At 36.2% G+C, this 52,888-nt stretch overlaps 3 protein-coding genes across 5 annotated transcripts; all 3 read left to right on the top strand.

Moving 5' to 3' along the window:
* The first annotated feature begins 21,840 nt into the window (after nt 1-21,840).
* LOC110769970 (ubiquitin C-terminal hydrolase 13) lies at nt 21,841-39,262 on the top strand. 2 transcript variants are annotated; one of them, XM_088247814.1, is made up of 32 exons: nt 21,841-22,022; nt 22,154-22,232; nt 23,017-23,161; nt 23,246-23,403; nt 24,902-25,167; nt 25,247-25,465; nt 25,556-25,664; nt 25,755-25,870; nt 26,126-26,224; nt 27,481-27,590; nt 28,166-28,240; nt 29,613-29,691; nt 29,780-29,926; nt 30,041-30,121; nt 30,243-30,362; nt 31,028-31,150; nt 32,640-32,717; nt 32,842-32,930; nt 33,003-33,111; nt 33,251-33,319; nt 33,567-33,677; nt 34,648-34,703; nt 34,796-34,973; nt 35,071-35,172; nt 35,259-35,330; nt 35,459-35,524; nt 36,852-36,917; nt 37,035-37,118; nt 37,348-37,461; nt 37,591-37,665; nt 37,743-37,829; nt 38,766-39,262. In XM_088247814.1, exons 1-32 carry the CDS (start codon nt 21,993-21,995, stop codon nt 38,805-38,807), a joined length of 3,354 nt encoding a protein of 1,117 aa, XP_088103940.1. In that variant the 5' UTR covers nt 21,841-21,992; the 3' UTR covers nt 38,808-39,262. The 2 variants fall into 2 exon arrangements, with proteins under 2 accessions (XP_088103940.1, XP_021829727.1); XM_021974035.2 differs by having other exon boundaries at nt 21,842-22,022; nt 22,151-22,232.
* Nucleotides 39,263-40,093: 831 nt separating this feature from the next.
* Nucleotides 40,094-41,804, top strand: LOC110769975 (uncharacterized). 2 transcript variants are annotated; one of them, XM_088247815.1, is made up of 3 exons: nt 40,098-40,262; nt 40,404-40,687; nt 41,085-41,804. In XM_088247815.1, the coding sequence occupies exons 2-3, from the start codon at nt 40,406-40,408 to the stop codon at nt 41,553-41,555; spliced, it is 753 nt and encodes a 250-aa protein (XP_088103941.1). In that variant the 5' UTR covers nt 40,098-40,262; nt 40,404-40,405; the 3' UTR covers nt 41,556-41,804. The 2 variants fall into 2 exon arrangements, with proteins under 2 accessions (XP_021829736.1, XP_088103941.1); XM_021974044.2 differs by having other exon boundaries at nt 40,094-40,687.
* Nucleotides 41,805-50,996: 9,192 nt separating this feature from the next.
* On the top strand, nt 50,997-52,148 carry LOC110772336 (uncharacterized). Its single transcript, XM_021976768.2, has one exon. The coding sequence runs from the start codon at nt 50,997-50,999 to the stop codon at nt 52,146-52,148; it is 1,152 nt and encodes a 383-aa protein (XP_021832460.2).
* The last annotated feature ends 740 nt before the right edge of the window (nt 52,149-52,888 follow it).

The raw sequence follows: 52,888 nt of genomic DNA, 5'->3' as shown, positions 1-52,888 counted from the left end.
AATCATCAGAGTCTAGACCATCCTGCTTCCATCTCTCAACATCCTAAGCAGGGGCAGACCACCAACTTCCTCAACTCAGGAGCCCAAGTCACAGAAGGAAGCCTAGTTACAGCTGGACAATCCAACAGATAATTCACATCTCCTACATGCCACCACGCGCCATGCAGAAGCTGGGGGGCATTTGTGGGAACCAAATTAAATCAAAACCCTAGGATAAATATTTCCTTCCATTTGGGGATTATTTGACCTAATTGGGAGTTACTCAATTTAATTGGAAGTTACTTGATTTAATTGGGATTGATTTGATTCCTGCCTTAATTAGGGATTTGATTTAAATCAAATAAATCAAATCCCCAATTAAGCCAATCTCGCCAAATCGGGGAGGAATAATTCATTTCCATCTATGGAATTATTCCTCTAAAACCCTAGCCTCCGAGGCCCCTATAAATAAATGGCTACACACAAGGGTTGAGGTACGTCTAAATTCCTACTGAAACTCTGCAGAAATTATCACTCACAAACCTTAGCCGCCATACTCTCTCTCCCTTTTACACAAGGCTCCGGCCACCACACATGAGTCCGGCCACCCGGTTTACACCATACATACAACTCCGTACCCATTTTGTTAGCTAGTGCTTTCCTACAAAACACTTGAACTAACTTAGGCATCGGAGGGCCTTTGGCCAACACCCCCCGGGTGTGGTCCTCTTATCTGATTTGCTTTGCATGGAGAAAGAGGCGGTGAAGAAGAAAGGGGGATCTTTCAATCGAATATTCTCGTGGGAAGAAATTACTCACACACCTCACATCCACGAACTCTTGAGAGCGACCTCTAAACAATGGTGCTACCCAAATTCCCAAATTAACTTCCGAACCAAAGTGACCAAAATTCTCTTAATTTGAAGGGTAAAATGCAACTTTCCGAAACATAAATAATTAACTGGGTCGGGGTGTTACAGCCGGCCACTTTGGAGAGAGGGAGAGAGAGAGAGAGAGAGAGCTAGTACTATTTCCTCTCCCAAGTTCTTATTCCTTTAGCTCCTTCCATCCTTGGTGAAGAGCTTTGGAGAGGTGCACATTGTTGTACATATTGAAGAAACCATAGTGGAGAATCAATAAGAGAGAGACCAAGCACACTACTTGAATACCTTGTTAGGATTTAAGATTCTCTCCAGGGTAACTAATCTCTTTAACTCTCTCTTTAAAAGTAGTTTAGAGAGTCAAAGGTGCAATCTTTTCATAAACTTAAAAAGATTTGGGAGTTATATGATTTGTATGAATTTCTATAGTTTACTTTTTCTTCCGCTTATTTGTATTTTAGAAATCCATATCAGATAACTCATTGTTCTATTTAAGTCTATTTGAGAAATGTCTACAACAAGTTTTCCCTTTAGGGAGCTCATCATGCATACATATGACCATGCAAAGAACTTGACGTTTGCTTTCAGAAAGGCAATCATGCTCACATTTGGTGCCAATCCAACTCTAATATGCACCATCTTGTTTGGGTGTTCTTCGCATATAGGAATTTTTTTGAGGTCTTTGGCCTTTCAAGACCAAACACGAGCATGATCGATTTGAGGATCATATATTTTGGATAGGGTGTCCCCAAATTTAGAGATGGTGTAGATCTCTTTATGGTTTTGTCAGTTGTATGACATAACATGACATAACATTCCCTTGAGGGTTTCTGGTTACCCTTGACCGTGATGATGCCATTTGGGGTCGGTATTTTCATCAATAGGTTTCATTCCAAAATTGCCGCCTAAACCTCATATAGCTACTCACCCTAAGATGACATTGTATGTACTCAAGCAATGCATGACCGAGCAATCTGGATTGTTGTGCATGCTAGGTATTTACCTAGAGTAAGTGGGAGTTCAACTTGGCCCATGAGGGTTGACTTTTTCCATGCGAACCTGGCTAGTGTGGTCGCTACTGGCATTACTTTGCAAAGGTCATACATTTCTTGTACGCCTGGTTAAACCAAGTATTGATGGAGCTACCAGTATCGATCATGATGCGGCTAACTTCATAGTTGCCTATGGTGCCTATAGAAGGCAATCATTGATATTTTGAATTGTCTAGTTGATGTTCCCAAGCAGCTGGGAAGTTTCACCCAAAGTGGCTTTTTGCAATTATATTATCATGGACACTACAAGAATCACCCTCCTCACCCCCTTGCTCAAATTTGGGCCGAACGCGCTCAAACTGATGCTTTTTTAAATCAATGAATTCACAGTAGTCACAATATTGCACCTTCTCAAATGTGCCTATTACTGAATAATCGCTCTAGGATGTTTGGAAGGTAACGGCTCGTTCATCTACGTTTTGAGGCCCCTCAACTTGCTCGCTCTTGGAAAGGGCCCCTTAGATGTTTCAGAAACCGAGTCGATAACTTCTCATTGATCTCCTAGAGCCTCCGATAGTGCCAATGAGTTTGGACATTTGGTTATGCGTGACTACGATTTTGGGGAGGCTCGTCTATCTCTAATATTCTTGTTATGCTGGCCAAAATGGGACGTCTGCACCACGGGAGCATTGATTGTGGGTTCTTGATGTTCTTCAGCAATGGAAGGAAATGGAATTGACCAAAGGATATGCTCACCCAAGTGTAGGATGTAAGCGAGCTAGTTATCAATCGTTCCCACATACGGTACCAAATGTTGATGCATGAAATTCGCACAACCAATTAGAATGAGTCAAACCAAGTCAACCCTTCCTCAAGGATGAACTTGGTTGGGTTATGTACTTATGTTTGCTTTTTGGCCTTACTTGTAGTGGCCAAGTAAGACGGCCATCGGTCCTTGTTTCTAAAAAGAAACAAGAGACAGTCACCGAAAAGGTGGTGTGGTGGGTTTAGGGGTGGACGTGATTCGGTAACCGCAAATTTTTAGTGAAATAGCAAACCACCAGGCTATTTGCGGTATTGCAGTTTTTGATATCGTAAATCGGCCGACTATTTACAGTTAATTGTGACTTGGTGAAACCGCAAATCAGTCAATGTCTGCACACAAAAAAAAAAAAAAAAAAGAGTATCCATCGATTGGGCTGTTTTGGGCCTAAAATTCAACATTTTGGGCCTTTTTGGGTCAAAAAATCTAATATTTTTCATACTTTTCTAGGCCTAGTTTTGAAGCTTATTTTGAAGCATTTTAAGTCCAAGCATTTTGAACTTTACAAATTTAAGCAAATAAACTCACAACCCAAATAGGCAAATTTAAACCCAAGCAAATAAAGTTAAAAGTTATTTACAACCCAAAAGAAAAATGCAATGCAAATTTAATTAAAGTTACAAAACATAGAGAACTCAAATGTGGGTGGAGAGTGGATTGGAATGACTCAGTTGTGATGTAGGGTCCTCTACAAATAAAACAACACAAGTTTAGTAAATATGAACTAAGAAAATTAAAATGAAATGAGCATATAAAAAAAACATTATAAGAAGCATAAAGAACATGAAAATAATAAACTAATTACTTACAAGTTGTAACCTCTTCCATTTCCTTGTATAATTCAATCTCATCATATGTGGGTTCCTTGTAAAAGGAAAATTCATCCGCCTTAAGACAATCAAAAGAACACACTAATGTCTCTACTATTTTAGGATGAAATGAGCTTCTAAAAGGATCCACAATCCTCTTTCCTAGGCTAAAAGCATTTTTACTAGCAACCGTAGAACTAGGAATTGCAAAGATATCATAGCCAACTTGTGAAAGAATTGGATATCTTGTTTGGTTCCCTTTTCACCAATTCAAGAGATTGAATTGTTTGCTCAAAAGGCTCTCAAAAGGATCTACCAAGTACTTATCCACTTCATTGGATATCTCTATGGATTGCTCATCCTACCTTCTTTCCACAAGTTGTTGGATTAGTTGAAATGTGGTATCAACATTGTTGCATTCCTAAGAGGACACAAATTAATGTGCAAACAACCAATTAAAAATACCCGCAAGTGCACGAATCTATTGAAGTATAGATTATGTAAGTACGGGGTCGATCCCACGAAGAACTTGTCGGCTTCCTATAAGTTCAAATTTGAGTACGTAAAGAACACTTAATTGACACACCACAAATGCACAAATGCAAAATGGAAACTAAAAATGAGTAAAGAAGTGTAAAAGAAATGAAACAACACAAGAAAACTAAACAAAAACACAAACAGCATTTTCTATCGCCATTTTATCACCACTTTATCACCTGTGAACAGTGCTGTGAACAGTGAACAGTGCCTTGAACAGTGAACAGTGCGACCGGTCGTTTTGGGACAGATTCATGTGCGACTGGTCGCCTAAACAGTAACGACCGGTCGTTTTTGGCAGATTCGTTTCTCTGTTTTTCAGTTTCGACCTCTGTCCAGTGTTTTGCCTATAACTTTCCAACCGTACGTCCAAAATTCACGTTCTTTATACGGTTGGATTCAGCACAGAAAATGCAAGAACACAGCGCGGACCAAAGGTCCAAAACAATTACGGAAACAGATAAAATATAGTAACAAAGACACATAACGTGTCAAACACGCAACTCACACACACATGGGGGGGGGGGGGGTTTGATTTGTTTGAAGTGACCTATTTCTATTGCATGAAAGTAAATGGAGTTTGAAATTAAATGAGAATGGCAAAGATGAATTATCAAAGAGTGGAATCAAGATGTAACAAACACTAGGGTTTTGGAATCCACCCTAAACAATTCTACCAATGTTCATGGATACTCAAGTGATGAACTCTAAACGTGTTGATGAAGATGTTCGCAATCAAGACCATGGGTCGTGGCTCAAGACGCATTGATTCTCTCTAATATACGTAAAGTGCATGGTTCGTGCTACAATACTTGTGCCCTCCCCATAACCGAACCTAGGTATGGTTCGTACTTCGATTCAATTACAAGGAAAACCCATTAAGTTCAAAGAGAATATGAACATCACAAGAATCCTAATAGCATGGTGTTTACATTAGGTATTCAAGAAACCAATTCACATGGATGGTTCTTACTCCATCCATTTATTGCTTAGGAAAACATGAAGATACACATAATCCCAACAACCTCAAGAAGCATGCTTTCAAAGGTAATCAATCAAGGAAAACACACATCAAGGATAGATTAATTTGGTGAATTGGAATTCATCAATTGTTGTCAAGAAACCAATTCACATGATGCTCACTTAAACAAGTTCAATCATTTGTTGCTAATTAGAAATTATGTTCTTGGTTATCTTACACAACTTCTCAACTTTAGCTACATGCATACAACCTAAGGTGATTAAGCAAAGGAAGCAAACACATATCATAAGATTCAATTAGTGAATGGGGTTCATCAACAACATCTAGAAATTCATACACTCAAAGCATCAAAACAATAAGGTATTCATGTTTAGGGCTTCAACCTAAGCCCTAGCTATGGAGTTTAGTTCCTCATACTTATTTCAAATACAAACTCAAAACAAAACTAGAAAGAAGTTACAGATTTTGTGAACATGGGAGCTCAAGTCTTCAATGGTGGAAATCTCTTCCACTTCTTGCTTTGTTGCCCTTGTCTTCCTCCTTGAGCTCCCTAGCTCCAAGCTTCATCTCCAGCTCCAAAATCTCTGCAAATTGTGGAATGATTCTGATTGCAATGGCTGATGCTCTTTGTTTCAGATAATATCTCTCAACCAAAGTAATTTCTTGTTACCAAGTGTTATGGTAACAAGAAGAATCAAGATAACATTATGGAGGTAAAAAAACTGGCCTACTTCGGATTTCCAGAGTTGCTGTAACATATAGGATCAGTTGGATAGGCTAAACTTGTCCAATGGAGCTCAAATTTGGATATGTTCTAGTTAACATCCATTGGAACAAGTTTCATGAAGATCTTCACATCATCCGAGCATTGGAGCATGCTGATCCAAGGCCAAGAAGTTGACCTACGAAAATGAACAAAATCAGAATTTATAACCAATAATGCACTTTTAGCTCATTTTCATTCTAACCAAGGTAAAATCTAAGAAAACACAAAAAAGAAGTAAAAAGCTATAAAATGTCAAGAACTAACTCAAAATAATAGGTGAATAACATGAAAAATCATGTGTAAAAATGAACCGAACAAACATCCTCACCAATTTGTACAATCTCATCCGCATAAATTTGGCTCACAACACTACCCCAACCACTTTATACTCATCATACAAATCATTCAAACACTTTACAATATCATTAACAATTGCATCTTGCTTTCTAGCATTCGCCCCAAGATGCAATGACAAACTCTCTAAACTTGTCCAACCTCGCCGGAGAAGAGTGAATAAACTTCACACAATTTCTTATACCCTCAATTGAGATATAAAGCTCCTTCCACTACTACAAAAATTGAAATAGACGACAGGAAAACACCGTCGTCTTTTTCTTTTTCACACCGTCGTTAAATCGACCGTCATCTTTTTGAATGTCAAACTACGACGGTAATTAATCGTCGTCTATTACATGTAAAGACGACGGTTTTTATGAAAGATCTATCGTCTATTAGATGTAAAGATGACAGTTTTTATGAAAGAACCGTTGTCTATTATATGTAAAGATGACAGTTTTTATGAAAGAACCGTCGTCTATTATTCGTATAGACGACCCTTTTTATTAAAGAACCGTCGTCTATTATTCGTAAAGACGACCCTTTTTATTAAAGAACCGTCGTCTATTAATTGTAAAGACGACGGTTCTTTAATAAAAAGGGTCGTCTATTATATGTAAAGACGTCATTTATTATATCCACATACGTTGTTTATCTTATAAGACGACGGTTTTTATATATAAAAAACGTCGTTGTTTATTAAATAGACGACGTTATTATTTAAAATAGTGGTTGATTTTATGTAAAAACAACGGTTTTAATGTAAAAACCGTCCTAGAATAAGTTTCCATGTTGTGGGCGTGTGAATTAATGCCTAAAAACCATCGTTGATTAGCTCTGGAGGTGACGATTGTATTGTAAATCTGTCGTCTAATTTGTTCCTAGGCTATTACATTTTAGATTTTTTGTTTCCAATGATTCTGTACAATAATTTTAACTACGAAACCAACAATAATGCTTTCTGAATGAATATTTACACTCAAAAAATTGCTTTGTTTCCTTCATAAAACTTGAAGATTCAATATTATTACATAGAATTAGAAACAATGGAGCTACATATGATTGCTCACAAATTCTACCACATCGAAAGATGATACCTGAATTACATGGTTCCTAATATCAACACTTTCTCTTTTCTTTCTAGTGCTCAACATATAGCAAACCCAGTTCGGAAAACGAATATGGCTGTGTGAGAAGCACTTGAGCAACCTGCATTAGAAATTCCATTAAAACCAAATTAAGATATGTAATTATAATTAGCTAATCTCACAGCTATATTGAAAACTAATACTACCACAACAAAAATTACATAGGCTCTTTCATTTACAAACAGAACATATATATTTCAAAGCCCCAAGACATCAAGAAGAAGACAAAATTATTAACAAGCTAATGATGAAAATGGAACTACCACTCCTTACTTGCTAATTGGAACTACCAAATATTTCCCTTAGTATTAGTTTATTTAATTTTTCAAAGCCAGAAGATTAAACAGAGAGAACCTTTGAGAAGGGTCCTTTGATAACAAAACTGAAACTGTAAGCTCAAAAGAAGATGGCCTTTGATATATAAATTAATGAAGGCCATAGACGCAAACAGTAACCTACCTTAAAGCTTAACCATCCTTAATATTAACCAAATAATACAATCCCTCTCATATAAAAAGTATACCTATTTGGTCTTCAAAAATCGCATGTGTCATACGATTCATATGTCTCAAACAAAATACCAAAGAAACAGCATTAGAAACAATAATGCAATGCCATTTAATTCATAAGAGGAAACAAAAATGAAGCAATTATATAAGTAACTTCAAGTAAGATCAAAAAATCTTCTGAAGAAGAACGCATGTCAACAGAATTGAAACTCGGACACCATCAAATGATTACCACAATACTTACCCTCTAAAATAGTTAAATCTATAACAAAAGATCTCAGTTTGCTCAAAAGGGAAACTAAAGAAATCTCCCACTCAAAAAAGTCAAGAACCTCTGCATTCTCTATGCTGAACCTCACAATTAAGAAGCTGGTTACGCTAGTTTTTTCTCTTCAGCACAACAGAAAATGAAAATCATACATTATCTCCCTTTCCTCCAAATTTTAGCAACTGGGCAACCCCCATTTTCTCCTCAATGGTACAACAAATAGAGCTTCCTATCAACTCTACCTCTTTCCCAGTCCTACACTATCACAACCCACCAATCCCAATCCTGCACCTTCCATAACCAAAATGCAAAGCCCAAATAACAGAATTAACGAAACCCACAAAACATAATTAAGCAATTAAGAACTTTCATTGAAGAAAAGTTAAAAGAAAACGAACCTCCTTATGAAATATAAGCATATGGTTTTCAGTTTGCATTACTCTTTCCAGTTTGCATTACAATTTTTGTTTTAAAGTAAGAAAACCAAAATCCAAAATTGACCAAACCAGTAGCAAAATTGAGCTCCATATCCATTCCATCATCACAATTATCACAATGATAACAATCAAGCATTACCCACCAAACAAAATCAAACCCATCAAACTAGATCAACCAAGATCACAAATGAGAAAGCACGAAAATTGGGCTCACCTGAGCAGCAGAAATCCTAAGCAGAGCTCTCCTGACTCTAGAGTCCATAGCGTCAGAGATCCCCATTTGGATCCTCATCAGCTCACCCACCGTCATAACCCGCTTGGGCTTTCCGGGTCCCGACCTGGACCCACGGGACCCAAGACTCTTCTTGGAGCCCGAACCCGGTGATTTGAGACCCATTGCATTCTTCATCTTGCTGGCAACTACATAAGTGAGCGATCTCTGCAACGCCGGAGAGCCGTTGGGCGAGTTGGCGTGCTGGGTCGGTGAGTCCAAGTGAGAAGAAGTGGAAGACGATGTGAAAGCTAGGGCCTCTCCGGTGGAAGTGCGGCAAGCGGCAACGAAGATCTCGGTGGTGCAGACGATATTATCGATCACGACCCTGCAAAGCAAAAGAAGCGAATGGTCAAGAGAGAGATGAATAGCATATAGAGAAACACATATATGAAGAGAGATCTGTGACGACGAGGTTAGGTTTTCGATTTCGATGGAGGAGTCTCTCTTGGAGGTCTGGTCGAGGGCAAGAGTTGAGGGAGGTAGAGAGATGAGGAAGATTTGTGAGGGCACCGCGAGAGTTCAGGGAGGGAATGTTTTCGAGCTTGGAGGAAATCTAAAAATTTTAGGTTGAGAAACTCACTTAAGGAGACTTCCGTGTTTTAAAACACGACGTTTGTAAATTTACTAACGTCGTGTTTTAAAAATCGAAACAACCAAAATCGATTTAAGTGGTGTGTAAGATGGTATACTACGACAGTTTTATAAAACCGTCGTCTTTTAAAATACAATGACGATTTGAAACTTCTCTGTCGTCTATTTGGTGTCGTGGTTTTACAATTCTGTAGTAGTGTTCAACCCATCCTTAACAATTAAGTTAAGAATGTGACAAACACACCTCAAATCCAAGTACTTCTCATCCAACATTAAGGTATTCATTGCCTTTAGGCTTTGGGCCATGTACTCAACCGCCCCATCATTGGCGGAAGCATTATCAACGGTAATTGTGAACACCTTGTTTATACCTCAATCAGTCAAACATGCATCTAGGGTTTTCCCTATGTCAATGCCCTTATGACTAGTGATCTTTGTGAAGCTACTTATTCTTTTGTGCAAGTTCCAATCACTATCCATGAAGTGGACCGTCATGTTAGATATATGCCCTAAAAGCCAATATAAAATTGGAAATTCTAAGGATATAATATTGAATAGGCTTATTTGTTCAAATACCCCTTGTTATTTACAAATAGTCTCAGATTCCACCCCCCCCCCCCCCCCCCCGACTTTTATAATAGCTCAAATTACTCCCTGAACATCCATTCTGTTACTAAGGTTGGCCTATGCCATTAATTTTCAATAAAAAATCATTAACTCAGTTGATGTGGCAGGAGTAGTCGAGTAATTTCATACAAGTGACAAAAATTGATCAACTCTTTCAACTTCAATTTGAAGAATAAATATATAATCATACACAATAAAAACTTTATCACCAAAAAAAATCAAAATCTCTTTTCTTTTCGTTGCTTTAGCTTCAACTAGTTCTTTGAATTTTGAATTAGGTGTGAATCAAAACCGAAGCTTAAGCATGTAATTCGGGTATCTGGTTGTTCTTTTAGCTGTATCTCCCCTGTTCTTTCGGCTCCGAGATTTGGATTTTTTAAGCCATGAATCTGAGTAACGATATGGGATCGATGTCAACAGTTAGTTCAAGTGGCGCTTGGAAATCGGCTGATGTGGTCTATGACCAGTTTCCTACGGGTTTAAGAGTCCTGGTGGTGGACGATGATCCCACTTGCCTTATGATCTTGGAGAAGATGCTTAGAACATGTCTCTATGAAGGTACCCTTTTATTAGAGTTCATTGAATTGTAATTCTCTCTCTCTTTTGGGTTTGAATTGGTCTTAGAACCTGCCTTGCCTACCTTGCTTCTCCCACTTCCATATCTTCTTCAACTTTTTCAATTGAAGCAAAAGATAGATTCCCCAAAAAGCAGAACCCCAATTTCAAGCAACGTAGACGCCAATGCTAGGGATCTCCAATTGCTTTGTTGCAAGGGGAAACTAGGGTTGTGATTTTGGAAACAATTGGGGGAAAATTGGCGGGCTCGAATGGAATGAAATTTTCAAACCCCTAGCCCAACATTACATAATCTCTCATGGGTCCCATCAATAGCCACGTTGGATGCCACTTTCTAATCAAGTTTTGTCACTTGTATGAAATTACTCGACTACCCCTGCCATATCAGCTGAGTTAACGATTTTTCGTTAAAAATTAATAACATAGGGCAACCTTAGTAACGGAATGGAAGTTCAGGGAGTAATTTGTTGCATTTGGCTATCACACTACTACACTTTGAGCATGTTGTGTTTTGAACTTTGCCGCCTTGTAAATAATATCTAAAATTGAGCTTTTATTGTTAAAACTTTTGAGTTATGTGCATGAGTCATCTCTCTTCAGAAAATGTTCGGAAAGATTGTTTTGAGTTTACTTTTTACATTTTTTATTTATTTATTTTGGTTTTGTAATTATTTTTATTTTGGTTTTTGTGTTTATTTTATTTTGCTTAAGGACTAACAAATCTAATAAGTTTTCTAACCACCTTGTTTTGTAGAGTTAGTAAAACGTTTGTGGGTATCGTTTCTGTTAAACCCTCAGGAGACACAACTCCTCCTACTAGGGATGCCTAGAGGTTTAAAGGCTTGTTGCATACGCTCAATGCAATCGAGTTACCTACGAAAGTGGTCTAGTTAACTTCTTGTTTTGCTTTTAACTTTGTTTTGTGTTGTTTTGCTCGAGGACTAGCAAAATCTAAGTTTGGGGGTATTTGATCGGTCCATAATTGTATATCATTTTGTACCCTTCTAGCTTATGATTTGGTTATGTTTTTGAGTTAAACTTGTGCTTTTAATCCTTTTTGTGTTTATCTTTCAGTTAATTGACATTTAGGTAACAATGATGACTTTGGATAGGAAATGATGCAATCCATGCATGTTAAGGCTTGATTTGGGTGAATGGAAGAAGGGCTTAAAGACAAACACATTTTGGCTACAACTCCTTTCCAGCCCAATTTCGTAGGTCAGCTTCTTGGCCTTGGATCAGCATGCTATGGGGCTTGGATGAGGTGAAGATCTTCATGAAACTTGTTCCAATGGGTGTCTAGTACAACATATCCAAATTTCAGCCCAATTGGACATTTGTGGAGTGCTCAGCCCGTCCAACACCCAACCTTGCTCAGCAGGATTTGCAGCTGCCAGCTTGGAGCCTTGTCTCCTCCTTTTAGCCATGTGCCTCACCCTAGCTATAACTGACTTTGCACCCAACATAATGAGTGAAGTTGGGAGGCATTCCAGCTATGAAAATCTAAAGGAGCAAGTTGGTACATGCTGGAGCTATTATAGAGAAAGCATGTGCATGCATGTGAAGCAAAGAGAAAGGAGAGAGATGAAGAATGAGGAATGATGAGAGGCATTTTGCTTCAGCCTTTGAACATGGGAATTGAATTGGCAGATCACTTTGGAGCTGGAAATCAGGTTTTAATTGAAAGAGGAAGCATGTGCATGCATGTGAATCAAAAAGGAAAGAAAAGATGAAATGAAGTCAATTCCAGTCTCTGTTCGGCTGCCAACTTGCAAGGCCCAAAACACACACTTCTACTGCTCCGATGGGAATACTTTCTTCATAGAAGTTGTTCCAATGGGTGTCTAGTATAACATATCCAAATTTGAGCCCCATTGGATACGTTTTGAAACCTCTGGCCTTCCTACACCAAGCCTGGTTCAGAAAACTCGTTTTTCAGCAACCAAAAGGCAACCACATGGGTTGGCAGCAAAGGCAGCCACATCTGATCACCTTTGAACCCATGTGAAGATGCTTGAGGTGCAGCAGCAAAAGATGAAGGATGGTGTGGGAATCCATCATGATGTTCCTCCCTCTTAGCCCTATAAATAGAGAAGCCTTCAAGCTTCAAAACACACCCCAAGGGGGGGAGCTCTCAAACACTTCTCTAGAGCTCCCTTCCCTTCTCTCCCTCACATTCTCATAGTTTCCTTTCAAGTTGTCAATTGTTGTAACAAATTGATTTTACTAAATTTTCCTTCAAGTTTTCAAGTTCTACTTTAATTTTATTTGTAATGTACATTCTTTCTTAAGTATTCAAGTTTAATTAGTTTCCAAGTTTCAATTATGGTTTTTGTTCTTATTCATTATGCTTATAAGTTAATAGGCTAGTTTGAATGATTGATCACCATTTAGGCTTGCATGTTAGCTATCTTAGTTTGAATTAAGAGTAGACACCATGCTTTAATTCGAATTGAACTATGAATAAGAAGAGTATGTATGGACATTCGACAACAAGGATTAGATACATGCTTGGTTGTTTAAATTGTTCTTCTATGCTTAATGGGTTCCTAATGCTTAGTTTTAGGTTAGACAACAAATGATCAAATTAGGGAATTAGGAACACAAGGTTATGACCACACACCATGGCTTAATCATACTTTAGCTAGAATCAATCCGTTAATCAAATTGAACTTGGGAACTTATTTGCTTGAGTTATTTCCTTTGTTCTTGTTTTATTTATTTTCTTTTTCATTTCTGTTTTGTGTAGGAGAAATGAATTGGATCATTCAATCACCAATCCTCGTGGAATCGACCTCGCACTTACATATGCTATACTACCAAACGGCTCGTGCACTTGCGAGTATCACAAGTTGAGGATGCAGCTGAATCCATTTTGATGCAGCTGAATCGAAGCAACAAGAACACTATACAGTTACATCAAAAGATGTGAGTTAAAGGTAATCCTCGGGATATCCAGCATGTCCACATAGGCATGTGAATATACAACAAGGAAGCTTTACTCTTAGTAAGAAGAGAGAATACTCTAGAGATATGATTCCTTGAATCTTTGGCCAAAGTATAGGATGAGAATTGAAACAATAATGTATGCAATCACATCCAAGTGAATCATATAGTCTAGATATGTCGTATTAGCGATTTGACATGAGTTAACCGTATCCCAACAATACGACATAGAGTATTGTGTTAGAGAATGACTGAATTGCATTACAATCACAAACTGACTAAGTTCTCTAAATGAATACTATTTAGCTTGGGTAACCATGACATACTGCTAAGTATCAACCATGGCTTGTGGAAGCCATATAAGGACTAATTATAATTAGCCTTTGCCAATAGGGAGAATTGTATGTAGGGATAGAATTCATATTCGATTTAGAAGACGTCATACTTACCCAATACCTCGCTAATTAGAACATATAAGATCACACACCGAAAAGGAGTGGATTGAGAATTAGACGAAAAGAATAAGATTTTGTGGCTTAGTCAAAGTCAAAGTCAAAGTTAAAAGTCAACTGTTGACCCGACACGGTCAACAAAGGTTGACTAGGACCAATACTTGCTAGACAAGTTAGTGACTTAATTTATTAAGTCATTAAACTAATTAAAGTTATAGAACTTTGTTTGGGTCCCACATGACTTAAAGAATTGAAGAAATGGACCATATGACTTTAGACACATGTTACACATTATAAGGATAAATGTAAAGGACCTAGATAGCCCAAAAATAGGCCACTAAAGGGGAGGTGCGGCGCATGTGTGGACTTAAGTCCACATGTGTGACAAGCATGGGTCTATATAGCAGAAGCCATAGCACTATCTTATTTTAGGGTTTCAAGTTGGAAATTTGGAAGAGAGGAAATATCACACCTCTCTCAAGACCCCCTTGGCCAGCCACTTGGTAGAGTAAGGGCTAGCACTCCTTTCTCTCCCAAGTTCTTGTTCTCTCAGCTCAATCATCCTTGGTGAAGAGCTTTGGGGAGGTGCACATCCTTTGTACCTATTAGAAAAGCCATAGTGGAGTATCAACAAGCAAGATATCAAGTCCATTACTTGAACACCTTAATAGGGTTCAAGATTCGATCCAAGGGTAACCATCTTTTATCTCTTTCCCTAAAAGTAGATTAAAGAGTCAAAGGTGCAATTTTTTATAAACCTAAAAAGATTGGGACTTATAGAACTTGTATGAGTTTCTAGTTTTTTGATTTTGCTTCTGATAATTTAATATGAGATATGTTAACACTAGATAATTCATTTTCCTATATCTAATGGGTTTTGAGAAATACCCAACACATAATTTTCCCTTCATGTCACAACCATGTCATTTATGTTTTGGATCGATGACCAAGTATCAATTGTGATACTAACCCTTTGGTCAGCAATCACACTCATTATCTTTGCCTTTTCAAGCATGTACAACTCTCATACCCCCTCAGCAACCTTCTTCCTACTTGGTACCTTCAACCGAGGTTGCACCTCATGCATTATTTCCTTAAACCTTGAGCCCTCAACCAGTCTAAAAGGATGCTTATCCTTAATGATGAACCTCACAATCTTTAACTCACTCTTTTTTTTATTAAATGTGTAAGGGACGAATCCACTACCCATTTTGTCTGAAGTCAAGGTAGGTTGATTTGCATCACTTTGTTGATAGAGAAGAGACAACTTGCATCTCATCTCTAGGTGAGTTTTTAAACCCATTGTCCCATTTTTTTATAAAGGGTTTGCTAGTATCTCCAATTTGCAATAATTGCAAAGCCCTATCAAATTCAACTCAAAAATAGCCTAACAGAATCAAATTAAAGCTTAAAAACAAAATTAATTCAATTTACATTTTAAAACCCTAAAATAAATCCAATCAATTCACATTGACCCTAAACAGATCAATTCAATTCAACAATTTAAAACCCTAAAACAGATCAATTCAATTCAACAATTTAGAACCCTAAAATATATCAATTCAATTCAATGTTTTTAAAACCCTAATCAATTCATTTCAACATTTTAAAACCCTATACCCTCAACAAATAATCAAAACCCTAAATAGATCAATTAACAAAACAAAATTGTTTGATTAAACCCTAAAATCAAAACCCTAATTCAAAGTTCAAACCCTCAATTTCAGAAATTAGGGTTGGGTAAAAAATTTACCAAAGGAGGAGGAGATTGCGATGCAGAGAGTCTGCTGATAAACTCCAAATCGATGTCACTTGAGGATGAGATGACTCTCCGGAAGGATGTGATGAGACAGGGAGAGACTAACATGAGACTAGAGAGAGACTACAACTAGGCAGAAAGAGACAGTGAGAGGGTAAACAAGGTTGAGAGAGGCGATGATGAGTGACTTAGAGAGGAGGCGAGGTTGATTGAGAGAGAGAGAGAGAGAGAGAGAGAGAGAGAGAGAGAGGTCGCGAGGTTGGTTGACTGAGAGAAAGATGCGACAAGGTTGAGAGAGGTTGAGGAGGTTTTCGCGAAGGGTTTGAGAGAGAGAAGTGAGATCGATCGAGTATGAGAGAGAGAGAGATGAGATGAGTGAGATCGATCTAACGGCTAGAATTGATCGAAGATAATAAATCCTAGCCGTTAGATTCATCTAAAGGCTGTTAGTTAATATAAACTAATTATAAATATTTAATTAAATATATTTGCAATATACCACAATATTTGGATTTGTGAAACCGCATCGACAATCGCACATTGCGGTTGGTCCATGATAAGCTCATAATTAAATATCATTTGAATACTCATTTTCTTAGTTTTTATCCTTAGTTTCTCTTATTTATTATTTATTTACCTTGTTTTATTCTTTTGTAGGTAAAGTTAATCAAAGGAATTAATTTGGAGATTTTTAAGGCAGTCTTTGGTGCATTATACACATTTTCTCAAAAACTGCCTGTGCGGATCATTCGACTTTATCGAATAGTTTGTACTTGCTTTGGATGAATCAGGTTACAATCCTTATATGGTTGGAATTCCCTGGATGTTTAGTTTCTATAGAATTTTATGATTCGTGGTTCTGAAGTATGAAGAAGAAGATATCGCGTTTTGTGTGACTACTGTTCAAAGTTTGAGTTTATGCGCGGGAATTAGATCAATTACTCAGGTTATCTATTTATCTAAGTAATTAATTGGGGCTTAATCTGCATTCCAAGATGAAGATAAGGCTTATTAGAAGATTCTAGATGAACCCAACGGGATGGGTGTGTCTTGGTCTAAATTTGAAAGTTGAATAAGTGCCTGTTTGGCATTGCTTATTTGGGGTGATAAGTGATTTTTTTAAAATTTTGAGAAGTCTTGCCCGTTTGGTAAACTATGAGAAAATCACTTATTGTTAAAAATTGTTGTGAGAGAAAGCTATAAGGGAAAGCAGCTAATGAGGTACTTTCATTTTTTGATTATGCAGGAATCAGTTTCGAAGAGGAGCTGGGTTTAATGATTATACGGGAATCATTTTTTGATTATGTGAGAATTAGTACCAACAACACTTTTAACATAAAGTTTACCAAACGTCAAACTGCTTTCTCTCACAACTGATTTCTCTCACAGCAAATCTGACAGCGATTATTTTCACAGCACAGCAATGCCAAACTGGCCCTAAGTCAATCTCCTTCTCAAATAAGGATTACTTAGTTCTCAAGACAAAAAGAAAAGGACACAAATCATATTTAAAGAGGGATTCATACTTGCTAATCTTGGAGGTTTTGAGAGCCTATAAATACCTCTCTTTTTTGTGCTATAAGACACATTGACAAGCCTACACAATATTCATCGAAATACTTAGAGTGAAATTGTGAAGGAGTGGCCGGTCTCTATTCCGACTTCAGTCAAAGGATGTAATATTATTTTCCTATGCTTATTTGTTGTGATCCGATGACTATATCTAGCTAGGCCTCTTGGCCAAGGCTAGGAGGATGCCTTAGTTTAATTATTTGTTTTATTAAATGTTGAGTTTTTTATTTAATGAGTTGTGTTGATAGATTTATAATCTCTACTTAAATTTATTCAAAGTGTTGAATTCTTTTGATTGGCCATCTTTAGGGCTTGCATCTAGGTGATAAGATGGATACATGTAGACCTAATAAGTTGCATGTTTCAAAGCTTCTTGGGATTATAAATTGTGAAGAACTTGATGCTCTAATAAAGATTAAGACTTCATACAATTCCTTGTTTCTATAAAACTTAATGAATTTCATGTGTTTAACCTATGCCATAATACGCATAGTAATCAGATCTTAGGGAAACTTGGCTTAAGAGCATCCATAATCATGCTCTCTGTTTTTTAGTTAAATTTTAGCTAAAAACATATAAAAGTTATTTTAGGAGCTCTCTATAAAATTTAAACTCCAATGATGCTCTCTAGTTTAGGGAGTCATAAATGCTATAACTCTTTTTTAATTGGTCCATCTCTATTAAAAAATAATATAAAAAATAATAAACATTAATTAAAGGTTTGAAATACTCATTAAATAAAGCAGCATTAAATTATAGGAAGCCACTAGGAGTCCTTTCTCTCTCCTCAGATTTAGGAGCTCCTAGAGGTCTCCCTATTTTAGGAGGTGGATAGGGATCATGGTTGGAGTTGTATTTTCCCAATTCCTCCCTAAAATTTGTCTAAGGAGGTGGTTTAGGGAGCCCATTGTGGATGCTCTAACTGCGCTAAAACAGACTTAGGTACGGAATCTTTATCAATTAACTCATTGAATTAATTACTTGCCTCGATAATATGATTAAGAAGACTAATGGTTGAATATGAAGCCTTGGTATTTTATCATATTGTTAACAAACTTTTTCAAAATCTTTCTTTTATATTTTATTGAAAAATTTCTTTAATTTTCCTTGTTTACTTTTATTTGCTTTAATCAAATCAACTTTTGCCAAGTCACTTTTCAAAACTTCCCTTGCCATGTACCATCTCTCTATCTTCCACCTTTGTTTCCGTTTCTCTTATATTTGATTTTGGAATTTTTCTCAATCCTTATGGGAACGACCTTATACTTGCATATCTATACTAACAATTGATCTTTTATTTCCTTGTGCTTGCACATTGTGGTTGGTTTTCATGACATTACGTTTTGGTTGCGGTGGAATTGCGATTTTACGGTATCTCAGTAAAAAATGCCAGCCCTAGATGGGTTCCACCAACCACCATCCAATTCCTAAGTTAGTCTTTATGCCTTAAAGGAGATGGCTAAAAGTATTGTACTCAAGTATAGAGAAAGTTCAGATTACCTTTTTAGGTTAAAAGTACTCCCCTTTTATGCAAGGAAAGTTTGAGCTTACTCTTTTCCTGTTTCGATGTGGGAAGGAGCTCTTGATGATGTGGCATCTTTTGAGTGGGTGGTCAGTGGTAGCCAGACTTGTGTCCCTCCATTTTGGGGAAATCGTGCCTTAGTTAAATATTTTGTGGGCCTTTATTAAACTTTTAAATAGCCTACACGTAGGCCTTTGAGATGAGGCGTATGAAGGTTGGGGGCACCATGCCCAGTTGTATAGACATTTGTTGGGCATGATTGGCCTTCCTTAGGTGGAAGTAAGGTGTCTTTGGCTGACTTTTAGCCATCTGGGCCCAATTACCTCCTCAGGTAATTTTGGGCTTTATTTATTAGGCTCTTTTTGGTGGGTCCTAAGAATATTTGGTATCAACAAACTTAAATGCCACCTTCGCACCATGACCAACAAAAACACCTTCAACTACATAACCTTCCAAACTACCTTTTGTTGAAGCAAAGAAAATTAAAAGAACAATATTACCTGGAAAAATTCGATGTGAAGTTGTGAACGATTCTTGGGATGAGTCGCGTACTAACTCACTCTCTTTAAGACATTCTGCGGCTCTGCCAAATTTGTGCAAGTAGTTTAGAAAAGGCCACTACGTCCCCAGGATAAAACAACCCCAGAATCTCCTATGTCTAGGTTCTTCCTTGCACAAGGAATGACCCGAATACAAACACCTTTCTATGTTGCTCAGAAAACTTAGTTTAGGAAATAAGAGAAAGATATAAAGAGGAAGAAGGTAGCAGCTATCGTCTGTGTCTTTTTCTCTCCTAGCTATATCAGATATATATACATAATATACCACAAAAGAGACGTTGGTGGGCTTTAAAGACAGCAGATACATCAGTTGAGAAAATCAGCCCATATTAATAGAAAATAACTCCTATTAATAAAGTTAATTTAAGGCAATTGTTGAATTATTGAATTATATATATATATATATATATATACATATTTTAAAAAAATAAATAAATAAACATATCAATTTCAAAACCTTCAGTGTGGTACACTCAACCAAAGGTCACCATGCCAACATGTGTATGTTGTCTTTCTTCTTTTATGGCTTTGCAAATTTATGTTTATAATTGTTCTAGAGTCTACCACTTTTGTTGATACCTTCACGTCATGCACAAAACTAGCTCTTAGAGCAAGTCCAGCAGTGGGGTTTGGACTGAGGCAAGGGGGGGTTTGGAAGAAAAAGGGCCTCTAGCAGTGGGGTTTGGGCCGAGTTGGTGGTGGGGTCTACAAAGTCGGGCTGGCCCGAGGGCAGGTCCAGCCCCAGGTCCAAAACTCGGGGGAGCTGACGTCATCGATGACGTCAGCAACAAAAAAAATTAAAAAAAATTGAAAAAAAACAAAAAAATTTAGATTTTAAAAAAATAAATACTTAGTCATATTTTTCACTTCCCACACCAAAAATCTTTTAAAAACATATTGTCCAAATTAATTGTTTAGGTAAACAAATATGTGAAAAAAACAAAAAAATGAATAGTATTTGCCCTAAACTACGGCAACTGTTGGAAACCAACATTGCTTTTTGCAAGGGCAGCCACTATTCACATGAATAGTGGCTGCCCTAGCACCCCCTCTTGCCATGGCTAAGAGCAAGTCCACCGCATGCCCTTTTGCCAGGGCAACAGGCCCCCCCAGCAGGAAATGGACCTCCAGCGCAGGAAAAGCAGCCCGGGCAAGCCCTGGGTCCCACCAGCCCGGGCAAGCCCAATGGCAGATCTTGACTGGGCTTCAGCCCGAAGGCGCTGACGTCAGCGAAGCAAATCAATTTTTTTTTTTGGGTTAAAAAAATTCAAAAAAAAAAATCAAAAAAAAACCAAAAAATTCTGGATTTTTTCTCTATAAATACCTATCAATTTCATTCACTTTCCACACCAATTTTCATATAAACTCTTCTCCTTCCGTATGTATGAAGAATTGTTGTATTGTTTCCCTTTTATTCAATAAAGAAAGCATTAAATAATATGAATATTTATTATAAATATTTGCAAATGAAAACAAAGTTTAATTAAAAACAAACGTATAAAAAAATTATGGACACGTGGCAACCAAAATTAATGGTTTAAAGTAAAAAAAAATAGGAAATAAAGTACAATGAATAGTATTTGCCCTTGCCCTAGCCTTTTGGGGTGGAACCAAAAAAGGCAAGGCTGCCACTATTCACGTGAATAGTGGCAGCCCTTGCCTTGCCTTAGCCCTTGCCTTAGCCCTTTGGGGTGGACTTGCTCTAAGGGCAACTGGTGGAATTGCTCTTACTACTTTATCCTTTCTCACAAACCTTTCATGATATTGTCACTAATGTTCCTAAGTCATCACACTGCTGCTTCATTGCCTAAGGGCTTTTCTTTCAATTTTTCTATGACCTAACTAACCGCACTAAAGAACAACTCTTTGTTATTAATGACCTCCAACATCCAAGTGTTTTAACACATGAAATTTCTAAATTTCTTTATTTATATCCAAATAAGAAAATTGATGTATGTTAATTGAGGAATTGACTTGTATCTAAATTTTGAGTTTATTTCTCTGGTTATGAGGATGAAGGTTTTTTTCTACACATACTATCAAGGTACCACATAGTTTGAACATTGAGCCCAAAGGTCTACAAATTAGAGCCATTCTATGGTGAGGGTACCATATATGGACCATAGATATGAACCTTCATATTAGCCACATGATTCATCTGAATAGTAACTTCACTTAAGTTCAATGAAATGATCATGTGACTAATATGAAAGTCCACATGAATGGTCTATATATGGCACCCTCACTATAAAATTTTGCCTACAAGTTAATACCCTTTTTCATTAGGTTAGACCTAAACGGCGGTGGCATTTGACACATTATTTTAGCTCAAGTTTGATTGGAAAAATTGGAATGGGAAAAGTTGTAAAATTAAAAATTAAAAATTAATTAATTTTTTTTTTTAAAAAACAACTCAAAAGTAAAGTCTCAATAATTTTGATTTATTGCCTTTCTCGTCTCCGGTCTCCTCCTCTACCATTTTACGAAATCCCGAAACTGTCCCATCTCGAGCTAAAACCAGCAGCAAAGCCCTTTTCTCTAATGTTCTAAATTTTTATTAACTTGCAGGCTCAATATCTCAGTCTCTCTCTCTCAGCAGCTACACGGGTCTCTCGGATTCGTCGATCAGACGGCCTTCCCGCGTCCATGACTCTGATGACTCCTCCGCCGCTAGATGTAACTACTAAACCCGTCTCTCACTCGTCACAAATGCGATCTCAAAACGATTTCGTTTAGGTGTACGAATGTTTTCCTAGGGTTTCAATTAGCAGATCGGAGCTCTCATTTTGACCTTTTTTTTGCAGCAGCAGCAGCAACAGCAGGAGGACGATGAGATGCTGGTCCCGCACTCTGAGTTCCCCGATGGTCCTCAGCCCATGGAGGAAGGTTATTCTTTTTTCTCTCTCTCTCTATTTGTTTATTTATTTAGTTTTTGCTTAAACCCAATTTCTCTCTTTCTTCCTTCCTTTCTGTTTGTTTCCCGAGAAAATTCTGAAAATGTTAAGCAGTGAAGTTTTATGTCAAGTTTCCATCTTGCTTGGCTCTAGGCACAACAGAAGTAGTTTTTGGGCATAGTTGAGGGTTTTTTATTTGTTTTTTACTTTCCATTTTTAGTTGTGAACTTTTTGTAATGGTTATAAAGCTGCAAATGCTGATAATTATGCATTACTAGGGTGACTGAGAATTTGTGAGTCCTTTTACCGCTTGGCTGCTGAGAAAACTGAGGAATACAGAATAAGAGTAATACAAATTAGCGAATTAATTATAGAAAGTCAGAATTCACTTCCCCTAAGCCAATTAATTATATGGAATGGGCAAAGTTTTACTACTCAGATGAAAAAATGAGGATTATAATTTCAAGGAGGAGTTATCAAAAAGTTAGGTTACTATATCATTTTCTTTTATGAATTTCTTAGATGAAAAATGGGCCACTAGTGTACTGGGGTTGTGCTCCTTGGGCAGTTTTTAACCAATTTTTTTTTATTATTATAGAAAGAAACGAATAGAAAAGGCATAACTAGGACCACTTACCAGATTGGTTTATTTTGCCATAAGTTGTGTAGTTTCTTGGGTTTATAATACAAAAGTTGAGATATAACACTTAACTGGTTTTTCTCTTCTTCTGCTGTTCTTGACATTCGAACATTTCTTGGTTAACTACTTTTGGCAGCTCAAGCAGAAACTAACAATACAGTGGATGCTCAGTCAGTGGATGATCCATTGTCCGCTAGATTTACATGGACAATTGAGAGCTTTTCAAGGCTTAATACCAAGAAGCTATATTCTGATATTTTCCTTGTTGGAGGCTACAAATGGTATTTAAATCTCTTTTGAGTTGGTAATTTTGAAATAGGTACTTGATTTGTTATGACCAATCTTATTTCACATGCACTTTGCAGGCGGATACTCATTTTCCCAAAAGGGAACAATGTGGATCATCTGTCAATGTATCTAGATGTTGCAGATTCGGGAACTTTGCCTTATGGGTGGAGTAGATATGCCCAGTTTAGCTTGTCTATTGTCAATCAAATTCATAGTAAATATTCAATTAGAAAAGGTACTTTCTCTGCCACTGATGTTCCTATTAGAAATAAATTATAATGTTTTAATAGTTTTATAAAATTGGACTGCAATGCGTCTTTTCCTTTTGACAACTTCGTATCAAGTCCTAATGGTTGAAGTGCAATGAATAAGGGGATAAAACTTTGGTGCATATGATGTGGTAGCTATATCCATTTTTGCTGTATTTGCTGAACAGTCTGTGGGAGTTATAAACTCTTCAGATGTGCCTCAGTAAATTGTTATGGCATTTCACATATATGTGTAAATTGTGTAAATAGCCAGATTCGTTAGTCTCACATCATGAGTTTATTCAAGAATACATGTGCATTACATGTAGCTTCAGATTCTCACCAAGTGAACAAAAGGGGCGTGAAAAGAAAGAAAAAATTTAAGACATGCACCTGTTTTGACATGTTCAGCCACACTACTTTCTTTTTTTTGAAGAACTTAGAATGAATAAACTTTCTTTCCAAAGATGAGGCATGGGGAGCTGACCAGAGTCATCATTCTATCATTGAGATGTTGAATAAAATAGCAATTAATGTAGTGTTTGGATCAAACCTGGATCCTTGCCTACCTGTTCTTCCATGACTCTAGTTAGGAAATTAAGGGCAGTTACCTATATATATAAGGTGCAAAACGTAAAGTTATGCTCAGTAAACATGTGAAGAGTAGTTTTCTTGCCTTTTCTGACCAGATATGAGGATGAAATATGCCAAAAAAAGAAAAAAGAATCGGAAATGCTAATAGATGATGTTCTAACATTTCTTTTACTCCTGGTTGGAGCCAATGCCTCACTGAGATGATAGTGTTGTTTCTATTTTCTAGTAAATATAATGGCTTTTTTTAGGAATGAGGACTGGATCCCTAATGTCTCGTAAATATGAAACATACATGTTTTGGAGAAAAACAGAAAGGAAATTGATAATGTTCGAGTTGTTTAATATGGCAGAATGGGACCAAGATGTGTTGTTATGATGTTGCTTTGATTTGTTTCGTTCAAGATGTGTGTTTGTGTATATGATCTTTGTTAAGATTATGCATACATTTTATGTTGTGCTTGCTATGATATTCGACCTTACTCTTTATTGATTAAATGCCTTTTTGACACTTGTATTGCCACATCTGCATCCAATCTTGTATAAGTCCTAGCTAGACAAGGACCAAGAACTTTACGAAGAAGAAAATGACTTGCATTTTTTTGTCATGGAAGTTTCTATAATCTGACCCTCTTTTAACTATTTCATTACGTAGAATATTAGATGATTACAGCATCATAGCTGTTCTCCCAGTGTTACAGGTTTGTTAAGTGATATAAAAAATATCCTTAATTTTCTTGTAACAAGATGGAATATTTCATATTGTTGAATGAGAATCAGTTTTTCATCATGTGGGCCTTAGCCACTGCTTTGTCGTTACCTTTCTGATTGCGTGCGTATAAAAATTTCATATGTAGTTATTTGAATTTACTTCTTTGTGTTGCGTTTTTGCAGAAACACAGCACCAGTTTAATGCACGGGAGAGCGACTGGGGTTTCACTTCGTTCATGCCTCTTGGTGAATTATACGACCCTAGTAGAGGTTATATTGTGAATGATACATGCATAGTTGAAGCTGATGTTGCTGTTCGTAGAGTTATTGATTACTGGTCACATGACTCTAAAAAGGAAACTGGTTATGTTGGACTGAAAAACCAAGGAGCTACTTGTTATATGAACTCTCTCCTTCAGACTTTGTACCATATTCCTTATTTTAGAAAGGTTAGCATAATTTCTGTACATAATTTTTCCCAATAACCTTGTGTACAAGGAAGCCCCACATCTCAAATTGTAATTTTAGGCTGTGTATCATATGCCAACAACGGAGAATGATAATCCATCTGGAAGCATCCCTCTGGCCTTGCAAAGCTTATTCTACAAACTTCAGTACAATGATACTAGTGTAGCGACCAAAGAGCTGACAAAGTCATTCGGATGGGATGCATATGATTCATTTATGCAGCATGACGTCCAAGAACTTAATAGGGTTCTTTCTGAAAAGCTTGAAGACAAAATGAAAGTATGGAGTTCTTACTATATCAGACTTCATGCTTTGCACTTTATTTGTCAATTTTGGAGGTTATTGATTGAACTTTGTTTATTGGAACAGGGAACTGTTGTGGAGGGTACAATACAGCAGTTATTTGAAGGGCACCAGATGAACTATATTGAATGCATCAATGTGGACTATAAATCGACGAGAAAAGAATCATTTTATGGTAAGTGATTGAGGTTGATGTAGATTACTATGCAATCGAACAAAAATACTGTAGGTCTTCTTATGGAAGATTCCATATGTTTATTTGTAGATCTTCAACTGGATGTCAAGGGCTGTCGGGATATTTATGCTTCATTCGATAAGTATGTGGAAGTGGAACGCCTTGAGGGTGATAATAAGTATCATGCTGAACAATATGGTTTACAGGTAAATGACATTGAAATTTTCCTGTTGGTTTATCTGTTTCCTTGGGAATGTTGACCAACATTAGTGACTTTACCGGGATCATCATCACCATCTTCTTCAACCCATTTTTTTTTTTGGGTGGCGGGGCTGTTTATTGTAACTGTAATTGTTATTTGTCCCACCTAAATTCATTGGAATATCAGTGTTTGTTATTGTCTGAAGGCTTGAAGTTGGTTTCTAATAATATTTTGTATTTTTCTTTTATTACCTTTTTAGGATGCTAAGAAGGGTGTCCTATTCATTGATTTTCCACCTGTCCTTCAACTTCAGCTAAAACGTTTTGAGTATGATTTTATGCGGGACACCATGGTAAAGGTGAGTAGTTGATAGATTAATCTGTCTTCACGAAAACCTTTCATACATATTGTGTAACTATGAGTTGGAGAATGCGTGCACGAATAAGGAAGCGCATGTGCACACACACACACACACACACACATATATATATATAATATATCAGGGTTTCGTATTACACTAGGGTATCTTTGATATTTTATTATAATCGGATATATAAATTTAGGGTTTCTTACTACACTACAGTTTCTTTGGTATTTTATTATAATGAGATTGCTTTGGTAAATAGGTCTTTTTTCCCGGACATTAGCATATTGATTTGATAATATAGAGTTGAGTTGTACTTATTGATACGAAGAATTATGAATGAAGTTATAAATTTTTGTATTGGATTTTTTGAGTTTACTATCTTTTCCCTTTTACTTTGGGCAGTTGTGTATTCCAACTACCATCAATGCGCATAGCCTTCAAGATCTTGGAATTAAGCCAACTTGATTTCCCTTTATTATAAATACATTGTATATTTTTTCCTATATTGGGGGAAGTGCTATATCAAATATTTTATTCTTGTGGGCATGCTCAGTCTTTGGAAGTAAACTACTCTTCAAGTCATTCAGTAGGAACCGTAGAGGGCTGTTTCAGCACAAATGAGTTGCAAGGCTCTTGATTTTTTGCTGTTTGTTTGAGGGATCCCAATTTACAATAATGAGTATTTCACCAACTCTAGTTTACCTTGGCAGTAAAAAGCCTTTGCCAACCCTTAGCATGCTGTAGCCACTGCTAGAAAATCTTGCGAATTATACATATTTTCATGGACATATTAATCAAAAACATTCATAGGTTGGTTGAGGGAACTGTTTAGTTTGAAGAAAGCTATCTTGTTTCTTATAATTGCATATTGCAACTTCCCATTTGTTAGGTCTATTTTAGCTCTTGTAAATAGAAGATTTGTTTAAATAATTAGAACTTTATGCCCTTAATCAAGTTACTTAATGTTTTCAGAAAATCATGTAACCATTGAGCATTTGAAATCATTCTGTAAAGCAATATCAATTTTCTTTCATTTGTCACCTGTTGTGAAGATTTTGAAGTCAACTTTAAGATATTTTTTTTCTTTTAAAATTTGATTTTCTTTGCCCATATGAATTAAGACCAACACATTTGATATGTCTCTTATAACGTAATTTCTTAGCTGGTATTTTTTTTGTTTCTCATACTTGTATCATTTGTGTTACACTTAATTACTTGGAATAATCTGGTCTGCTGATTGCCAACAGATAAATGATCGCTATGAGTTCCCCTTGCAACTTGATCTTGATAGGGAGAACGGGAAATATCTATCCCCGGATGCTGACAGGAGCGTTCGCAACCTTTACACTCTTCATAGGTATTAGTAATTTAACTTTGTTGGTATTTAAGACTGTTATACCTTCTTTTGGTGGAATGTTTTGTTTATATGGTATGTATGTCTAGTTCCCTAGATAGACTGATATAGATGATTGCATCATTTCCATGTCTACTTTTGGAGAAAGTGACTGGATGTACTGCAATCCAATTCTGTGTTAGTTATGCATAAACTAACAAATCTTTTTATTTTTTATTCTTTTATTCCATTTGCATTGCTGTTTTTCTTTTATTTTTTATGAGAAACAAAATTTTGTAAAACATAAATGGGGGTACAAACATAATTTATGGATAATTAGTATCGCAGTGTAACAGGGCTGTATCAATATCTGGACTATCCATGCTTCAAGGTTTGTGGTTTTACCATGACACCTGCTCCTTGTCTAACCATACTGCAATATAGAATGTTCATTGTTAATGTTTTCTGCGTCAAAATTAGATGTCAGTTATACTATGGCCATTTTTAGTGATTGCTACTGCAACAAGTTCGTATATGCATGGCCATTGTATCCTGGCTGTGTATGGAGGTTACTAATGCTTGTTCTTATTTGTTTGCAGTGTTTTGGTGCACAGTGGTGGGGTGCATGGTGGGCACTACTATGCTTATATCAGGCCAACCCTTTCTGATCAGTGGTGTGCACATTCTTTCTTTCTGCAGTCAATATATTTAAATTGTTTGCATCAAGAACTTGTCACATATCTGGTTAATATTTTTTTTTGAAAAGAAACAGTATTATTCAAAAGGGACTAAAACACAATAGTACACGAGATGGCCAAGGGGGCCACCTCACAAACAGAAAGAAAATCTGGTTAATTATTTTCATTGGGGGGTTTTTTTTTTTTTTTCCTTTTAAAGGCTTGTAAACAAAATAATGTAAGTTTGTACCTTAATAGTGCACTCTAAGAACTACTTCCCAGATTAACGTGATATCTACAACATCAACAAAACTGAGTTTTTCCGAAGGATAGTACTATAAATTTTTAATTTTTAATTCTTTTTTCAGATGCATTTTTTTAAATGTAGGCCCTTGTTCAATTTACTTGGAGACAAAATGTTAAAGTTCATTGGATCAAATAGTGGGATAATGAACAAAGTTGTTTCACAAGTAGAAAGGTGAACAAGTTGATGAATAAGTTGAAGGACGAGGAAGGCAATTTAATTGAGACAGAGAGAGAGAGAGAGAGTTGAATTTCCAGGTGGATGGATTGGAATGGTCCCATAATAGTGATGAGGGAGCTAGCTGTTTGGATTTGAAAGGTTGAAATTAAGAGGGCAACACTCAATTGTGGTAAATGACAGACCCAATGCCCTTATCTCCTTGGTGGACCTGTATCTAATAGATAAAGACGAACCAATTGAATGAGGGATGAGTGAGATAAGGATAAACAGGGAGAGCTTACCGAGTAATGTTTGAGTTTTGCTGCTCTAGATTAATGTAGCATTTTTCTATTTCATTAATTTGAATATGCTAGAGTGCCATATTGTGATGGCTAGTGGCAAGCAAGAGTCTCTTGATCCCTACAGGTCTGCTGCAATGAAGATAGAGTGTAGTGGGGTTGTAGACCAATGAAAATTGTGTTTGGATACAATTGGTTAATGTTGTGCTTGAATGAATTTATGCTTGTTGGACTTCTGGGGAGTCAAAATTACTGCGAAAGAAAGCAATAACTTTGCACCAAAGTGGCACTGACTAGGCTGAGCAACAATAATCTTTAATGTTGACCCACAAGAATATAAAAAAGAATAGTATGTGAGACAGTTTTGGTAGTACACTAATTTAGGAATGGAGGTGCTTATATTTTTTTTTCCTTTCCAAAAATCCATTGTTATCTAGTAGCTGGGAGTGTGTTATGGAATTTGGCTACTGGAAGGGTTGATGTGATATAAAGAAAGTGCTTAACTAGTTTGATTTTACCATTGAGAATCACAAATGAATTATTGCATACCATGCCTTGTCTATTCAATTATGAAGATTTAACGTCCCTTGCAATTTGTTGCTTTCAGGTTTAAATTTGATGATGAACGAGTAACAAAAGAAGATATGAAGAGGGCTCTAGAGGAGCAGTACGGTGGTGAAGAAGAGGTACAATTTTCGGTTATTTATCACGTTTTATTTGTACTTTCTTTGCCTCTACTGATGTTCTCTATGTTTCACTGTTTGCATTTGACAGTTACCACAGACAAATCCTGGGTTCAACAATGCTCCATTTAAATTTACAAAATATTCAAATGCCTACATGCTTGTTTATATACGTGAAATTGACAAGGAGAAGATAATTTGTAATGTGGATGAGAAAGACATTGCGGAACATCTGAGGGTAAGAGGGATTGACAATATTTCTGTCGACTTAGAATTTTATTTATTTTATTTTTACTTTGTCTTGCTGGTAAATCATGCTGTGCTTATGTGTCCTTTGAACACCATATTCCAGATAAGGCTGAAAAAAGAACAGGAAGAAAAGGAACAAAAGAGAAAGGAAAAAGCTGAAGCGCACCTTTATACTATCATAAAGGTTAAAAATTTTACAACCCCTTGTCGATTCTTTTCTGTCCCCTGGTTCTTTTTGTTTGAGATATGTAAACTTTGATTTCTGTAACGTTATTTAATTCAGATTTTCTTATATGGGTTTCTAGGTTGCACGAAACGAGGACCTGCTTGAACAGATAGGAAAGAATATCTATTTTGATCTTGTGGATCATGACAAAGTTCATAGTTTCCGTATTCAGAAGCAGATGCCCTTCAACCTCTTTAAGGTACTGCGTTTACCCACTTGAACTTTATTGCATTGAAAATGTTGAAAATCTTCAGGTGTAGGTATACACCGTTTACTCCATACTGTCTTACTAGTTTCTGTACTGAAAGTTGTCAATATGGATATACATGTCTTGACTTATCTTAACTAATTTTATATAAGTTGGCTTTGGCATCATATTCTTCTTGGGGTAAGAATATAATAGATTTTTTAATAGAAGACAAATTATTATTTTTTGCCGTTTCGTCTAAATTCTTTGTCTCATAATCCATGCATCTAGAGCTAATTTCATCAATTAGATCATCACAAATTTATTAAGTTCAGCAATCAAAATCGTAAAATTTCTCATCAAGTTGAGAGGCTTTTTGATTCCAGTGCAAGCTAGAGATTGTAGTTGGTGAGATACCTTGAATACTCGTTATCGTAAATCCAGAATGTGAAAATACTTAATAGGATGCACAATGTGATGAACAGTATTAAAGAGGAACAGCAAGACCTTAGCATATAAAGAAGTGGGGTTTCAGTTCCAGTATATGATAATCATAATAATTATGGGATATTCCCAGTTGAGCTTAATTAAATGAAATTGGAGCTATAGCCTATACGTAAAATTGTAGTTGTTGGATCCAAATGATCAGTATCATTCTAATTGAAGTCCACCCTCAGGAAGAGGTTGCCAAAGAGTTTGGTATACCAGTTCAATTTCAACGTTTCTGGCTGTGGGCAAAGCGTCAAAACCATACATACCGGCCAAATCGACCACTGACACCTCTTGAGGAAGCACAATCTGTAAGTCCTTTAGCTTGTTACCTGTTATGTCACTGATTCTGTTATATTTTCTACGAGTTCGTTGTTCTTATGCTATGTGTAAATGTAATCAAGCATAATTCCATTCATGGTTCACGAGTAATAAAAAAAACTGGTGTGATCTTGTCCAAAGACGAAGACCGTACATATATTTGTCTCCACACTGATGTGTTCTATGCAAAATGAGTGAGGAAAGCGTGGATTACCTTTTTTTACAGTGCCCCTTTTCGTTAAGTCTTTGGCGGACCTTGTTGAGGGAGGTTAAGACTGTTTGGGTTATTCCAAAAGGTTGCTATGATCTTCTCTGTTCCCATTTTGTCATTTGGGACAGGGGGAAGCGTGCTTCAACCTTATGGGGTTGTTTGGTACAGTCTGTATTTTGGAACGTTTGGATGGAGCGTAACAGGAGGATTTTTTATGAGTATGAGGGAGTGGGTGTTGGTGAATTATGGGATGGAGTTAAATTCTGGGCAGCTCTATGGGCTTCTGTCACTTCAGATTTCAATGTCACTTCAGATTTCAAAGATTATTCTTACTCCACTATATTAAGGGATATGGCTGCTGTGTGATGTGAAGTGTTTGTTTTGCAACTTGGTTTCTTTGGGTCTTTCTGGTGTAGCAGTCTTTGTGTGGTTTGGCTGCTGTCTTTGTCTTTTTAGTCTGTTTTTCTGTTGTTGCTCGTTTGTCTTGTGGATTTCTTATCCGCTTGTGTGTTCCTCTTCTTTTTTTCCAATAAATTTTGTTTCTATTTAAAAAAAAAAGCGAGTAATAAAAAAAATTTGGTGGTTGTAAATTCATTTAGTCAAATTACAGTTGAAATCTTGATTACTATCAGTGGAGGTTCTGATTCCAAGCAGTTTTCTATTTCAGTATACAAAAGGGCATTTTGGAAATTAGTGAAAGTAACAAGGTTAATGTTGTCCATGTAAAAATTCATTAAACATGAATACTGCTATCAACAAAAAAGCTATTTTAAAGGCTTTCCAGAGAAAATATAGATTGAAGCTTCTCCCCTATTGACAGGCACCCACTAAAGTTTGTAATTCAGTGGTATATTCTAGTTAGCATTTTCCTGTATAATGCTCGTATTATACATGTACATATGTATTTTTTAAAAATACTTCTGTTTTCCGTACATGTATGAAAGATTTGTTAAAATACACATTTTAAAAATCAAACGTACCATACATGTACGTACGTATTCTTCATGTTTAAGACACATGTTTTTTACAAAATTTTCAATAATACAGATAAATTTCACGTATTATACATGTATTTTTCACATATTATTGAATAAAAATAATATATATTACAGGTTTTAAATAAATTATATTCATATATTGTATAGTGGCCGAACTTTTCATTTTTCTTTTTCAAACATTTTGCCGAATTAATCACGTATGTATTTTATTCGTACTATTCCCGTTCCGTATTTTACAAACTCTTTCTCTTCTCTGTATGGTATTTGTAGGTTGGACAGTTGAGGGAAGTTTCCAATAAGTCAAATAATGCAGAGCTAAAGTTGTTTCTTGAAATAGAACTTGGGCCGGTAATGTTACCCTCTAAAGCTCTTTAATTTTTTCCCATCAGAATTATTGTGTTATTCCTTGACAAACCATAATCATCTTATTTCAATGTCGGTATTCACTGGTTGTTCTATTGCTGATATGCAGGATTTGCTGCCTCTTTCTCCTCCGGAAAAGACCAAAGAAGAGATTCTTCTATTTTTCAAACTCTATGATCCTGTGAAAGAAGAGCTCCGGTATGTTTGCTTCTTTCTTCCATCAAAGTTAGAGCTACAATTGATTACTTAGGTATTTCTCTTTGAAATCAGGTACGTTGGGAGGCTGTTTGTGAAGGGTAGTGGTAAGCCTGTTGAATTATTCGCAAAACTAAATGAAATGGCTGGTTTCAGTCCTGATGAAAAGATAGAACTTTTTGAGGTAAGTCCTCTGCCATTTGTGTTATAGTATTATAGCTCTGTCACCTGCTTAACCCATTTGTGTTATAGTATTATAGCGATTTGTGTTGTAGTATTTTAACTTGACATGCATGCACGCAAACGCTTACTTATGTTTTCAGGAAATAAAGTTTGAACCTAATATCATGTGTGAACACATTGATGAGAAGGCAACCTTTCGTGTTAGTCAGGTATGATTTTCGAAGTCTAATGTTTTCATTTGTAAATTGGTGCGAACTATATGGAGTTATCCTTTTTCTTTTATCTTTGCTCTTTTTTTTATCTCCCTTTTTTCTTTAAATGGGTGCGGGGACTGGATTAGGTATAATATTATACACGTCTTCAATAAGTACTCATACTATGATTTTAAACTTTGAAATTCCCTATGTTCTTATTCCTTTGTGTAACTGTTTTTTTTTTTTTTTTTTTTTTTTCCAGCTTGAAGATGGGGACATCATTTGCTATCAGAAATCTCCTCAGGCTGGAAGCAGTGAACAATTCCGTTATCCAGATGTTCCTTCATTCCTGGATTATGTTCGTAACCGTCAGGTATATTTTCTTCTTTTTATTTTTAAAGCTCAGAATCTCCCAGAATGTTAATTCAATGTCGGAGTCTCCATGTTTTAGTTTACCTGTCCTACGGGTTAATCTTCTATAAGTCTCTGATTCAGAATATAAAAAGCCAGCTAATAAGGAAAACTAGGGAATTCGCAGATCACTGATGACAAGCAATTAAAGTTGGGATAACTTAGTATTTCTCTAAATGAATATTTAGTTTGCATGATTAGGGAAACTATTATTCATGTTACTGGGAATGAGTGGCAAAGAGATGGGGGATGTTGGGATTCCCTACTTAAGTGGTGGATGATATTTTAACACAATAAATGGAAGCATGGATTAATGAATCACATGTTGCATGTGTTTTAAAGGGGAATGAACCAACATCACGGGATGTACCTAGAAATGTGAAAATGCATTCATTGGCCTTGGGTACAATCTTGTCCCCTCTCTTCTAAACAGCATAAACCCCCTAACCCTTCATTTCTCATCATTCACTAGTTTACACATAAGTGCAAGGGACACAGCGTGGGAGCTAGTGAATGGGAAGTAAATCCTCTTGTATGCAAAAAAGGGTTCAGAACTTCAGAATAACCACTTTCTTGTAATTTTTGTTTTGTAATCCTTTAGTGCTATCTAGAGATGGACTTCTGGTAGTTCCATTAGGTGTATGGTGGAAGATTTTTCTCCTGCGGCTCAAACACCAAATCTCATAAATAATAGTCTCTTGCTTATTTGTTTACTTGTTGCTTCATATCGTCTGCTTATTTTAATCCCACAAATGTGGAAAGGGTTTGATGTGGGGACAAGTAATTATTTTATGGGCTTTTATTAGGCATCAACTTTCCAACAGGGTGGTTGTGGGTCATGAGGGTAGGGGTGGGGTGTTGCAATGTTGGGTGCTCTCTATTGTTTTATTATTTTTGTATTGTGATTTTTTCAATTCCATGACAATTTACAGGTTGTCCGTTTTCGTTCTTTGGACAAACCGAAGGAAGATGAATTCTGTCTTGAGTTGTAAGTTTGTCATATCATGTATTATATTCTTCTGGAAGGAGTGAATCAGTTAAAATGCTTTATTATTGATATTCTTTTCCTGTATCTTATAGGTCAAAGTTCCACACCTATGATGATGTTGTGGAAAGAGTTGCTCAACATCTTGGCTTGGATGATCCAACTAAAATTAGGCTCACATCTCATAATTGTTATTCACAGCAACCTAAACCCCAACCAATCAAGTTTCGAGGAGTAGAACATTTGTCTGACATGCTGGTACACTACAATCAGGTTGTTTATTACAAGATTCTTAACTCTGTTTGAGAAGTGTTTTCTCCCTCTTAACCATGTTCTGACTGTGGAAAAACATTCATTTTTTCTCTTTTAGACTACGGATGTACTTTATTATGAAGTATTGGATATCCCTCTCCCAGAGCTGCAAGGCCTCAAAACTCTGAAAGTTGCTTTTCATCATGCTACCAAGGATGAAGTGAGTACAGATAACGATCAAACCATAAATTATTTTAGTATGTCAACAATTTTGTCTCTTACTTGGAAATGTTTTTATGTTGACAGGTTGTGGTTCATACTATTAGATTACCAAAACAGAGTAGTGTAGGAGATGTGATTGATGACCTTAAGACAAAGGTAATTCTTTGCAGATTCTGAATTTATATATCTGTTGTACAGTTTGTATAATATTCTCATGGAAGTATTTCAGAGAACTTTACATAGATGAATTATGAAAAGACTTATATTTCCCTTCATCTGAACAGGTGGAGTTGTCTCACCCTGATGCTGAACTCAGATTGCTAGAAGTTTTCTATCATAAGATCTACAAGGTATTGGATAACGTACATGTAAATGCTTTCTATGAAGAGAATTATGCGTTACATTCCTTAAATATCCTAAAGAATAAATTTGTGTTATCTGTCAAGAGGAACCCGCCATCCAAAATCTCTACGTTCTTAATATGTTGAAATTCTTATTATTATTTTATTTTCAAATTCCTGGCAAGTCTGTGTTACAGTTGAGTATTGATATATATTTAGTGTATTTTATAAGAGATAATTGTATTAAATTCTCAACAAATTAAACTGAAAAAGCCTAAATATTACAATTCCACCCAATGAAAAAACAGAATACATACAACTTAAGTGTTCACTGTTCTTGATAATTTATTAATCATTTAATTGTTAAATTGTTAAATTTGTAGCTGAACTATTCATATTTGTAATATTGCAATTTCAGTAAGAATTCAGTATCAGGGTATGGTTTGTGATAATGTTTGTTGGTTTGCATTGTTTTAGAAGCTCAAATCATTAGGACATGGACCAAAAATTAGTTATATCCTGACACTTCTGCCCCTATGTTGGCCTCATAAAACTACTAGAGCCCAAAACGTGGAATTCAACATAATATTACGACGTTGGGATATGAATTTGGGATCTCCTACCCTGATACTATGTTAAAGTTAGTCAGTTTCACATCTTTCCCAAAATCTTCTGCTATGACGCAAGTCACAATTATTTTATATTCTAAGCGATTTATTATTAAGAATTTTGAAATCTTATTTTGATAATCCCTATGGTAAAGGCTTGGTGAGAGGTTGAAGTATCAGAATGAATGTTCATATAACTGCTCATATAGTTTTGACTCTTGTAAGGGGCTGCATGTCATTGTTTGATTACAGGCTTGTTATAAGGTTTTAATTTTGGTCTGAAAGGCTTGTTATAATGTTTAATCATATGTCGTTCATGTTTTCTAGAATGTCAAGTGCTTAAGGCATCATCATGTGTTTTACTACTAAGGAGCTGCCTTTTTGTTTTTTAATATTCTTGTTTAGAGATAGAGTTTGAGAAAGAAAAAAAATGTGGTGTCTCCTTTGGGGAACCATAATATTTGCGTGTGCTATGATGCTTTCCTTTTGTTTTATTCTTTCTGTTTTCTTCAGAAGGAAATTAGTAGACTTCCTGTTTGTGTAATATGGAAAACATGCAATTGTGCTATCTCTACCTGTGTTAGGCAGAAACAGGACTTGCTCATTGCTTCTTGCATATTGTGATCGGGGGCCTTGCTGCGGCTGCAGGCCTCTATTTTTGTTTCTTCTATCTGCAACCTTTTAGAATTTTCATTCATTTCTTTCATTCATTAATTGTTTCCATGCAGATTTTCCCACCAAATGAAAAGATTGAGAACATAAATGATCAGTACTGGACATTACGTGCAGAAGAGGTTAGTCTGCACAGGATTGGGGTCATAGTTAATCTATGTTTAGTCTTTTCTTTTTAAGAAAAAAGGAAATCTCTCTTTTACACCTTTTCTGCAAAATCTTTATTGTCTGTTGCTCAGATCCCTGAAGAAGAGAAAAACTTTGGGCCTCATGATCGCCTGATCCATGTTTATCATTTTATGAAGGACACAGCTCAAAATCAGGTAGGATATTTCTTGTTTTTCTTTTTCTTTCATCTTTCTTTCACTTTCTGTTACTTTCTCACATCTTTTTTGCTACAACACTAACACATGCACAGATACGTGAATACATGTGTATATAGTCAACAAGTTCTTTTAGTATTTATTGTTATTATTATTTATTAACATCCTTTTTTTAAAAAAAATTATCATCATCGTGGTAATCATCTTAACTTTTATTGTGAATTTGCAGGTTCAGAATTTTGGAGAACCATTTTTCTTGGTCATTCGTGAGGATGAGACATTAGCGGAAGTGAAAGTGCGTGTACAGAAAAAGTTACAAGTCCCAGATGAGGAGTATTCAAAGGTATTCTCTTTATTGCAGAGGACATTATACCGACGCTGATGCAATTTCAGACCAGTGGCCATTCGTGAAATACCATAAGATTTGTTTACTGTGAAGTGTAATATATCGTTTTCTTTTTGTTTGGCTCAGTGGAAATTTGCGTTTTTGTCCATGGGTCGTCCTGAGTACCTCCAGGATGATGACATTGTGGCCAGCCGATTTCAGGTCTCTCTCTCTCTCTCTCTCTCTCTCTCTCTCATTTATATGGAATGCTCAGTTCTTTTCTGCAATTTCATTTTCAGAGAAGGGATGTGTATGGAGCATGGGAACAGTACCTTGGTTTGGAACACACTGATCATGCTCCTAAAAGGTCACATACAACAAATCAGGTATTTCTTTGCGAACTTCCTTCACTATATTAGCTTACCAAATTATACTGTTGAGAATCCAGGAGGTAAGCTATTAGGAAAATGAGGTAAATCCAAGATTGCTTGAATTTTGGATTTCTTATTCATTATACCAGTAGACAAGTCCAAGTTATTAGGCAAAGTAGGCCAATGATGATGATGATGATGATTTATAGACAAGTCTGAGTCAGAAGCTTTAGATGGTTATTCATTACACCAGTAGTTTTATTAGGATTTGAACCTATGGATAGATTTTGTTTGTTGAGTTGAGGGAGGAGGAGCAAGTTAAAGGGTGGTTGGAATGGTGGGTTTGGGTTGCTTAGGTTTAATGAATTTGCATTATGCTTGAATGTCAGAAATCTATAAGTGGTCTTATTATTGTCAGTGATAATCTTATGGTTGCTTCCTTCATTCCATTGCTATGTTCTTTATGCTGAAAAATAATGAGCTAATTCTTTGACGGTAGATGTCCTTCAATGTGGTACTTTATCTGTTGAAGTTTAAGACCTTTCATCATGTTTAATATTTTCAAAGTTTTTGTAGGAGTTAAATTGAGTTATTGTCGGGAAGACTAAGTTCCTCTCCTTTCCATGTTTAAGACATATGACCATTGTGTGAGGTGTCCCTACATGTAATGTAGAACTACCAACCTTTATTTTTTACACCGTTGTTACGGCTGTGGTGACTACTACAACCACTGTGGCACCTGATCACTGCCACCTTCACAATGCCCAATTGGTCTGATACACAGCCTCTGGCAATCATGTATCCACTTGGTTTTTTGCTAACTAGCCAAATAGAAAAATTATAGTGACAGTAGTGGCAATTTTAAAATCACAGTTGCAAATTGCTATTGTGCAATAGAAATTTATTATAAGTATTTGTCAATCCTCTGCTTACTCAGTTTAAACTATGCAGAATCGTCACACATTTGAGAAGCCAGTGAAAATCTACAACTGAAACTACTGCAATGACTTTGTCAGCTCATTTCACAGATTCAACCTCCTATACATATGCAGAATCTTGTGATGAGCCCGAGATGCACAAAGGAAGCTTTGTTACAGTTTGCCATAGTTATACCTTACTGGGCATAAAATTCTTTAGTAGAGTGACAGGGCAATTTTTAGCCTAAACTTTTGTATCCTCGATGGTTCGGACACTTCTCCCTTTCAGGCACCTGTCGTTGAGGTGTGAGGTAGGAGGCATCTCATTTTGAATCCATGTAATTCCGTATATAAGATTTTGGGGTGAGCAATGTATAGAGGGTATAGGTGCAGGTTTAAATGCAGTTTCTTGTCCAGTTATATTGTGTTGATCTTTTTGAATCGTTGATGGAAAAAGCTCTGTATAATATTGGATCGTTGGCTTCCTTTCTGTATGTTTTGTAGTGCAATGGTAGGCTGCTGTTGCTGTGACCTGTGGAGGTTGAAATGACTTTAATATTTTGCCAATATGAAACTAGTTAGCTGCCGTTACATTTGGCACAACCAGTTTTACAAGTTTACTCGTCCTTTGCGAGTTTTCAAGTGTTTGTGTATGGGTTTCTCTATTGGGTTTGTGGGCTTTGTTTGGGCTTATGGCTAATTGTGGTGATGTTGGCTACTAGTTTTATTTTTAACATGTTAGTTTGTTGCCTGCTTGAAATTATTATTTTAGACATCATGATGTCTTTAATTGTAGCGTTTAAGTTTATCTTTGATTAAAAAAAAAATTGGTCGGAATGAATTCAATTGGAAAAATTCTATATGCACCCATAAATCTTACAAGTGCACCAAATTTTGTAGAACAGCCTCGTCTACACATTAAAAATACAATTTACTTATTCATTTGTTACACCAGACCCAAGCTTTCGAGAGTTTCACAAAAAACCTTGAAGATAATGCTAGATATTTTATGAATTTAAAAACTGAAAAATGATTTTCTTAAGGAAAAAAGAACTCAATATCAGGAAATTATAATTTTGTTTTGCCTTGCATTTTGATAAGAGGAATTGTGCAAGTAAAAGTTTCGAACGAAACAATTTTTGTTCTTATACAAGTGGTATCGGGGGAGGGGGGAGTTCGAACTGAGGATCTCCGGATCCAAGAGTAAATGCTCTTTAATGATTTAGCTACAATGAGCAATTTTAATGGTTCAAACCAAACATCTTAAACATAATTCCGTTTTTCCCAAAAAGAAATTAAAAAGGAGAGGACAACACGAAAGAAAAGGAGGTAGGCACTTTGGACTAAGGCCTTTGGTGGCTTGTCTGGTAGCCGTTCAAATTTGATGCATGGCAGAAAAACTGGTGGCCTGGAAAGCAGTCTTTTCATTTGTTGATTTTGGTTGTGGTTGTCGTTTAACAAGCGTTTAGCCACCCATCTCCACTAGAACCAACAACAAACACTAGATTCAACAAGAGAGCTACAAAATTTTGTAAGCCAAAACCACCCAAGAATTAATTACTTTTTCACTCTTCTAGTCCTGGATTGAAATCAGACTTAGAATTTTATTAGACCCTTTTCATAATGTTGTTGACATTAATTTTCCCACCACCTCCTTCGATTTTCATGGCAGCAATGTCAGTGATTAGCTTCACATCATTAGCCAATGCTGGGTTCTCAGAGCTGAGAGGAAAGCACATGCAATATTCCAAGTTCTGGAATTTCAATTCTTCTCAAAAATCAGCAGAAAAAAAGCAGAAAATTCCACAACTATCTGGTAGAACAGGCATGCTGATTTTGTATGCTCCTGCGTTTCTAGCCGCTCTCTCATGCTTGCTTTTTTTTCCCCATCACAGTACCAGGCATCTGTTGCTCTCCTCTGCTCTAACTCTTCATTTTCTTAAAAGGCTTCTTGAGGTACTAATTTCATTTAATTTAATTCCCTCCCCTCATTACAATTTCTTGAGTATTTGTTTAATATTCTTGAAGTCATTTTAAATACATGCGTGCATGGGATGGGAAGTTCTAATTTTATAGTGTTCTTTATAATTTGTCTGGAATTATAAATTGGGGTCGGGGTGCATCAAACCAAATGCCTATACTTTTCTTAGGGTGTTCATATTTGAACCCAATTTCTTCACTTCTTCTTCCCCCTATTTATTTATTTATTTATTTATTTATTAATGTATATGGTACAACCCAACTTTCTTTTTTTGATCAAATTAAGTTCCATTAGCAATCACAATAAACATTTCAAATATTCAATTAATCAAATTATAATTCTTCACAATATGGTTTCTACCTTGTTTTCTAGGTTCAGTTTGTGCACAGCTACAGTGGAGGTATGAGTATTGACACTGCAATCCCTATCTCTCTCAGTTACTTCCTGTCAACAGCAACCATGATTTATGGTCAAAACCTAACCCAAGGGCTTCCAGAGCCCCCAATTGATTTGAAGGAGCCTGGGATTCTCTTGTTTCTGATAGGAATTTCTGGCAACTTCTATCATCACTACATTCTTTCAAAAATGAGGTCAAAGGGTGACAAGGAGTATAAGATTCCAAAGGGTGGTTTGTTTGAACTTGTGATATGCCCCCACTATTTCTTTGAGATCATGGGATTTTTTGGGGTTTCTTGCATTTCTCAGACTCTCTATGCATTCTCCTTCGCCATGGGAACCGCACTCTACTTGACGGGAAGGAGTTGTGCCACCAGGAAATGGTATCTTTCCAAGTTTAAAGAGTTTCCCCAAACTGTCAAGGCTCTCATTCCATATGTTTTGTAGATGTCTTGGATTGGAAGTGTGTTGTTAGATGAAATTTTAGAGTTCATCTTATTGCTAAAATATGAAGGGCTTCTTAGATCTAGGTTCAAAACGATTAGCTGTCATTTAGTCCAGTCCTCGCGTTTTTGGTTTTAGATGTAGGTCCTTTGACATTTATTACTTTTTTGTTGTGTCAATTTTACCCTTTAAGGTAAATAAGGAAAACACATTGAAAATCTAAATTTAATGGATTATTTCCTTGTAATTGAATTCCAGAATTTGAATTTTGAATTTTTTTCCTTGATAATATTCCTAATATATAGATAAAATACAATTTAATCAATAAAAAAGTAAAGACTCACATATTATACCAATCGATCAGACAAGCACCCACATTAAATTATGTACCTGACATACAAGTAAATCATGTTAATACATACAAATATATATGTACCTGCCTTACAGGTAAGTGTTTTTTTCTTGAGTTTTCTTAAGCAGTTTTTTCTGGAGCTTCATATTTATATATACGTACATGTCTTCCATGTAATAGTGTTTTTTTTTTCCCAAAGAAATTTTGTATGAATTTTTATCTCAGTTGAGTTTAAAGATCCATACCAAAATATTATATGAGTTCAATTAGCTAGGCTAAAGGGTATAACTACCTAGACTAGAGGTAATTTATGGATTTAATTACCTGGATCAGAGGTAATTTATGGGTTTAATTACCTGCATATTGCATACGAGGTGTATGCATAGGTACCTTACCTATTGTTAAGGTATGAAGTTTTTATGAACTCTTATTACAAATTTTGATGTCAGTATACCTTGGGAAAATTTCAGAATTCAATAAATAGATTTGCAATTAAATTCAAATCAAATATGATAATTAATATCCTACAAATCAATAACTTACCAGTTTTACGAATTCATAATTTACCTTATTTATGTTTTAGGTGCATAACTGGAACAAAAAATTAAATATCTTGGATCAACAACAATTTATGTGTGGATTGCACCCAAAATCTCTCCTCATAATTGGACTTATGCCAAATTTTCTAAAATATGAATAAGGTTTGAATACTTTAGGTTAATTGTATTCTTCTTTATAAGGAGATATATAGGAGTTTACAAGAGTGCTTTACAAGGAAATAGATAGAGTAATTAATTAGGAGAATATCTCCTAATTATATAAGGGTGTGTCAACTATATGAAACAAGGAAGTAAATCAACTAATTAACTTAGGAAATAAATCACCTTGATTTTGTAGGTTAACTCACGTCAACACTCCTCAAGTTGGTGCATATACGTCATCAGTGCCCAATTGGTAAGTGAGTCATAAAACACTCGTCCATAGATAGCTTTTGACAAGACATCCGCTAACTGATCTTTTGATTTTACAAAGGGTAGGCAGATGATTTTGCTCTCAATTTTTTCTTTGATGAAATGTTTATTTACCTCAACATGTTTTGTTCGATTATGTTGAACTGGATTATGAGCAATATTGATCGCTGACTTGTTATCACAATGTAATTGCATGGGCCTCTCTGGTTTAAAACCCAATTCTGTTAAGAATCCTCTAATCCATAATAATTCACAAACTCCTTGAGCCATACCTCGATACTCTGCTTCTGCACTAGACCGAGCAACCACATTTTATTTTTTACCCTGCCAAATGACTAGGTTACCTCCAACAAATGTAAAGTAACCTGATGTAGAGCGTCTATCTGTAATGGAACTAGCCCAATCAGCATCTGTATATTCAAAAACTTCAAGATTTCCATTATTTGGGAACATTAAACTATTTTCCAGGAGTTGACTTTAAGTATCTTCAGATCCGATCAACTGCATTCCTATGAGAAACACTGGGTGAATGCATAAACTGACTAACCACACTCACAACATATGAAATATATGGTCTTGTGTGTGCCAAATATATCAACTTTCCAACAAGACACTGGTATTTTTTCTTATTGGTTGGCAAATGGTCCATATCTTCACACAACTTGTGATTCATCTCAATAGGTGTGTGAGCAGACTTACATTCTAGCATTACTGTTTCAGTTAGTAGATCCATCATATACTTCATGTGCGACAGAAAAATACCAGTTTTTGACATTGCTACTTCAATTTCGAGGAAGTATTTCAGAGCACCTAAATCCTTCATCTCAAATTCCTAAGACAAATATTTTGTAGCTTCTGTTGCTCTCCTGCATCGTTCCCAGTTACGACCATGTCCTCCACATAAACAATTAATGCCGTGATTTTTCCTCCATCACGCTTTAAGAATAGGTTGTGGTCTGAATTACATTGAGTGTATCCAAAATTCTTCATGGACTTAGTAAATCTTCCAAACCATGCATTGGGAGATTGTTTTAACCCATATAATGACTTTCTAAGCTTGCAAACATGATTTTTCTTATCATGAGCTAAATTACATCCTGGTGGAAAATCTATTCTTCCAAGTCTCCATGTCAGAAGGCATTTTTAACATCAAACTGATGTAGTTGCCAATCTAGATTTGCTACTAGAGACAGTTGGACTCTAATAGTGTTGATCTTGACTACTGGGGCAAAGGTCTCCTGGTAGTCCACCCCATACCTCTATATATACCCCTTCGCCACCAATCTAGCTTTATATCGTTCAATGGATCCATCTGCTTTAAGTTTCACAGTATAAATCCACCTGCATCCCATCGTCTTCTTTCCGTGAGGTAAAGGCATGAGCTCCCATGTGGCATTCTTGTAAAAAGGGGTATCTGTATCCTTTATGCTTTCTGAAATCAAATCATCATGATATATTTCATTAATGTTATCAATTTCAGGGGGAAATGTTACGTGAATGACATCCTCAGCAGGTGATTGGTACTACTATAGCTAAATACGGGTCCGTAGCGAGTAAAATCTCATAAAACAGGTCAACTTCCTCCTCCTGATTTTGACAGGGTGGAGGCGACTGGTCGTTTTGAAGCAGAGGCATAGGATTTGCAAATCTAAGTGGTGGCGACTGGTCGTTTTGAGGCATATTCACATCCTGTGTACAAAAAAGGGGAGGTGATCGGTCGTGTGAGAGAAGCGACTAGTCACTTAGACTTTGAGACACGTCCACTATGAAAAAACCTAGAAATTCCGGGGTGTTGAAATTCTCTTCATGTGCTTCTGAAAAGTATATGTCGTGTTCCTGAAACAGTACATCCATGGAGGTATATACCTTCTGACCTGGAGAGTGATAACATCGTAGCCTGTCTGATGAGGGGCATAGCCAATGAAAACACACTTTACTGTGCGGGGATCCAATTTATTTCGTTGGTGATCATGTAAGTGTACGAATACAACATAGTCGAAAATCTATGGTTCAAGGTTTGGAGTGGGAGGTATGTGCAAATGGTGAGTGTTTGAAAAGGAGTTTCGAAATTCAAGATACTTGAGGGAATCATATTGATAAGGTAAGCTGTAGAGAGTATAGCCTCGCCCCAAAAAAATCGAGGCATGTTGGCACCAAATAGAAAGGCACGAACGACTTCCAGTAAATTTCAGTTCTTTCGCTCAACCACCCTATTTTGTTGGGGAGTATATAGTCACTAGCATTGATGTATGATGCCATGATCCTGTAAGAATTTGTTAAGATCATGATTAAGAAATTCTCCACCATTGTCAAAACGGAGAACCTGGATTTGGGCATGAAACTGAGTCGCCACCATTTTATGGAATTGTTGAAACATTAAACTGAATTCCCCTTTGGTTTTGAGAAGAGAAACCCAGGTCATTCGAGTGCAGTCATCAATGAAAGTGACAAACCATCGAGCTCCAGCCGGAGTAGCAATTTGAGCAAGCCCTCAAACATCAGAATGAATAAGGGAGAAGGGAACTAAACTTTTATTTGTATTTAATGGGAACGAAAAATGATGGCTCTTAGCCAATTCACACGTATTACACTGGAAGCTGGAAACATTAAAACTAAAAAATAATGATGGAAACAACTTCTTTAGATTGCTGAACGAGGCATGCCCAAGAGGTTTATGCCATAACCAAACTTTGTCTCTCTGCCTCTCAGAATTAGCTCCACTTTTTGTTAAAGCTTGACCAACCTTGGTCTCACTATCCGGTGCGCAGTCCAAGTAGTAGAGTTTGCCCCGCCTAGTACCACAACAATCGCCTTCCCGATGAACATGTCTTGAAAAACGCACTAATTCGGCCAAAATATTACAGTACACCCCAAAGTAGTAGTAAGTTGTGCAATATACAACAAGTTATGGTCCAAGAATGGAACAACCAATACATAATCAAGTTTGATGAAGTTAGAGAGAGATAGAAAGCCCTTCCCAACCACAGGGGAGGGAGTGCCATTAGCATTAGACACCACCGACTGCGTGGATCGTTTGCAAGTAATAAGTTGGCCAGGATCAAATGTCATGTGATCCATAGCACCCATGTAATAATTCATGCATGCTTTGGAGAGGACGTATGTAAAGCAGAACCTTTAGTGGTGGATATAGAAGCACAAGCTTGTGTAGCCTGTTCAGCAAGATTAATCGCATGCTTCTATGAGTATGCAAGGAGGGAGAGAATCATAGGGGGGCCTGACATCGCAGCGGAAGGAAGATTTGATATGAGTGTATAGTTGTGGTTAAGGAGTTGATTTGAGAATTTGAGGAATTTGATTTGAGGTGTATGTGTTTAATGAGTTTGATAAGATGATTTGATTTGAGAAGGAAGGAATTTGATTTAGGATTTGGGTTTGAATTTGAGCATATGATTTGAGGGCTTAGAGACGACCTAGGATCGGCCGCTCTCATACCATACTAAAATATGAATAAGGTTCGTGTTGACACCATGTTGACCTTGTTAGAAATGTGCCCTAAGAGCCAATACATTTGATGTGATCTCCTTAGAATACATTTCATATATGATATATAAAGGGCAAACTTAATTTGTTATCTTTTACATCGTGTAAAGAAACAAATGTCCAGGGTATGCTAAATAAGAGATAAAGTAATCTAAAGAAGATTAGATTCGGGAGACCTTTAATCTCTAACTGTAGCATCCCAAAATGTTCCTAATCATAGGTTATCAAATGGGCATTGATAAACCGTCAAGATTAGCGCATATTATGTATGCTCAATTGGGAGGATGATTAGTCTCAAACCATTTGTGTAGTTGACACTAATACAAGTATGTGGGTGCTCATTAGTGAATGAGTACACTGAACGCGATCAACTGTAGTTCTCATATGGAGTATTTGTCTACATGTCAAATGAGAACTCATAGTTGCAATAATGCAAATTAGTCCTTAGACCTGAGGCATCATGGTTGTCCTGTGATGCGTTATTGATCTTTGATAGCTCTTAAAGGCAAGCCGTAAAAGATTTGTCTTAAGTGTTGTTGGGATCTCTTAATTCATCATAGGGGCATGTGAATGTACAATAAGGAATCTCTACTTTCGATAAAGAAGGAGAATGTTTCAAGATGTGATTCAGTAAATCTTTGGCCAAAGTATTTTGAGCTTGATTTAGAAAGTTGTTCTTAATCACGTTCTTTTGAATCACATGAGGTTATAAATCATATTAGGGGTTTGACGTAATCAATCCGTACCCTAATAATATGATTTGAAACATTGTATAAGAGAAGGACCGTATTGCATTGCAATTCCAACTGAATAGGTTCTTCATCTATTCTGGTTAGCTTGGGTAGCCTTGATATATTGCTAGATGTCACTCTTGGCTTGTGGAAGTCCTAGGATTGATTGTGATCGATCCAAATAAAGGAAGAATTAAAAAGGGGTTTTAATTCTAGTTGGTTAGAAAGAGTTCTAATATTTTCCCACTGCCTTGCTAATTAGAACCTAATGGATCGCACACCTTAAATGGTTAACTTTGAGTAATACAAATGAGAATGAGGAAATCAATTTGATTGATTTGATGTGGATGATTTACTACGTGTAAAAACGTATTTGGGCCTCGGTAATAGTTAAGAAAAGTCCAAATGGTTGGGTATCAAGCCCAAGGGCTTAAGACACCTAAATATTATGGTTTAAGTGTCATAAGGCCCAACTTTGGAAGCCCAATGGGGTTTGGCCGAAAATGCTTAAGTGAATGTGTATGGGAATTGTTTCCATAAGCTCATTAACACACAAACACAATCCAACATCAACCAAATGGGTTTGGGAGATCAAAGAGAGATAAAAGAGAGTTTTCAAGAGTGAAACACTTTCATCTTTCAAAGTGGTTTAGATTGAAACCAATCTTGAGAATCTTGCACTAGCATCCAAGTATTCTCAAGATACTTATTCTCATCTCAAGGTTCCATTGGTGTGGAGACTTAGAGGCCATATACTTTTGTGGCTCACATGGAGGAGAAAGATCAAGGAGCAAAGATCAAAGATCAAAGAGGAGATCAACAAAGAGGAAATCATCAAGAGAAGACCAAACACAAATTGGTTCATATAATTGCTTCAAGGGTAATTAGATCTTACCTTTTCTCTTGAATTTTCATTTATGAAAAACATATCAATGTTCATGGCTTAAGATACTTGGAAGAAGTTTTGTTTTTGGATTTAAACAACCACCTTAGACTTTCGCTGCGATTAATTTGATTAAATGCATGTTTAATATTCAAATGAACTTTGGAAAAATGTTTTGAATTTCCTACAGACCTCACCTCCTTCTTAAGCAAATCCCACAAATCAAGGGATAACCCTTGCTTGTCATCATGGACGGATCCATAGAGGAGCAAGGGTGGTCAAGTGATCCCTACAACTCTGGAATCTGCCATTAGATGGGAGAAAATTGACCCCTGCAAATTGCTCAACGAAAGTCTCCAAAGAGCGAGCAACGCTTCTTGCGCTTCCTTTTTTGTTTTCCTCTATGTTAAAACGGCGTCATCTTAATAAAGCTTTTTTTTTTTTTTTTTTTTTTTAAACCTGGCCAAAATTATGTCGTTTATATTTAAGAAAGAAAAAAAAAATCGCCTATGTTTAACAGAGGCAGGCAGCACGACAATTTCCTCCCCTCCCTCAAATGAGTTTTAGCTCATTTATGTACCCATAAACTACTGTACTCAACATAAGCCAACCAATATATATGTTAGTTTTGTGAATGTATAATACAAATAAACAATTAAGAGGCCAGATTAAGGAGATCTAGTAAGATAGTCTTCCTCTCAAAATTAAGAGGTTGGAGAAATTCCTATAGTCCCCTCACAAGGAAAATGAAATGTCAAGATCTTGGCACCTGTTGGCTGCTTGTTTCACACTGCATATACTCAAGTATGCTGTGAACCGTCCATTTTGGGATGGTTTCAAGCTTTGATATAAATGGAAAGAGAATCTCAACCGCACTGCGGTTCCCTCTTGTAGCTGCAACCTGTATTGGCTTCAAACCATCTTGTGGTGCAATAAAAAGTCACCATGAATTTATCTGGTTTTCTCAATCCCCATTTATTTTTAATGGATGAATTTAACTCATCTATGCCACTATCCATATGCAGCAACTCATGATCAAATACAGATTAACTTGTTCAGAATACTTACCAACTCCCTAGAAGTTAAAATTGAATTCGTATTCACATATATATTGTTTGAAACATTTACAAATTCTTTAATTATGATGTGGTTTTTTCTCATCGTGGACAATTGTAATGTGATTTTTTCTATTAATTATAAATTATCGTTTCATTTTTATGGGTTTATTTTTGTATAGAAATTTTTTACCCTTTTAAACGTTGACTCCTGCAAGAAAAATTCATGGATCAATCCCTGCTTGTCGTACCTCGCATCCCACGAAACAAGGAGTAGCCATACCACCTCCTATGCCTTCTCAATACCCAAGACCCCAAATCAAGGAGAGCCATGCAAAAGTCACAACAATAAAGCAACCTTGTCTACTCCAACTTGGACTATAAAAGGGAACTCACCACCTCCAAGCAAGGGGAGACCATCAACTGCCATTCTCTACTTCTCCAAGAGCTATCCAAAGCCCTCCCAAGCTCTCTAGTTCTCTTCTACTAGAGCTCTCAAGCATCTCTCCCCATATCTCTGTCATGTACAATGTAATCTCCATATTCAAATACAAATACGAAGCTATAAACTGTAGTGGATGTAGCCCCATTATGGCTGAACCACTAAAACACTTGTGTTATGTGTGTGATTATGTCTCAATATGTTAGGTACAAATTCGCCCATTAACAATTTGAATACTTTAGATTAATTGTATTCTTCTCCATAAGGATGTATATATAGGAGTTTATGAGGGTACTTTACAAGGAAATAGATATAGTAATTAATTAGGAGAATATCTCCTAATTATACAAGGATGTGTCAACTATATGAAATAAGGAAGTAAATCATCTAATTAACTTAGAAAATAAATCTCCTTGATTTAGTCGGTTAACTCACGTCAACAGTTATTAGGACCCTCTCACCATTTTGAAAACTTGTCTTCATATATGTTGTAACTTGTATCTAATTTGTTTCATATTTACACTTACATCTCATCTTTTTATGCAAATATAGATTGTCTGCAGTATTTGGCAATGACTAATTTGTAAGAATTACTTCAATTGAGCTTAAAGGCTTAGTTAAAAGTCCATGACACTTCATTCCTTTCCTCCCTCGGTTATCCTTTACATATAAGGTGTATTGTAATGAAAGAAAAAAGTTAACTGAGCCTTGCACCAGAGTTCAGTCTCCTTCCTTCTACTTAGTTTAAAATATCATTTTGTCGCGATGAGCTTGCAGCTGACGTGGTTAAAAACAGTTACCCTTGCACATATAGTTATGTGTTTCAATCTCCCCTCCCCTACTATCGTTTATATAAAAGAAAAAAAAAATTGTCACCTTGTCAAAAAAAAAAAAGTTAATCGGCTACTTAATTATCTTTTAAGTTGAAAAAAAGGACAAAAGATAGGATAACATTTTGTAATTTTTTTTCTTTCATTATATAAAGGGTTTTCTACAATTTTGCCCTTTGAACTATTTGCATATTATCAATTTAGACCTTAATAATTTTTTCGATAAATTAAGAATTCCAATTGTTTAAAAATTGCCAATTGAGGGCCTACCATCAATTTTTTCAAATTCCATCTAAATTTCCATCTAAATTAAGGGTAAATTTGTAAATTTATTATAAAAAATTAAAAAATTAAAAAAAAAAACTCACCTACTGTTATAAACTATATGTAATGGATGCCCACCATGGATTAGTATACCTAATGTATGTCACATCGTATCCAACTATACCTACCATATGACTCACCCTCCCAATTACTCACTATATTATATTTGTAATAGTCTATTCTAGCTGCCTATAAATAGGCACTCAATGAAGATGAAAGATACGAGCTTAAGAAGAGAAATTCCATAGTTACTCTCTTCCTCTTCAATTCTCTCTTAACTCTCTTAGTTTTATATTACGTTATCAGCACGAGTCTCTAACCACCCGAGGCTCTTGATTGAACTCGATACACAACAATGTCAAACCTTGCCAAGATCGATTTCATTGCACTAGATATTTCTGGAAAGAATTATCTAACGTGGGTTCTGGATGCTGAAATCCACTTGCAAGCAAATAATTTGGGAAATACCATCAGGGAAGGAAATCAAGCATCCCTGCAGGATCGTGCAAAAGTAATGATTTTCCTTCGACGACATCTTCATGAAGGATTAAAGACTGAATATCTTGGAGTAAAAGATCCAGCAATACTCTGGAAAAATTTGGAAGAAAGATATGACCACCAAAAGAGCATAATACTTCCAAAGGCTCGATATGATTGGATGCATCTGCGTTTGCAGGATTTCAAATCTGTAAATGAGTATAATTCAGCATTGTTTAAAATTGTATCTCAATTAACCTTGTGTGGAGACAGAATTACAGATGAAGACATGCTGGAAAAGACATTCACTACTTTTCATGCATCCAACATGCTCCTGCAGCAGCAATACAGAGAAAGGGGGTTTAAGAAATATTCCCAACTGATTTCATGTCTTCTTGTTGCAGAACAAAACAATGAGCTTTTAATGAAAAATCATCAGTCTCATCCAACGGGATCAAAACCATTCCCTGAAGCGAATGCAAATGAAAATATGCAAACATTATGGCCTGAAGCAAATGCAAGCCGATATGGGCGTGGTCGTGGACGCGGCCGTGGACACGGCCGAGGACGAGGTCGTGGTCGTAATTATGACAATTACCGAAATCAAGTAAGTCATAAGAGAAACACATCACACCACCAGCAGTGGAATAATAATGATAGAAAAGGAAAAGGAAAAGTGATGTATAATTCCCAAAAGAAAGATGATGATGCTTGTTATAGATGTGGAGGGAAAGGACACTGGTCACGTACATGTCGTACACCAAAACATCTTGTTAATCTATATCAAGAATCAATCAAGGGAAAGGGAAAGGAAAAGGAAAAGGAAACAAACTACACTGATTTCGATAATCTTTTTGATAATGATAACGAGCCGCTAGATATCACCCATTTAGAAGTTTCTGATTTCTTTACAGAAATAAATGGAAACACTGATCCCATAATCAATGAAGAAAATGCCAATGATGGTGGCAATGATGGCAATGATAGCAATGATGGGCATGATGCCTATGATGACATGAATGATGAATGATTCAATGTTGAACTTTGCATTGTACTTTATGTTGTGTGTTTAAAATTCCGCATGTTGTGTTTAATACTTAAAATAAAGGGCTTGTTGTATGGAGTGTTTCAATTTCTGCATTTTTGTGTAATGTTTTTAATTCAATAAGATGGATTCATGATCTAATTATCTTTATCATCTTATATAGAAATATGAAAAATATCAATGCTTTGAGCTATTCCAAAAGATGTGATGGAGATGTATGTCTAGTAGACAGTGCAACAACGCATACGATTCTTCGAGATAAGAAATATTTTACGCACTTAAAAATAGCTAAAGCCAATGTAAATACCATTTCGGGTACTTCCAAGTTAATTGAAGGCTCCGGGTGAGCCACAATAATACTTCCTGGGGGAACAAACATTTATATAGAAAGTGCTTTGTATTCAGTCAAATCCAGAAGAAATCTACTGAGTTTTAAAGATCTTCGTCTTAATGGATTTCATATTGAAACCATGAATGAGGGGAACAAAGAATATCTTTGCATCACTTATATTAACTCATGCCAGAAGCATGTAGTGGAAAAACTTCCAGCTTTCTCATCAGGATTATATTATACTACCATAAGTGCAGTAGAATCAAATTATATAAACCAGAAGTTTAATAACCAGAAACTATTCATGCTCTGGCATGATAGACTTGGTCATCCAGGGACAACAATGATGCGTCGGATAATTGGAAATACATTTGGTCACCCATTGAAGGACCAG

The sequence above is a fragment of the Prunus avium genome, chromosome 2, assembly GCF_965620075.1.
Source record: "Prunus avium chromosome 2, drPruAviu1.hap1.1, whole genome shotgun sequence".
Lineage (NCBI taxonomy): Eukaryota > Viridiplantae > Streptophyta > Magnoliopsida > Rosales > Rosaceae > Prunus > Prunus avium.
This window is presented reverse-complemented; position numbering and strand designations above follow the sequence as displayed.

Excerpts from the sequence above, each read along its gene's own strand:
- LOC110769970 (XM_021974035.2), top strand. The coding sequence starts at position 21,993 with ATGACTCTGATGACTCCTCCGCCGCTAGAT. Across the intron at positions 22,233-23,016 it reads TCCTCAGCCCATGGAGGAAG|CTCAAGCAGAAACTAACAAT; the intron begins GTTATTCTTTTT and ends TACTTTTGGCAG. Across the intron at positions 33,112-33,250 it reads AAAAGATAGAACTTTTTGAG|GAAATAAAGTTTGAACCTAA; the intron begins GTAAGTCCTCTG and ends TTATGTTTTCAG.
- LOC110769975 (XM_021974044.2), top strand. The coding sequence starts at position 40,355 with ATGTTGTTGACATTAATTTTCCCACCACCTCCTTCGATTTTCATGGCA. Across the intron at positions 40,688-41,084 it reads TTCTTAAAAGGCTTCTTGAG|GTTCAGTTTGTGCACAGCTA; the intron begins GTACTAATTTCA and ends CTTGTTTTCTAG.
- LOC110772336 (XM_021976768.2), top strand. The coding sequence starts at position 50,997 with ATGTCAAACCTTGCCAAGATCGATTTCATTGCACTAGATATTTCTGGA.